Below are 72,089 nucleotides of genomic sequence, written 5' to 3'. Positions count from 1 at the left end.
CGACGCGTTTCGAATCCAGATTAATGAATTGCTGGATTCTCGTCAGGGCAGTATGATTCTAATCCATGGGAACTTGTAATAATCCTGCCCACAGTCGCTCCTATTTACATGAAAATGTCGTCTATGCCGTGGGGTTTACGCTGCACTATTCTTGGACCCTTTGGCAAATTGTGCCGGTGTCTTTCAGCATTTGGGGTTGTGCTCATGTCATTTTTGAACACCGGTCCGCGGTGGCGAAAATGGGGATTCTGTTTCTTAAGACGTGTTTGCCCAACAATGTCTAGCTTCGCAAATCGCAATTGTTCATGAACCTCCGCTCAGTGTACTCGCTCCAGACCGACACACTAAAGTTTGTGGATGTCCGTTCCACGGACATCCACAAACTTTAGTGTGTTTAGTGTGAGTACACTGAGCGGAGGTTCATGAACAATTGCGATTTGCGAAGCTAGACATTGTTGGGCAAACACGTCTTAAGAAACAGAATCCCCATTTTCGCCACCGCGGACCGGTGTTCAAAAATGACATGAGCACAACCCCAAATGCTGAAAGACACCGGCACAATTTGCCAAAGGGTCCAAGAATAGTGCAGCGTAAACCCCACGGCATAGACGACATTTTCATGTAAATAGGAGCGACTGTGGGCAGGATTATTACAAGTTCCCATGGATTAGAATCATACTGCCCTGACGAGAATCCAGCAATTCATTAATCTGGATTCGAAACGCGTCGGCACCCCCCTTCTCTTTTTCACTGGCCAGTTGGCCAATGTCAATGATGCAAAAATGAGCAATGTTCCTGAAATTTAATTGATTATATCAGGTTCAGGACTTGGGAGTTGAACTCGTTTGAAATAACATTCTTTATCTCTCTTTTTTTTTTTTTTCTCCCTTTATTTGTGATTATCTGTAAAAAGTCTTTCTTTTGTGTATGGTCAGATTGTCCATGTTATTTAAATGTATTCGTGGTGAAATGTATTTATGGTAAAAGTTACTTTTGTTCAAAACGTCAATTATTTGTTGTTTCACTGTATATATGTACAAACTGTTTTTCTAAAGTGTGTATGGCTAAGACATGAGGTTGATAGCAGTCTTAGGTCTGCTTTTTGAATATCTTTTTTGTGAATTGAATACTAATTGAAAAACATAAACTGTTGTTTGGGTAAACTAATAAACTGTTGTTTACTCGTACATGAATCTGTGAGTACCGTAATTAGTTCGGAGGCATAGGCAAATATTTCTAGTTCATAGTAGTGTGGCCCTGCCTACCCTCCTTCCCATTGGGCCCAGCCACCCTTGTTTTTTCTGGTTATCTGCAGCAGAGCACCAAGTGGCCCCATGTAGAAGTTGAAGATGATTTGACAGTACTGAGGCCTTGGGGATTCCCCAGTTGATCTGGATATGTTCTGACCTGGAGGTGTACATTTGAACAAACTATTGTCATTTGGGAAAGAAGTAGTGATCCAGTGAAGGACAGTGCCAGTGACTTCCATTCGAGACTTCAATGTGCTTATGGTGTGACCGACTGTGTCAGGGGTCATCTTTATTTGTCATCAGGAGGGCCTTTATAAGACAGTTAAGGTAGCAGTCACTGAGTGGCAGCGTAATCTGAAGCCAGACTGGCAGTCATGTATTTATTTATTTACTTATTTATTAAGTGGAAGGATAAGCATTAATATGACCTTGGAGTTTAAAATATACTGCATTCTCACTGATGTTGCTGATGAAAGGTAAGAAAGTGGTCAGCAGGGTCTAGTCTATATCTATTTAGGAGTGGGAGAATCTGGCATGTCTTGAATGATTCTTAGAAGATTCCTTGAGTATGGGAGGCATTAGCAATGGCGAGAAGGAGTAAGAGGGTGTTTTCAGAGAAAGCTTTGATTAAGAACAAGCATAAGACACCATTTTCATAAGAAGTGGTTTTGTGGGAGCCGAGTTTGATGCAAGTTCTGCAGGAGATTGATTCAACGCTTCATTCTGTTGAAACGTGTTCTGCTTCCATTGATGGCTTCCTTGATGGCGCTGGTATAAAACTTTAATTTGGTAATGTGGTAAACTGTGTGTTGTGCAAAGGGAATTCAGTTGCATGAGGTCATAGAGAGTTATGTTTATCTTCCATTTTCTTTTCTGTCTGCAGATTGATTATTTATTTTCAGCAAGGTATTTAGAGTACCAGGTGATGTAGGTTTTGGCTTGCCCTTGTGTGTATTAATTGGGGTGTAAGGGTCCGACGAAAGTGTTGAAGTTGTTTAATAGAGGGTTGGCCTTAGACATGGGCTGGGTGAGGGATGAGTTAAATCATTAGGATGTCTATGGAGAATTTTTTTAAGTATTGGAAGATTTGATCTTCTTTATTGAGTTGACCTAGGTTTGTTGGTTGGATGATGAGCAGGGAGATAGGGATGATGACGTTTTTGGTCCAGAGGTTTGTATGCTTTGTGTTGGATTGCTGGTGATGAGGAGACAAGATGACAGTGTGGCCTATGGAATATGTTGATTTTGTGACATGCTGTACCATATTGATTGTGCTGATGAGATTGAGGAGTGTGCCTCTTTTTTTGAAGTTTTTTTGTCTGGCAGGTTGAAGTCACCCTACAGGGAGGTGGGGCATGTTGAATGGATTAGGTGGTGACCTGATCTGAGAATTTATCTATGTAGTTCTTGTTCTCGAATGTGTGGAAGGTTGGATCTATGTGTCGTGCAAATGCCACATTAGTGCTTGGATCATCTAAGTCTATGTGTGATTGTGCGGCTTGGCGGTATAGGGTGCTGGATGAGGCACATAATAGTATCCACAATGTTGAGATTTGAGATTGAAATGATAATTGCTGAATAATCCTATTTTAGTGGCAAAGTAGTATACATTCAGTACCAGAATGAAAAGAACAGTAAAGCAGTTTGCTATGCACTTTCAATCTTTAAATAGTTGTTCCAGAGATAGCTCTGAATTCAGCAATTAGTACAGCCTTTTTCAGGCGATACAAGGGAGGTGATGCTGATATCAGCTTCTGTGCCTCCCAAGTAGCAGGGTTAGCTGCACAGCCTGTTTTGCTGCTGGACTCGCTTTACATGAAATCACCCAACAATATACATTAGTGTTTAAAACAATAGAAAAGTATACACATGTTTAAGCTTTAATCAGGATGAAACAGCAAGGTAAAGAGCTCCTCGTCTCAATATGATTTGCTGAATGAGACGCTAAATCCGTCAGGTTGTTTGATTCTTTATCCTCTTGTCCTAAGTACTCAATTTTTCCACCACTTCATTAAACATGCAAAGGAAAGAGAAGGTAAAGTACACGGATGTTTAGATCGCGGTACTTGACAACGCTGCCATTACAACGCAAGTCGTTACAACAACTTGCGCTGGAGGGCGCGGATTGTGGAATATTAATATTTTATATTCCAACACCAGTCCACGTAACAGTAGGGAAGGTGTTGGAATATAAAATTACAATATTCCTTAACCAACAGCGCCATCCAGCGCAAGTCGTAGTAACGACTTGCGTTGTAATGACAGCGTTGTTAAGGTAGCGCGGTGTAAACACCGCGTTGTAAACGATGTTCCCTAAAGTACACATAGACCGAAAACAGTACCCCTCAGTTTGTGTGGTCTCTGAGAACTCAGCTTTCATGATTGGCCGTTCTCATCAAAAAGAACAGAGAATATACTGCTTGTTTGGAACACAAAATATGTTTTAACTACTGGTCTTTCAGAAAATGCAGGAAAGTGAATATTCATTTTTGGAAAATTCAGGGGCCCTGTATTTTCTACAGGTTTGACACACAACTAACGGTTGGAGAGGTCGACCTCGAAGCTGGGGAACCGTGTTCGAGTCTCGGCAGCGACCCTCATCATCAAGTGATTCTGGGCAAATTACTTAATCTCCTCCTGCATAACAAAAATGAATGTGTCGGTATGTAATGCAACTGGTGCTCATGTAAAGTGCTCTGATACCTTCGGTTCGAGTTCGCACTGTTTAAAACTCCCCCCCCAAAAACAAGTCAAAATGGATAATTTCAATTCATTCAAACAAATATTTACATTTTCTTTTTAACAATTTCCGAAACTTGAGAATTAATTAAATCAGCCTTTGGAACTACAGTTTTTATTTTTTTATTTTAGGAGCAAAGGTTAACTTATCAATACAAATATTTCTCCTTGTTTTCCTCTCCAGAAGCACCCAATGTTTTTTTCAACGCAAGTGCATTCCATCCATAACTTTATTGTATACTTCATTGTACCCAAAGGGTGACGGATATGCCCAGTCATGGGTGCCATGCACACTGTACTACTGGAAGAAAGCGGTACCTGGCTGATGAGCCCTAATAAAGACGAAACTGCCCCATGATATGCTTGTGTTCTGGTTCAGGTAGGGCCTGGTGTAGCTTGTCTGGCAGGACTTTTCCCATTGGAGTAGGGTAAAGACTGATTTTCACATGGGTGAATATAAACTGAGATGGAATGGTGTGCAAAATAGCCATTGGCTGAGATGAATTCAATCATTTCATCACCACTTTTTTGAATAGGTAATTTAGTCCAGCATCAGAACATGAATCTAGAGGCTATGCTCACATGCAACATATATAAGCCACGTCAAGTTCCTTATCATTCATTTGCAACTACTGTGGCTATAAGTACTATCTCAGGAGGTTCCACTGACATGCAATGTTTTCATTACTATTATGTCACAACACATGAGAGAAAAAAGTAATAAACAAATAGTCCCTTGCTGTAGTTTCAGGATGGGGTCCCAGGTTTACCTTCTGCGGCATCATTGCAGGGATTCCATCCACGGCAGCCGCCTGTAGAAAAAAGCCTCTGTTCGAGGAGAGGCGTAAATTGAAGGACCCACATGTAAAACATTGCCCTTTTGGTGTAAATTTGCAGGCATGATAGATTACACTATCAGGATAATTCACGGCGCATAATAAACGATGGAGAACAAAGTTCACGCTTTAATAATGTGTGGGCTACAAGTGACTACCTCCGGTATAATCAATTATTAGGGTGATTATAACGCGTCTTGAGAATACGCAGCTAATGACTAACTAAATCTTACGTATACCCTCCTGATTTGCAAACACGTCAGAGGTGACAGCGCTCGTAAAGTCTGCAGCGTAGTGCCAGCCAGCAACCAGCGCATGTTGACTTTCAGTAATGAACGCAGCAGCTTGCGAGCGATGTGCAGCAAAATCCACGTAGGCTGATCACATTTACATTACTTTTGTAGATGAGAAAAGTCGCAGCACCGGCGACAGTAGCGCCAAAGATTTTCAACATGCCAACACTTCTGAAAGAAACAGGATAAGACACGCCTTTCAGCCCATTCCTTGCAATGACTGTTTATCGGGGTGATAACATCACTGCACCCAATCGTTACAAATACATAAATACATCAGATGTGGCTTCATTTATTATTTTGGGGGATTACCCCAGCATGTACTTCCCACAAACTGACTTTGAAGCTTCCATCAGCGTGAAAGAGGCCGTCATGTTTATTTGTGGGTTTCCTCCACGTATTTCAATGACCTGGCCTTTTTCAAAGGACTTCCAAAAATATTACAGATTCGCATTTTTTTACCCCATTTGCCACAAATATTTCCGTGGTTCCCGAGTGTGATGATTTGTTATTGACTTCTGTGTTCTTCTCCAAGTGACCTACATAGAACACTTGAAAGCAGGTCTGTCAACAGGCCAGGACTCATGAGTGTAACTTTAACTAGTCCTGGTTTTTAAGACAAAAGGATTATGGTTGTTGGGGCAAGCATGCTTTGAGATTCTACTGAACTTTCTTACTTCCATTACCATCTTCAGTGCCATTGGGTGATGATCTTTGTGCATTTATTTTGCATTGCATTTTCATGAATCAGGGATTCAACTACACCAGCACAGAGTATATTGACGTAAGGTGGCAGTGTCTTTATAGTTGAAGATATATATTTCGGAGAACAAGGGAACCCCAGTAATAGGACCTGGGGTAGTTAATTATTTGAAAAAACAACGGTCAGTGAGAGGCCAAAAAGGTCCTCGGGTATCCTAAGCTACTGAATCTATTATACAACAGTATTAATTAGAAGAGTTATTTAAGAAAAGTCCAGGTGGGAATGGTCATACAATGTATTGAGGGACATAAGGCTTAGGTCTGACATCACATTTATTAGCAGCATAAATGTACTATCATCGTACGCTTTTAAAGTAATAGTTCCAGTGCTCATACATAAAAAGTGACAGGTGCGTGAAGTGAGGGGTGTTTGTGACATTAAAGCTTACGTCGCATTGACAACAACAGAAATAAAACTCAAATTAATTAAATGTAGTGGAGGAGTTTTTGGTTGTAAGGGTCGACGGCGTTTTGATCTCAATAAAGCGAGATCATCATCAGGACGAAACAAGTGTAAGCAGGCGGAATTTGCGACTGGAAATAAGAAACGCTACTGGAAAGGACCAGTGAGCCAGAAGAAGGAATGCTGGATCCGCAAACTAAATGAATCAGGTCCGGTTGTTAATGTAATAAATCAGTCCGGGAGTACTGGGTGTCCGTAAGCACAAGCAGTGCAATAGTAGGGGTCACGGAGGGCCACAGAAGGAAGGGGAGACCTAAACCTTGTGTCCCTCCATACATTGTATAACCAGTCCCGCCTGGACTTTTCTTCAATAACTCCTCTGTTTAATATTGTTCTATAATAGATTCAGTAGCCTAGGCTACACGAGGACCTTTTTGGCCTCTCACTGACCGTTTGTCATAGTTGAAGAGGCAAAGGCCATTTTCTTGTACTCCTGAATGAGCTACTACCTAAGTAGGTATTTGTAAACACGATCAGACTTGCATTACTGGGTTCCTTCAAATTCTCCTGAATGCCAGTGTAGTGTGACTGATGCAGTATCTAGGCATCACTATGTATGTGAGCCAAGACTGTGGTTCTCTAGCTGAGAGTAAAGTAAGCCTGGGCGGAGTATGCAGAGTGGTTTTGCACCTAGTTCCACGGAGTTAAAATTAACTCTGTGGAACTCCGCTCCGCTCTGCTCCATCCCAGTCCCACCGGAAATTTTAAAAGATGGTGAAAAACCCACTTACCTTCTCTCTCATGTCTGCGGGCCACCCTCCTCCTCACCGTGGTGTCTCCTCGTTGCCGTTGTCCTCCTCATTACTGGTCGCTGCGCCCTACAGTTTATATCTTGCATGAACTGCGCACTGGCGAGAAGGAGGGTGGCCTGCAGATGCGAGAGAGAAAGTAAGTGGTTTTTTTCACCCTTTTTTTTGGGCCCGGTGGCACAGGGGCTGAGGAACATACTTCGCTCTGCCACGGAGTCGGAGTTTTGCCTCCACTTCGCGTTCCCAGAGGAGCGTGGAGTTGGTAAATCTCCGCAAACACCGCTGGCGGAGCAGAGTACACTGCCCGGGGTTAGAGTAAAGTCACTCACAATCTCCATTGGTCAAGGTTCCCTTCGTGAAGCTGCTTGTGCTGTCTTGCTTAGATATAGGAGAGCTGGATAGGAGCCAGATTTAAAGGTATCTCTGTAAGATATAAATAAATACTCTGAGCCTGATTCACAAAGATAAAGTTACATTCATGTGTAAGTTTAGAATTTTTTGCTATTCAGAAATCAATTTTATGAGTAGTATTTTTACAAAGTACAGAGTCTCTGCACTCATTGCAGAAACTTTGCACGTAAAAAGATAGGCCGTTGTAAAGATTCTAATTGTCAAATTGCTTTGTGAATTGCTAAAAATCCTAAAATTACACAAAAGTGTAAGCTTACCTTTGTGAATGACTGGTTTCGGGCCACCGGCCCTAGGGGAACTTGCAGTTAATTAGCATTGCAGCACTTTTGACTTTAAAAATAAAGTCATAGGGGACTCTTGAGACTCAGGCTACTAGATGATACCTACAGTGAATGGTGAATAACCACTACCGCTAGAAGTGAGAAAGAGTGGGACTAAGGTGATGGTCTAACAAAAACACTGTAGCCCTGACATCAGGGAGACTTTTATGTTGGTACCTGTAGAAATAAAAAACTTCTCTTTTTCCATAAAAGTGAGCATTTGGCTGGACAATGATGTATTGCTGCTGCTGTGGACAATTTGCGTTGCGAGCCTGTGTTCACATCCTGTATCCACACTTCCCCCCCAACGGAGCCTTGTACTGCTCAGACCACGTTATTTCTGGCAGCCAAGTGCTGAAGGGGTACATGGCACTGTTGCTCACAATCCATAGTAGGTTGGGCCTTGGGGCATCAGAAGTAAAAGCCTCAACCCCTCAGTTGGGCCCAGTAACCCTTGCTTGCACTGTGGCCCTCTGAAAGGGTTTTTAACAGTGTATTAATAAAATAATATCTTTGCAGTTGTGCAAAAGACATTGGCATGTGAGAGTACAAAACTGACCCCAGTGTCCAACCAGACATTGCTTTGAAAGTAGCACCTATTGAAAAAGACTCACAGGTTTCATAGAACTGCACATTGAAAGCTTTGCACACTGTCCAGGTGTAACCATTGATGTTTTTGTTAACTCCTGAAAAGAGTGAAATTGAGACTATGCAGGAGAGCAAATGACCGCGCTTAAGGAACAATTACTAGATAAGTAGGAAAATTACAGGCAGAGGTATCTGTCTCCCCCTGAGCATACTCTTCCTGCTTTGTCTAATTCATCAGCATTCCCACGACTATGCCTGGACAGCTGCTAGAGGTGCAGGGTTTGCGGTGTACTCGTGGGAAGATCTGGTAATTGTCACAGCCGGATCCTTCTGCTGCTTAGAGTTCTTCATAGTAGGTATTAGGCAGCCGTGGTCCATGCAGGTAAGAGCGGTGGAGCCGTGGGGCAGTGTACGGGGGGATTTCGAGGGATGAGGCAGAGTGAAAATTCATTATTTAATTATTTTTTCCTCTGCATCGTCCCTCGAAATCCCCCCTTACCTGGCCCCACCGTCCATCCCTCTTACCTGCACTGGCCGGCTGGTATTAGGATCTCCTTTGAAAATACAGACTTGTTTTTTTCTCAATGCGGAAATATATTCCTATTCCCTTGCACACCAGCAAAACTGAGGGTGAGCCGTCCCCTTTGCATCTTGAACGAAGAGTTGTGCTAACCCTTGACAGAAGTATTGTTATGACAAAATGGAAAGTGGAAGGAGAGGAGTGTGGGAATGCTCACAAATAAATTATTAGGCGGTCCCAAACTTCCAAGACAAACTATGCCTTGGAATGGCCACTTTCCATCTCTTGTGTAGGATTTATGGCTGTGGATATTTATGGATTCATGGCAGAGATCTCTGCCCCTGAATGGGTTTAGTTTGGCCAGCGATACCTTTGGGAATTTGTGGCAGGCATAACAAAAGGTAAATTCAGTTGTAAACATATGTTTATGACTGAAGTTATGCTTCTGAATAATCAATATATTTCACCCTTTTCTAATTTCTACTTGAGCACAATAACTTTCTCCATATTCTCCCCTTTCATTTGAAATAGGATACTTAGTTGTTTGTATTCCTACTCTAAATAAAATATGATTTAGTAAACAGTTAGAAAGAATCTCATGTGACTAATAAAAACCTCAAAATATATGACAACCGAAAACGAGTTACTTGCGCAAAGAACTGTTTGTTTCTGCCATGACAAGTGCTCGAACTTTATGACCTGAGTGGCAGAAGGTACAGTTTAAATACCGAATGTATAATTGCTAACAACAGCAATGCAAGGCAGCCTCGTGCCTGTTAGGATCTGTGGCAGGGTGGGACTGCCGTAAATGCATTTGTTCTCCACTGTAAAGGTTGTAGACAAAGATACGTTGTTATTTTTTGGTGGTTTGTTGCTGCTCCCCCTAATCTGAGCGAACATGAAAGGCTTGCTCTGGGCTTCAGGGAGGCAGGCTGCACCAGGCGTGAACTGGTCCGACCACCCAGGTTTGCAGGCTCCCTCTCCTCTCCAGTGATAGATGTGTTCTGACAAGTTAGATTAAGTACAAAGCCGGCCACCAGGGCAGAGCGTGGAGCGAATGCAGGCGCAAGACCCGCGACTGTCCGAGCACTTCTAGGCGAGCAGTGTTCTGTCATGCATACTGTACAGGCAGGGATGATGCTTTAAAATGTGGATCTGCATATTTCTCAGCATTTCTTGTGGCAACAGGATACGGCTATGGGGCAACATGTTTGTCTGGCGCTATTAAGATAGTGCTTGCTCCAAATACCTTCTACCACCATGTTAAGTAAACTGGATTCTGAAGGTGGTGATGTGTGACAAGAACTTTAGTGCACATTTGCTGTTTGGCATTGTGTTGTGCTGGTGATATGTTCCATTGTCTTTTGTGCTGATTTTTTTACGCTGCATTATTGCCATGTGACTGTGTTTTGTTGCACTGCAGTTTCTTTCTTGCTGGGTCATTTTTTTTTGTGATGAACTATGTTGTGCTGTATCACATAAAGTGAGTACTTGCGGAAGTCAAATTTTTGGGCTGGTTGGTGTTTTAAGTGGTGGAAGAGATGAATCAGCGCTAGTTTACCGCCCTAAAATGTGGTAAACGGTTGCTTGTAATTCCAAGGCATCTACGTTTTTGACTGGAGATGTAGCAGCATTTGTTGACATATCTATGGTAAACAACTAATCATAAACGTTTGATGAAAACGACACCTTACAACTACCGACCTTCTTAAAGTACTCTAACCTCTTCAATGAACCCCAACCCTCCAAACTCCTCAACAAGTCTATACATAACCTACTCCCTTTATGGATCAGGATTAATGCCTCTTTCACAAAAGGCTCCATTCCTGTTTGTTTAAAAAGTGGCCAAGCTACCCCTATCTTAAAAAAGTGTAGTTCTGAGCCTGCGGATCTCAACAACTACCACCCCATCTCCAGTATCCCTACTTTATCCAAGCTTCTGGAAAATTAAGTTAATCAGTGTTAGACCTGGCATCCTTGGTGTGGTTTCTATTGACTTTTTGCCTCTACCCCCTGTATTTCTGATGCTGTGCTGGATTTCGTTTTTGCTGGCTTAGATGCTTTGGGCACTTTGCCACTGCTGATCAGTGTCAAAGTGCAAGTGCTCCCTGTGTAAATTGTTATTATGATTGGTTATCCATGATTGGCATATTTGATTTACTGATAAGCCCCTAGTAAAGTGCACTGAGTGTGATAGGGCCTGTAAATCAAATGCTACTAGTGGGTCTGCAGCACTATTCGTGCCACTCACATGAGTAGCCCTAAAAAGATGTCTCAGTCCTGCCAGTGCAGTGTCTGGGTACAGTTTGTTAACGGCCATGTCGACCTGGCGAGTGTACCCACTTGCCAGGCTCCAACCTTTCCTTTTCTTACATGTTAGTCACCCCTAAGGTAGGTCCAAGGTACCCCTGTGGGAAGGGTGAAGTGTATGTGAAAGGTAGGATATGCCCTGAAGTGTGTGGCATGTCCTGATAGTGAAATACAGTCAATTTCGTTTTTCACTATTGTAAGGCTATCTGTTCCCATAGGAAAGAATGGGGAGTTTGCTTATAACATCTTATAAGCATAACTGTCCCTGGGAACCAGATAAGAAAATAAAGTTTAGTATGCCTGAACTCAGAATGTTAAAATGAATCTTTTAGTGAGGGTGATTTTTACGTTCTGAGTTTAAATATACCACTTTTAGAAAATAGGTATTTTCTTGCATAGCCATCCAGAGTGCCACTGCTAGGATGTGTATTAAATGTCTGGCTTTGGAGTGACAGGGGCTGGGGATGTGCAATGGCTACAGAGAGTCTGGATGATGTCAGCGCTAGGCTAAATAGGCCTCATCTGCAGTTGGAGTGATGGGAGGAGTAGCACCTGCAACTGAATAGTGCTGTGGTGTGTCTGGAGCCAGGGCACTGACAATGGAAGTTGTTGTGCACTTGCAAGGTGCCCCCCAGAACTGGTTTGGATGGGGCTCAGAGCCCTGGGCCAGAAGAGAACAAAGAGATTTACTGTATTAAAAGAGAGACCCAGACCACAGACTATTGGACCATCATTGGAATTCAAGAGGACCATTTGCCAAGGAGAAGAACTGGAGAGTCTTGGGGGAAGTACTGTCCCTTTGCTTTGTGCTGTGTGGGGTTGGCCTGCAGTTGCTTTATGTGCCAAAGAAAGGAGAATGACTTTGCTATGTGCTGTGTCCCCTGCTTAAAGGAGATCTCTAAGGGCATGTGTGCGCTGTGCCCCTGTTCTGAAGTCTCAGGGACACTAATACTTCACCCTGAACTCTGCTGCTGTGAGTTCTGACCTGCCAGGAGGTGCCTGTGCCTGTATTGGACCTCTGGAGGTTGTTGCTGCTGTTTGGGAGCTGGACGAGAGAAGGAATTTGAAGAACTACAAAAACGACGCATCGTTCTTCTTGCGGCTGTTTTTCTGACGCATCTCCACGGCACAAGAAGAATTTCCATGCATCACTGTGCCACTATGAAAACCAAGGCTGCCGGTTTGAATGAGAGGAGCAATATGATTTCCCAACTGCTTTCCCATTGCTGAAATGAAAGGAAACAGTCAGGATTATTGCAGAAGAAATTCACGGCGACACACCCGCAAGCTCTAACTACTTTTCACGAGTCTCAAGATCCTGGACCGTTTTTAAATCATTGTCAAAAACTTCCACACACCCGTAAAATGTAAGCCTCGATTAATACTATGAATTGAAGAACAGATATTGGACATCTGTCTCCAGCACAATTGAGAACCCAACCAAAACCAAGTACGAGTCCTGTAGAGAGTCACAGAATTGTTGGGGATTCGAAACACGTTTGCTGTTGAGTGTTGGGGAAGGTAGAACAGGGTGTGCCACGAGGGGACTGAATAGAAATTATTTCCCCGCTTTTTCTAGGTTGTTAACATCCTTAAGTAGGATATGCATCCCCACGCTCCCACAGGCAGGACAGTAGACATGTGTCATTGAATGAGAAATAGTCTGCCTTGTGTTTTCAGTGCAAATGCAGGACTGCTTTAATTTCAGGCTGGCACACATAATTTATTGATGTTTGTCTTGTGATCATTCGTTTGCTGTATATATTTTTGTCACAAATAACATTTTCGTATTATGTATGTGTTATATATATTGTCTCACAAAAGAAATGGTTCTAAATTATGCATAGAAATGTGTTGCAATTGTGTGATGATACTAATGTGGTGTTTCAATTGATTTATGAATGAATTTTTGAAGTATCAAAATTAAGCAGAATAAATGCTCAAAAACCCCTGAATTAGTGGTCTCAGGTTTATCGCAAATATTTAAAATAAACCTCCCCTGACACCTTTCTGTGATTTCGCTGCAAGAATCGACACACAAAGGGGTCGTGTCTGAAAAAACTGATGCAGCGCCGCATCGATTATCGGCGCGTTCCGGATTTCCATACATCGCACCTGTACGACAAGTTTTCCCAACGCATCTCCTGCGGACCGGAACCATCACGAAGAATCAACGCATCACTTCCCACTACAGACCGGATTCAACGCATCACTTCCCCTGCATGCAGCAGAACTGTTGCATCGCCACCCCAAGGTCTCAGGAACTGATGCATCTCTGTGTTTTTGACGCTTCTTCACTCTGCAGCTGTTTGGCGCAACTACAGGTACTTTGTGTAACAGTCACGCAGCCATAGTTTTCTATGTTACAAGTTCTTGAAACCTTTTGAAAGTCATATTTTTAACTGTGTAAGTTGGATTTTTGTCATTTTGGTCTTGTTGAGTTTAGACAAAGATATTTTATTTTTCTAAACTGGTATGGTGTCCATTTGTGGTGTTGTCACTATGTTACTGTGAGTGTTGGTACAAATACTTTACACATTGCCTTTGGGATAAGCCTGTCTTGCCAAGCTACCAAGGGGGTGAGAAGGGGTTATCTAAAGTGTGTATCCCACTTACCCTGACTAGAAGCAAGGGTCCCTATCTGGACAAACGTCCCTACCTTTGCCAACTAGAGTCCCCCATTTCTAGCAATCAGCAACTCTGTATTCGCATTACTCATGCCAAATCCACAGCCATTGTCAATCTGGCTTCAGATCAGGTCATAACACTGAAACTACCATGGTGCACATTGTTGATGACAGTTTTCATCTTGCTTATTAATCCTTCTTGACCTATCAGCGGCGTTTGACACAATCACCCAGAGATTCTCATGAACGTCTAAGAACTCAAGATGGGTCTCTCTGGTACTGTAATAAAATGGTTCTCCTCATTCCTACATAATAGATCTCAAAGAGTTCTGCTCAACCACGCCCAATCTGACAAGACGCCAGTCATGATTGGCATACCCCAAGGTTCATCGCTTTCCCCAACCCTGTTCAATCTATATATGGTATAATAACCAGTGCAGCAAGGCTTGTGGGGTACTGACGGGGATATTAAGGCCAATGGTAGACTGCTAATCCAACAAGCTAGACAGTTGAATAAAAATGCCAAACAAGGATCAAAAGGAGAATGGGAGACAGAGAAGTGACAAAAGTCTGCTAGTAGTGGCCGAAAGAGGAGACTCACAAAGCAGTTGGAATATAATTTGCATTGGCTCTGGAGAAGAGTTCCCCCATTGAAAACCCAATTATGCTGACTGAATGGTTTGCCCATTTTACTAGCTTATTCTACCCAGAGGAGCAGAGTCTACGCACTGGGCTGACAATCAGCGAATCAAGTCAGGAACTACACAGGGATGGCCCACCTTGGTTAGCAGCTCTAAAAAAGAAACGAGTTTCAGTTGTGGGGAAATTAAGCAAGCCATCAAAATAATAGTAAAGCATAAAGCGTCAGGGTTGGACAAAGTACCTGGGGATCTCTTCTTGGATGAGGTTGATGGTTGGGCCCCTTATTACACTGTATTATTTAATGCTATATTGAAACAGGCTCATATTCCCACTGCTTGGGACGGGTGCTGAGATTGTTTCAATTGTTAAGAAGGGATCTCCCCTCGACTACAGGCCTATAAGCTTAATAGATAGTGTCCTAGAGCTCTTTGCTAGGGTTATTTTTAGCCGATTGCAAGATTGGATGGCTGCATCAAACATATTGACTTCCCTGCAGGCAGGATTTAGAGAGCTTACCTGTACGTTAGATCAGGTTTTTCGGCTCCAACTATTGTACTTGAAGTTTGTACAGCTAGGATGCAGGTGGCTGTACGTGATGTTCATTTACCTCAGGTCAGCATTCGATCTGTCTCCTGACCCAAGCTGTAGCAAATTTTAGCTGACATGGGGGTACCACTTTACTTATTAAGTTTGATTATAATACTCCATAACTACAATTTTGCCCAAGTTAGATTTGGCCAGTTGGGGGAAATGACATATCAATTTCCAGTCAGTTGGGGGGTTAGGCATGGGTGCGTCCTTGCACCCACAATATTCTTGCTCTTCATAAATGACTTGGTAGCACATGTGGATCATGATGACTTTGATGCACTTCGCCTGGCAAACCTCAGGGTTCCTGCCTTGATGTTTGCTGAAGATACGCTGCTAATTACTAAATCTCCCATGGGATTGCACATTTTTTTGGGATAGGTTTGACAAATTTTGCATTACATGGGGACTAGATATCAATTCAGCAAAAACAAGGTTCATGTTGTTTTAACCCTTGCCGCTCCACCCGATCTAATCCCATATTGAGAGGGACGCCCATGGAGCTAGTACACACCTTTGAATATCTGGGTATTGTTTTGAATGAGCACTTCCACTGACAGACCCATGTTGCCAAGTTCAACCTTAGATTAGAGCAAACTACTGGGGGATTGTTGAAGACAACCAAGGCTTCTCGGTATTGTCCATCTCGCCAGTATTGCAGACCTACAATCACCAGGCACTAGGGTCTGCATTGCATGGAGCTGAACTCTGGCGACATAAAAATGTTTCATCCCTTGCCAAAGTAAAAAATCAATTTATATGCCAACTGTCGCAGCATTGATTAGATCTGGGGCCTAGAAATATAACATATATAGTTATGTTTCACCTACTTTTCTTCTGAGAAGGCTGTGGGCAACCCCTGAACTGAGCCCTTACCAGCAGGGACTGGCCGAGATTCTCTGCGTACCAGGAGCAGGCAACCTTCCATGGATTAGGCACTTGAGATCAACATTAACCAACATAGGGCTTGGGAACCTGTGAACTGACCCTGAAGAGGCAAATTCAAACTCTAGAGAGCATATAAAGAGGGTTTATTGGCAACATCAAATAGACATTGTAATGACAACTCAACATGGGCCCCCTAGCATTGGCCTTTCTAATGTGAAATGTTCTTGGACGAAATAGAGCCTTACATTGCCAGGAAGCTATACCTGCAATGTAGACATGGCATCTACAAAGTGGCTCATTTACAGTCAGTTGGGGGCAAATGGCAAATTCTGGTAATGCTCATTGTCCTTTTTGTGCAACATGGTCCGATACAATTTCACATGTCTTGTTTTTTTTGCCCTAGTTATCGTAGTATAAGAAGTAAGTGAATTACACCACTCTACTGAAACCTTGGCATCAGAGACATCAGAGAAGCTTCGAGAATCATAAAGTCTGACAACAGGCAATTTGTGTTTTTTGCAACTTTCTGATTTGTAATGGCCATGTGGAGGATCAGGCAAAGAGCAGTTTAAAGCATGTTGCATGCATACTATTCGGTAGCTAACCTGTGTGCTACTAGGCTTTTACATTTTTTTCTTTTATGTGTATGTCATTTTAGTGGCATTTCTATTGTCATTTTATTGTCTCAAGGTTTATTTATTTGCTCATATTAAACTAATTTTACATGTTTGCATTATTGTTACATTTAATGGCAATAATTCACTGAATAAATTGACGTTCAGTGACTGCATATGAAACCCCTGACCAACATCTTCAAACTCTCTAACATCACCTATCATATGTATGCTGACAATATGCAACTTTATATGAAAATGGTCTCTCCCGAAGACATCAGCACTCTCAATAACACATTAACGAAAACACAACTTTGGCTGACTCATCACCACCTCAAACTTAACACACTCAAAACTGAATTCCTCTTAATCTCTCCACCCAGTCCCAACTCCAACATCAAAGACTGGCTCCCACTTCTTACTGCCTTCAATGTAACCCACATATCATCGATTCAGTAAAATCCCTTTGAATTATATTGGAAAACAACCTTTCCAGGCATACCCACACCAGCGCCACCACTAGGGTAGCCAATCGCCAGCTCCACACATTAGGAAAACTTAAATTTTAATTCCCATTACAGATCTCAAAACAGTGGTTCAAGTACTTATGATCTCCATACTTGACTATGGGAATGCTACCATAGCGGGCCTACTGAAAACAATCCCCCTGAAGGCTACCCTGAATTCTGCCGCCTAGCTCAACACAAATTTGCTTGCATGACACTTAAAGCCCTCCACCACAACACTCCTTGCTACCTGGCCCAGAAACGGGTTAAATCTGGTGGGAATAGACTTTCTCGCACAACCTCTGTACTCTTGAAAGCACAAAATTTAAATTAAAAAAGACCTACTAGCGAGCCTTCTCTGGATTTCCTCCAACATTTGAAACTCTCTTCCTCTTGAGACTAGGACAAACCCTTCGAAAAAAAAAAAAGAAATAAAATGCATTTACTGAACAGCTTCTTGCCGCCCTCATGCTACACTTCTTACCTTTACCACTGTGAATCCTATCATTCTTAATAGTTGTAGCCCTTTGCTCCCATGTTTTTTTACACTCTGCCTTTTATCTGTTGTATCACTTATCTGTATTACTGTGTGTAAGTCCTTTGTTATTTTCTAATTGTACGGTCCTCCGATACCAGAAATATTCATGTTTGCATTTTTTTTAAAACTTCATAAATAAATAACACAAAAACATATACAATGCAACATAACACAATGGCAAAAAGTCACTTGAGGTACTGACAAGGGGACTGTTTTGAAAAAGAAAATGTCTTCTGCAACAGATTTTGTAATTGAATCAAAGCAAAATACTGTGAGAAATTACAAGTTTACATAGTTTTAGAAATGTCATGTAATTGGTGTAAAGCAAAATTCTGTGAATGAAACAGAGACAGAGCTTTCACTGGGCTGATTCATAACAATAACGAATCCTAATTATGCTCAAGATTCATTCATATACTTTTTTTAACCCAAAAGCTCTAGGTTCTTGTATCTGTTTACTGGACAACCTGAAAATAAAATGCAAAAGTTATAGAAGGCTGCACAATAAATTAGTTTTGGAAGTTATATAAATCTCTGTTTCAGTTTTTTTCAAACATAGTTGTAGAACAGTAGATTCAAATACTCTAATTCTTGAAACAAAAAAGCACCAGCAAGCCTCACATCTGGATTATTACTCTTTCTCTATTGGAAATATCTCTAACACATCATAAGAGATAGTAAATATGATTTGCGATTGAGACCCTTCTTTCTGAGACTTGTATGCCATTTATGTTTTGGGAATGAGCATTAGTTTTGATTGGTTATATAAAAAAAAAGAATTTGGATATATATTCCTGGTGAAGGATTAATTTAAGTCTCCTTCCATTATAAAAGATCATTAGATCAATGGGACTTCTTTGTTTAGGTCAGCTCTTGTGATGGCCGCCCTTATTTGTAGAAAGCTATAGAGTTCTCTGTCCGGTAGGTTGTGCATTTGTTTTAGGCAGGCAAATGTGAGCAGGGTATTGTGACTCTCTAGTTGGATGGACGTGGAGATACCCCGTTCAGACCATGAGTTAATATTAAGTACCTTGTCATTGTATTTTATTTTATTGTTGGACCAGATAGATTCCCATCTTGTGTTTCTAATCTTGTGTTTCTTTTGAGGAGGGTGTTGGCCTCTGGGTGCTTATTACCCATGAGTAGAACTAAAGGGTCAAGGCCTTTTAGGGTTGCTCTTTCTAGCGCCAGCCATACCAACTTGTATTCCTGTTCTGGCGTGAGCCAGTATATCCCTTGTTTGGCTTGATAGGCTGTCTAGAATGTTTTGAAATTGGTAAGGTTGAGTTCCCACTTTCTTTTGTTTTCCTTCTTGCGAAGGTAATACATAAGATCGGCAAAGGCAGCAAACGTCATAGTTTGTGAATGCATACCCAACTAATAAGTGTCTCATCATATCTACTGTATGCCAATTGCAACGCCGACGGCGTTATAACGAGACCTGTATTGCCTTCACTATCTCTGTACTGTACCGTATATGTAAAAAAAAATTCTAATAAAATCTTTTGAAATAAAAAAAAAGATCGTTAGATCGATTCTGCCTCATCACTTTCTCTATTTTCCAGTGTTTTTGTGCCCAGATGCGGGTGGAGTACCAGGGCGAACCCCCTTATTTCGAATAGGATTGTGTGGCTGACAGCAGGTTTGTTTTTCCCTCACCACCATGTATGCAGTGTATGTAAGTAGGCAAATCCGTAATCACCTTTTCCAGCACAATAGAAGGGTCATAACTCAGTGCAAAGATCCAGTCATTTTTCACGTAGATCTGGGCTGCCCAATATTGGGCTCTTATATTTTGCAGAGCAATCCCTCAGTTGTTACTCAATCTAGTTATCATTTTAAGTGCTATTTTCAGGGTAGCCCCATTTCATAATAATGTCTTAAAGTCCTTGCCTAGTCCAAGGAAGATCACCTCCGATATGAGAAATGGTGTATTTTGCATTACAGACAGAAGCTTCGGCATTATGGTCATTTAACAAATTGCTGTCCTCCCAAGTATTGTAAGTGGGAGAGAGCTCCAGCTGCTCATGCCTAGCTAGAAGTCCCCTATTATCTGCTCTAAGTTTTTTGTTTGCCAGAAATAGGGCCACCCCTTACATGTATAGCACAAGGTACTTGAACACTTTTTCAGAGGTTTGTATTCTCAGCTGGAGCTCCCCCTCCAATCTCCAGCTTCTGGTTTTGGTTATGATCAAAATCTCACACCCGGATTGTACCATGAGTTTTTTCCTACTCCCAACAGGAGGAAAATATGTGGTATGGACACCTGGGGATTCAGCAACATATAGTGAGATATCATTGGCATTCAGCAATATATTTTCTTCTTGGGGGCTCTTCCCATGTTGAATCCATTGATCCTTGCCAGCAATCAAACCCAACGTGCTAGTGGCTCCACACATAGGCTGAAAGTTAGCGGAGAGAAAGGGCTGCCTTGCGCATGCCCCAATTCAAAAGGAAATGGTGAAATGTCTCATTATTCACCCTGACAACTGCTGTGGGGTTATTTGTAGAGTACAGCCACTCATTTGCGGAAGTTTGGACCAAAGCAAAACCTCCAAAATATCTGTAACAGAAATGTCCAGTAAACAGAGTCAAATGCCCTTTTGGCATTTAGCGGGATTTTTGCCAGGAGCTCTGTCTGTGGCCATATCTCTGCTAATCAGTTATGTAGTTATCTAAGATTGAGTCTGGTGGATCGGTTTCGGCATGAATCTTGACTGATCTTTGTGTATGAGAGAGCTGGGAGACTCCAGCAACCAGCAACCTAGTTTTTAAGATTGTCACAAATATCTTCATTTCTACAATTTAAAACGAGATTGGGCGGTGGGAGGCACATTTATCTGTGGCTCCCTCCTCCCTGTGGATCACTGAAATAGCTCAGTGTTTCAGGTCAGGAGACAAAATTCCATGCTCTCTTCTTATGCCCATTGTAAGTGGGGGCTCTAAAAAGGTGCAAGTCTTTTTTATAGTTCAGCTGGTATCGAACGGGACCCCAGAATTTTCCCACTCTTCATATTCTTGATTGCCTCCACAACCTTGTCTAAGGTACTACCACTCCCCAGTTCATATATTTCTTTATTGCCAAAAGTTTAAATGTCAAGATTGCTGAGGAAGCTCAGAACTTCTTCATCCCCAGTTAAATTACCTGCCTCATAAAGACACTGTAGTATTGTGTAAATGTGGATGCTACCTCTTTTTCTGTTTTCTTTGCCACTCCCATATTATGTGTTTTCTTGCCTATCTACCTGGCATCCTCCACCCTCCCGCTAACATGCAAGGAGACAGCCTGCTTGATACTCTGTATCATACCATCTACGCTGCCATGCTAGGTTCTAGAGGCATGCTGCATTCTGCACCTCAGCCTGGAAGCTATGCTTGAGGATCTTTAACTGTCTCATAAGTTGGGGAGTTGTCTCTATAGTCAATGTCCCTTCCAGCTACAGGACTTTAAATTCCATCCCCTTCACCATTCCCATTTTGCATTTTTCTTATGCATAATGATATTCTGTGCCTTACCCCTCAGTAATCTATAAATGCCTCCAAAATCATTCCTGGCGAGTCCGCATTCCCATATTTTCCATAAAGTACATTATAGATTCTCCTTTAATTTCCATCATCCTTTCAGGCCTGTTCATTCTCGTGCATTTAACCTCCATGCGGTGCCTCTATCTTTGGCTGTCCTCTCAATCATAATCAAGGGTTAATGATCCAAGATTTCCCTCACCAGGAGTTCTGTTCTTCCTACAGGAGGGGTTTCTCCCATTGGGATAAATATGCAATCTAATCTGGAAAATGGTTTATGGGCTCTGGAAAAGTACAAATTTGCCAATCCCTGGAGTGTTGTAGCTTCCAAATGTCTGTAAGCCCCATATCTCCAATGAACTGTGAAAGGTGTAACTGTTGTGGTGCATGCAAAAGATGTTACGCCATCAATAAACATCATTAAAGTCTCCATATATTATAATTCGCGGGGAGTTAGTTTAAACTAATAATGACACTCACTTTCTCCAGGACGATCTGCTGCAATCGAGGGGGGCATGTATACACTAATTAAAGATTCTGCTTCTCCCATATCCTTTGTATCCCCACATAGCACCTAGACAGGCCCAGCCATCTATTCTCTATTTGGAATGAGGGTTCATTCTTTGACAATATTGCTGCCCCTCTGAAGCCATGGGAGAAGCCCACATAGGCCAAAGTGATGCATTACCCACTTCCCAGGAACTTACATTCTGTCCACAGCAAATGTGTGCCCTGGGGAAACACAATGTCTGCTGTTTGTGGTCATATATGATGGTCCACTATTTCTCTCTAAATTTACTTCCAGGTCCATTTGCATTCCAGGAGTTTATTGTTAGTACAGAGGTATGATTGACACATGCCCTCTTTTTTGGGTTCTTTTTTAGTCCTTATGCTAGAGTCCCACCTTTGCCCCAGTATCCTAGTTGAAGGCACTGATCGCTCTTCTAACTTACATGAAAGCAATGTCATGAACTTCCCCCCATTTCTTCCCCACACAACCTCCCGCCCATATTTTCTGTACTTTCCAAGCTTAAAAACTGCTTCCACCCCAACTTTAAAAAGGTCTGTCACCTTCCCAGTACTTCCCCTTAACACAAAATTAACATGAACTCACAGCTAAAGAACTCTTTTACCATCTGCTTCAATGTTTGCCACACAGGTCTCTAGGTATGGGTGGAGGTGGCGTAGCCAAACATGAATGTCTTCCGATAGCCGCAACCCACATTATTCCTATTAGTTTCCTGCATACTAAGGAATTTATTGGTAGCATACTTAATTTTCCCCTGAGGGGCATTAAGCCTCACTTTGCATTCCTTCCTCAGTCTCCATGAGTTTTTCCAAGGTCACCAACATCCAGTCGCATTTGGTAATTATCTTACACATGATACAGTACAATTAACAAGTGTTTGTGGTCCATTTTTCCTTCTGCATCTCTGTCAGCTGTGTACCTCCCTGTCTTGTTTGTCACTGTGCCTCCTTCTTTGTGTGTATATCTCCATCTGTGTATGTTAAATCTTCTCCTGTATGCACACTATTAGCATTGTTGTTTGGGGAGTTGGATCACCCAGTTGGCCACTCAGGTGCATCTGGTGCCGTCTATACACAACGTTCTTTAGGCTTCACCAGTAGGGCCACTAAGGGCTCCTGTGACATTTTGAGATTCACTGCTCCTTACACTTGGGGCCTTTCCTCAATCCAGGTCCATGCCCCCTCTGGGGTCTCCAAAAAGTGGATCCTAGCCTGAAATATTACCTTTAGTTTGACTGGGTACAACAGTATATATTTAAGTCCAAGCGCTCTCAGTTTTGCTTTACCTGGTCTGTCTTACTACTTTTGACACATGGATGTCTTTTTATTGGCTATATCTCATCTCATCTATTTTTTTACCCTTCTACTTATCAACATTCTGCTCAAAACTCCCTTGAATATCTTTATGTTTTTTTCTGCTAGAAATGTAAAGGCAACCTTGAATATCTTCCTTACTTTCCCTTATGACAATGTATTAGCTTCTCATGAATGCAAATACTGGCTTTGCAACATTCAACAAATATGTCCACTCATTACACTTACCACCACTAATATGTAAATATGGCATTACTTTTTTCCTAACTTGATCTATGCTCTTATTTGGTGTTCCTGACATTTCTCTAGGCCTGTACATGATTGTGCACAGACCTCATTTATTTTCATACCCATACTAGTAATTTCCTGTTTTCCTCATTCTTATGCAGATTGCATAATCTTCTAACTCAGGATAGAGCAGGTGCTTGTGAGCAGAAATGCTTGGTGGGAAAAGTGAAGAAGGATGTGTGCTGTGTGTTCCGCACTAGCAACATTCACCCCATGACTAACAGATGTACATCATAAGGGAAATTAATACAAGCTAATTACTGTTCATTAATATATGGTGAAAATGGGGATCTCTGATTTCAAAGCATCATGAAAATGAGAAATTTCATGCAGACACCCACAGTTGCATAGTACACCTCCTGCCCATGATTTTCTGTAAAAATTATGCAAGCTAACTGGAAAAAACTATGCCGCTTCACCCACCCCTAATATCAATTTACCTCCATGATGAATCTCCTCTTCCATCTACTCTCTATCAAAATTAATCCACCCCTACAGGGGTGGATTAATCCATAACCCCTGGTAGGTTTAGCTGACAAGAATATCAGTATCATTCGATATGTAGACAGCACCAAGCTGCTGAATATTCACATCAGAAAATGAAATCACCTGGTGCAAAGACTGCCCTGCCACTACCAGGCCTGGGTGTTGAATTCATACTTGAAGTTCAAATCTCTGAAATGTGCTTATACTATAACAACCAACAGGAATGGGTCTAGGCATGTCTCTCGGCAACGAATATTGATGGCTTCCCTCCACATAGAGTCATCTGAACTAAAGCCAATGCTTCCTCGCCAGGATCACCCTCAGCCAGGCACCAACTCATTATGCAACACAAAGTGAACGTTTTTTACCTGAGGCATGCTACAGAACCGCCATACACGCCATGATCCTATTTAACCTCAACAGAAGCAAAATCCGGCTTCCTGGTGTCTCAAAATCATATCTGACCCCTCCTAGGAGCTTCCTTCATACTGGTGTCAGACTGACCAATGGTTCCAGGATGTTTGACAGAATCTCACTGACTCTCGAAGGACTCCTCTGGCCAGTGGCATAACGAAACCTAAGGGCCCCCCCCTGAAAATTTTACAGAGGGGCCCACCCACGCCATGGACCCAGTCAGTAGCCTTAAGGACAGGGACCTCACCGCCCGTGCACAGTCCAGGAGGGGGCACCCTAGAGCCCAGGGGCCCTCCGCACCATGGGTGCTGCAGGGGCTATTGTTACACCAATAGCTACACACCAAGGATTTAAGTGGCTTGTGGGGGATTGATGGTGTCACCATGCATTACATGGAATAAAGTACCTGTTGCCGTAGAAGATAATGATATTGTAAGTCACCTTCGGTCTCGATTCGCTATATCATGGGTACTCACAAACTTTCTGTCGGGGGCCAAAATTACAGTGTGCCGCAACGGTAGGGGTGGGGTCAGTGGGAGGGGGGGCGGGGTCAGTGGGGGTGGGGGGCGGGGTTGAGTTTTAAAAATCTAACCTGTTTCAAGACATTAGACAGTGCTGCATTTCAAAAGCAAATGTAACTACAGAGCAGTTTTTGATAATACATTTTTATTAGCAGACAATAGCAATCTTAAGAGGCATTGCATAGTGTAATATACACTTTGACCCCGATTCCATCACAGTCTCTCTCCGTCAGTCAGTCTCTCTCAGACAGTTAGTCTCTCTCTCAGCCAGCCAGTCTCTCTGTCAGTCTCTTTCTATCAGCTAGTCTCTCTCTCTCTGCCAGTCAGTCTCTGTCTCTCTCTGTCAGTCTCTCTCTCTGTCAGTCAGTCAGTCTCTCTCTCAGTCAGTTTCAGTCAGTCAGTCTCTCCCTCCACTCTCTCTCCGCTTTCTGTCTCCACTCTCTCTCTCTCTCTCTCTCTCTCTCTCCACGCTCTCTCTCTCCACTGTCTCTCTCTCCACACTCTCTCTATCCACTCTCACTCTCTCTCTCGTTATTCACTTCTATCTCTTTCTCTCTTTCTCTCTGGGGGGCCATGACTACATTACCTGCACGGTCCGTGGGTCGCTAAGGAAGCCTTGCCGGGCAGCTGGCGGCCCGCGGGCCGATTTATGAGTACCACAGCGCTATATGGTCATGGAACTCCTCAGTGAGTTACAATATCCTTATAATGTATGGCAGGGGCTACTTTAGCTCATAAAGTACAGCCACCAGTTTAACTATGGCCCCCTACAATTTGCTTCTAAGGACACTACTTCCACTAGTGATATTCTAGACAATGCATACAATAAAAAACGCATAGAGAAAATAGTGCAGATGTCTGTGATAGTCCACTCAGGCGTGGGTAATTGCTGATTTGGGTAGTACATTTAAAATACTTGTAATTGAATTACCTTTTCAATTTACCTGCATGGATTGAAATATATTACGTCCCCACACAACCAGTGCTTAAATTGAGCCGCTGGTGTCCGGTGCTCAACACTGGATCTTAATTTAGAGATGAGCAGAACAACAGTTGTTTTTAAATACAATATACATTAAAAATTACTAATATCTGCCGCCATAGTCATTCCTTTAGCTTTGGTTACCTCCAATAATCTGAACTGTATCACTTGCTGGCGAGAGAGATGGCTATTAGTTGTTTTGGCAGCGATGACAGGAGCGATGGTTGATGCAAGTTGCAGTGGCCTCCTGGTCAGGGCCCTGGCACTTAATATTTTATAAATTAAGCACTGCACACAACAACTCTCCTTGGGTGCAGAGGACACCATGCATGCATTTAACTATTTAAAAAAAATGCTATCCCTGTCCCCTTACAGCAGACCATTAACAAAACAAGATCCCTGTGCAAGGCTCAACTGTGCTTGTCATTGAGAAAAACATGGCTGGTGTTGTAGGAGAGCCTTTTGGGGGAGGGGGTCCACTTCCTTAGCGCTCACCTACCACAATCACTCATATGCAATCACCGCTCCACATCCTTCACCACTCATTCAACATTCCAGCTATATTTTGTCCCCCCATTGCCCCTAAATAGAGTCCAGGTTATGTTTCTGGGGTTGCGCACATCCTCTTCCTATGGTTGCCACCTAACTGGCTTTATATGGGCGTGAGCTGTATTTTAATGTTCCGACCGATACAACAATTAGAAAAATCAGATTGGTATTTTCTTCCCTTATTAGTTCATAGTTTAACAGGCAATGTAAGAAGAAAAACCTTTAAGTGTGCTCTACAGCTGCCCTGTTGTCCCCTGACTGACAAAGACAGAAAGGTCATATTCAAATGAATAACAATAATTTCTTATGAAGTTCTATTTCAGAACCATATTGGGGCCTTTTTGCAGAATGTTAAATTGTGAACAGATGGCTATATTTGACTGTTGCAATTAAAGGTAGCAACCTTATCTCTGCCCCAATAAGTTCTGTGCAGCTTCTTCCCCTTTTAGACAAGCAGTGCTGAAGGAAGATGCTTTCTGTGAGGAGGAGTGGGAGTGGGGTATCTGCTCTTGTAAGGAGCCTGGCTGGCTCAGAGTGAAAGAGAAACAAAAGTTGATATTTTGTTTCCCTTCACTTCTGAGTCAGTGTGTGTCAGCACAGAGCAGCTCAAAGCAGGCTGCAAACTACATCTGCTTTACAGGAGACACACACCCTGGACAAACAAGCTGAGGGGGCCCCCCTTCATATATATATAAGAGTGGGGGGCCCCCCACCCTGCAGGGGCTGCGGGGTGTCCATTACGCCACTGCCTCTGGCTCCCCCTTCTAACTTGCATAATTTTCAAAGTCTGATGCATAACTTACAAAGCAGTAAACTCAAGCATTCTACAGCAGCTAAAAAGCAACATCAAGATATCTGTTGTGCTATGCAACAATAGCAGCAGTGCCTTATCAGTCTTAAGACAACAAAATACAAGAAGGATACGAACAAGGCACTACAGCCCAGATTTACAAAGGTGTCATGCAAAACAGTGCAGCACCCAATGTTGCTGCACTGCATTGCATGACAGGGAGAGAGCAGAAGAGCACCAAATCTAGAGAGATATGGCATTCTTATTCACTCTTCCTAGCGCCAGTGCAGAATTTTACTGACAAGCATGATGCACACAACATTGTGCCATAGTGCAAGGGTGCATGCATAAGTCTAGCATAGGTTTTGTCCTGGAAGGACACTCTTCCAGTACAAATGACTATGACTAGACACATTTAAAAACGTTTCCTACTTTGTAGGTGTGTTGCACAGTGCAGCACACATGCAAAGTCAGAAGATAAAGGACAAATTAAAAAAAATCTCTCCAGCAGCGCCTGCTTTCCATCAGCTTTATTTTTTGGCGCTAAACTCTGTCTACTAATGTTAGTAGATAGGGTTTTATTTCAAAATGTAGCACCCGTGTAATGTCCCTTTGATGTTAAGAAATACAAACCGCTCTTCCCGATGATTTCTGTTACTCTTCCTTACAAACCGATGCATATACCAATTTTTGTTGGTTGTAAATCCCCAAAAAGGTTTTGCATCAGGTTTGCGTTAGAAAAGTAATGCAAACCCAACACAAAACATTCAAAAGTCTTGGCCACAGTATTCTCCTTTTGTGCTCCTGGGATCTAGAGCTTCCTACACACCCAAATCAGACAGACTCCCTAAGTTTTGCTTTATATGAAGACCCTCCTCTAAAAAAAAAATCCCTGTGTAACCCGGACTATGATGGACATATTTGATATTCCTCCTCTTCTACCTGTAACTCTTCCCTTGCCCACCTCCTGTGTACTCTTCTTCCTTATCCCTTCCTGTGAACAGTATTCTGCTGCTTTGTTCCATATAACTCTGCACACATACGGACAGAGTTGCTCTACATTTGACTCAATATGACAACTTCCGTCTACCCATTTTACTTTTTTCTTCTTCACAAAGACTGACATTTCTGACGCAATCTGTGTCAGTTTTCCATCTGCTTAAAACATGGCAGTGCCTGGTTGATGTTTTCATTCTTGTAGATGTATTCACCTCTTTTCTTTTAAATTAGTATTACTAACATACGTGTGGCTTTACCATCAGATTACCATAAATAAGTAAAAAATAAACTAAGGACCCATTACATGATGGCCCTATAAAGGTGTGGCATTTCCCTCTTGAGATTTAACAATCATAACAGCATTGATCATTCTGGTGATGGAGGGGAGATAAAAACTGAAACACAATTTGTACCTGAAAAATTAGGAATAGGTTTGGAAAATGACAAATACTGCAGCTGATTCTCCTTGTAATTCTTAATTTCTCCCAAGATCTCACCCAAACATTTTGTCTGCTTTCAGCAACCACATTGTCTGGTCTTAACACAATAGATCAACTTTGTCCATGTGGATCTTGTGACCCCAATTCGGCCAGTAGCTACCAGTACCAGCTACCATCACAATTAAAAGGGCACTGCGGATGAGGCTTTTCAACCAAACATCTGAAAAATGTGAACTTCCCAAAGACTATGTCTCACTCTAAACATTCATATGCTGGGTTTAAAACATAGCAGGTCACCATCTTTTTTCCTTTTTGCTGTGATCCTGCAGAAGTTCTGTGGGATCACAGCAAAAACAAACAATTCTTTTGACTTTTTTGGGTCCAGGGAGGTCACTCTAGGGGGGTAAACATCGTTTACAACGATGTTTTCACAACGCGGTACCTTTACACCGCGGCTGTGACAACGCAAGTCGTTACCACGACTTGCGCTGGAGGGCGCTCAAGGTCTAAAAATAGTTAATTTACTATCCTAACACCTTCCCTAGGGTCCACGGGGGCTGGTGTTAGAATAGTAAATTAAACTATTCGAAATCCGCGCCCCCCCAACGCAAGTCGTGGTAACGACTTGCGTTGTCACGGCCGCGTTGTAAAGGTATGCGTTGTGACGGTACGCGTTGTACCGTCATATATCCCTCTAGGGGCAGGGAATCCCTACGATTATCCCATATATGCGTTAAAAAAATAATTCTGAACAGTCCTGTAATGGCTGCCAGCAACATGTATCTTCATTTTGCTGGCTGCCACTCAGAGCTTTGCTTCTGCATGAGCCTTGCTCCCATGGCACCGTGTTGGCCTAAGAGAAAAAAATCCCCCTGGGCCAACAAGAGGTCTATTTCTTAACATTGGATTTGAGGGACTCTCATGAGGGTCCCTCAAACACAATTATCCAGATATACAATTATTTTTGCAGCTTTACATCTCTAAAACTACTGAGCAGAGTTACACTAAATCACAAAAAGCACACTTTGTGGACTAAGGTCTAGTTTTCTGCCAAATTTGGTGTAATTCTGTTCAGCAGTTTTTGCGGTAGTGCTTTTTAAAAAAAGTCTATGGAAAATGAATATGGGTTTTGTGTTTTGGGACACCCCTTTTCTCTCAGCCCCTGTTTAACGGACCACCCCAAAACTTTCCATGCATAAACTAGGCATAAATTAGAAACTTTTCTGAATGTTTCATGGAAATTGGTCAAATAGCACCACAGTTATTAACAAAAAAGAAAATGCATTTCCTAAAGAAACTCTGGCCTAACTATAACTACCCTGTGGCAACCGCCATAACACGTGATTGACAATTACTGGTAATAGTTGTGCTTACTATGTCAGATTGTAGTTGTTCAAGAATGTCTGTACAATTCTTTTTGCAATTGTTCCACATGGAGTGCCGTGCGGCAGTCAACTCACGTTGATCTCTGCTCCCAAATCCAAGTATGTTGCAGCTGAAGTTATGTCACACACATTGACTCTGCTAGTTAAATTAGAGCAAGTGTATTATATTAAAACAATATGTAACAATGCAGCTGCCATTTTCTTTTTTTATATTGTGTGAATTTTACAGTCAGCTATAGTTTGCTTGCTTGTTCATATCATATTTTGAATGTTGACTTTGTGAGGTTCAAGACATTTTTTATCAAAGCAAAAGGACGGAATGATAGAAGAAAAAAAATAAGCTGCGGTATTATAATAATTTGCCATTGCACTGATCTATTTCTTTGTAAGGGCATCTAAAACAAAGTGATAGATGGAATGCATAAATTAATCTCTGGCATTTGTGGCAGTTCACTAAAGTATGCAAAACATTGATGGATAGAATGCCTGCTTTAATCTCAGCCACTGGCAATAACTTGGGGCCACATCCCAATCCATCATTATTTTGCACACCATGTTAGCTCAGTTTGGCCCCATACATATTTTACAATCAACCTTGACCCTGCTCCAATCAGAGCTGTCTAGCCCACACTGCCAAACCAGGTTCTCCCCAAACTAGAACACAAATAACCCAGGGCCGGTTTCACCCTAGTTATGCACTCAGCAGCCGAGTATAGCCTGGTTCCAGTGACACAGTGTGCCTGGGACCCACATTTGGGAAACACGTCCCACTTAAGTTGACATACTAAAGTATACAAAAAAGTGATGGAGGAATGCTTGACTTATTCTCAGCCACTAGTAATTACTCAGGCCACATCCCAATCCATTGTTGCTTTTAGGGGGGAGGGGAGCTTCACGGCCAAATTCCCCAGAGTTCCATGAGCAAGCAGAGTATTGCTTGGCCACCTGTCTATGTATGAAGCTCTCAAGTCTGCACATAAATCTGTTACCATCCTTGTCTAAACAAAACCCTGTGGCAGAGAGCAGAAGGCTGGCAAGAGCCCACTTGACCCACAGACAGCAAAGTGATGGTAAGAAGTGTCTTGGTATGAGAGCTGGATCTGCACCTAGTTCTTCTTCATGGCAAAGTTGGCACTACCAGTATAAACTAACTTATGCTGGACGTTCATAAAAGTAAACATGCATTTAACATAGAGATACTAACATTGGAGTGGCCCGTCCTCCTATTCCCTCCCCAGCTGCCAAAGTTTCCCAAAGTTGCCCAAAGAACCCCAAAGTGCCTCTTATCATCTGCACTATCCCCATGCTGGTAGGCCTGGCTCCCTTCTCCATTCCATCCAGGCTGCATCCAGGCTCTGGGGTGAGGCAGCGCTGGGCTTCTCTCCTGCACAATTCCAAACTGCTGTCCGGGTGAGGGTGGACAGAGGATCAGGTATCTCTGGCATAGCAGCAGGTGGTGTGTGTCCATCCAACTCCTCCTGATATGTCCGGGTGAGGCTGCCTGCTTCTCCTCCTTATCAGGATTCACCCTGTCCAGGGAAAACTGTTTCCTTGTCCTGGCTACGAGGCTCAGCCTTCCTGATGCTCCCTGTCTGTATCTCTCCGTCCTCGACTCCTGGTTTAGTCCTGCAGGCATTGCACACTGATCCCGAATTGCATTTTGCTGTGAGCATTCTGTGCTTCCTCTCACAGGGTACTAGTGCTGCCCCTGGGAGAGCTGTGTCTCACGTATTTCATCAGGGTGAGCTGTGCGTGCCATGAAACTCTGCTCCACTGATGGTACGCAGAGTTTTTGCTGAACTCCGCAATCCAAGTGGAGCACGTAGTAGCAAAACTCTGCACACTCTGCTGATGGAGTAGAGTTCCCCACCCACCCCTAGATTATTTGCGCACCATGGTGCCTCAGTTTGGGCCCATCCATATGCAAATCAACCTTGACCCTGCTCCTATTAGAGCAATCCAGCCTGAGCTGCCTAGCCAGGTCCAAACTGTCATGACATGTTGGCAAAAAGCACAGAAGAGGGGTGTGGCTCAAGCAGTTGTCAGTGGTGGGCTTAATTCAAGCATTCCATCCATCACTTTGTTTTGTGATGCCCTGAGTGGGATGGGTATGCCCTGCCCAGGAATGGGTCCCATGCTTAATGTGCCACTGGAACCAAGCTATACCAGACTGTTGAGCCCAATTAAAAATTAAGGATGATATCTTCCTGTGTTGCTTGTGTTCCAGTTCAGGGAGGACGTGGCCTGGCAGTTCTGGCTGGTCGGTTCTCATTGGAGGTGGGTCATGACTGATTTGCATATTAGCTGAGGTGGCATGGTGAGAGAAAAATGATGGATTGGGATGCAGCCCAGGCGGTTGTCAGTAAGTGAGATATTTTAAGCACTCCATCCATCACTTTGTTTTTTATGCCTTTTTTCTTCAGTAGGTATGGTTATAGCCAGGAACATAATATTTTGGGGACATGGCACCTTAAAATGAAGAAAACATAAAAGAAAGAAACAAAGATTCATAGACAATGTTGAAAGGGGGTCATTGGGCCTGGAACTCTACTTGCAGCAATGTTTTGTGAAACTATATTGCTGCCTGTACTTAGATGTTCATGTTCGCACAATGCCTTCTCTACAACAGTTATTGATTATTATATTATTCTCCTCACTAGTTTGTTGAGAAACTATGCATCCTTTTAAAGTGCATGCTCAAAAGTGATTAGTGACACAATTTAAACCTAAGGTAGGGTGGTTCAGGGTGTTCTCAATTTGGCACTTGACCAAAAGTGTGATTCTGCGAAAAGCCCTTTTTTCTGTGAGTTAAGATGTATATAAACGGGTAATATAAAGCAAGTAATATAAAATGATGGACATAGGAGCTTCACAGGGCTTAGCCCATATAACAATGTCCTCTATATAAAACAAAGCGTGGCTTCTGTAATCTGGTATTGTCTTGACACCAAACATAATATTGTTGGATGTAGAGCACCTTTTTTTGAGAGGTCCTGCTTCATAACAAATGTTCACTGCAAAACCTTCTGCTGCTTTGTGGAGCTGTCTGCGTTGTATCAAATATATTACAGGAATATTTACTTCTGCTATCTACCTCTTAAACTACCCCTCTGCCAGATCAAAGATAATAAACATTCTTATCACTCAACACTTCACTCTTTAGGTTTCCAAAATGTTGCCATGTAAATTATCTCCTAAATCTGTGGTCAGTGACTGCTATCCCACTCCAAAGGCTTTTTCTTTCATAGAGGCACATCTTTGCAATCATTTGGTCGCCCCCACAGTAATTCTATCATTCTGCTCAATGTACAGTTTACACAGCCACGTACACAGAATAGAATAAAGCCTCTAATGCATGCGCTATAAGCATTCCCCGTATGTGTACAAGTATGAAAACCTTCTGGAATATGCACAGTACACACAAAACCGGTGCATATCCTGTGTATTCCACAGGGTCTTTGATATATGCAGTGTATGCAAGCCCTCTGGATTATACACAGTATGCAGGCCTTGTGTATAAGCACAGTATGTAAGTCCTCTGATATTTTAACTACATAGAGATCCCAAATAAATGTTTGTTATTCAGGCCTCGCTTTATATCTGCATATTGGGCATATAGCGGGGACAATGCTGCAACATTGTATTATTATAAATTAGAAGCTTAAGTATGAACCAAATATCACATGACTGGACAATGTGAATGTATCATATAATTCCATGCTATGACTATACCTGACAGCATGCTACGCCTCTATGTTATACTAGTTTATAAAGTGCCTACATAGGTGCCACATATAACATACATATAAAGGCGTTAACTTGCACCACAGATGGAAACCTAGATTAAATATAGTTTGTAAACCTGAGTTTGGGCCCACGAGAGGGGGGCAGCACAGAACACTGACCAGCTTGTTGGTGTGAAAAATGGAGCTTTATTGAAGCAGGTGCACCTTACAAATAACTTCCCTTGACCTGTGCCGTACAAAACTAAACCTTGCTAAATATATTTTACCTAACATACCCCCCACCCCCTACCCTAAACATGGTTCCCCCCTGCAACAATTATAAACACAAACTTGCAATTGCCCACTTTCCTATCTACCTAAATAAATAACTTCTTGTATCTACCCCAACTGTAATACCAGAACTCCTAAAATTCCCCAGTACTTAGGAAAACTGCCAACCCAAAGAACTGAATGAACACACCAGCACCTGTTCCAGCGACAAATCCCCAATACAATAAACCTTCCCGATGCACCCGTTTCCAACAAGGCATCCACAATATGCTGAATCTCACTCAATCCAATAAATAGCACCAAAAAAACAAAAAGACAGAAATGTCTGTAAAAAAGGGGCCGGAGGGAGGGAAAGAAAAAGCACCCAGAGACCACCCACAAAACCAGCTGCTGGGTCACTACCACTACATGGTGGCTAGTATCCTAAAATGGCCGGTTAAATACTAACTTAGCCCAAAGACAGCCCAAAAGTAGCCCGCCCAGCCCAAAACCAGCACACAGAGCCCAACCAGCCCAACTGAGGTGCCGGCTGCTCCCCCGGCCCAAAATCTCCTCCGGGAGGAGCAAGCCTCCCGCTGGTTGGCCACCCCTCTCAAAGCCCTATTGGGCCCAAAAGAGGGGGCAGCACAGACCACAGACCAGCTTGTTAGTGTGAAAAAGGCTGCTTTATTGGAAGCAGGTGCACCTTACAAATAACTTCCCTTGGCCTGTGCCGTACAAAACTAAACCTCACTAAATACATTTTACCTAACATACCCCCTGCCCTAAACATGGTTCCCCCTGCAACAATTATAAACACAAACTTGCAATTGCCAACTTTCCTTTCCTATCTACCTAACTAAATAACTTCTTGTATCTACCCCAACCGTAAAACCAGATCTCCTAAAACCCCCCAGTACTTAGGAAAACTGCCACTCGAAAGACGTCCTAACGGCTTTCGACCACCCCTTAGGCATCCTGTCTCCTTGGATATCTGCTTACCCCTATAACCTTATCCAGAGCCTCCTTCAACTGCACAATGTAAAGAACCATCCCATACCGCGATAGGTGGACCCCGTCTTCATAAAAAAATACACTGCACCATAGCGCAGTTCTGGATGTTCCATCCTGCCCAGGCTTTCCTTCTCACAGAAAATCCTCATCTCTCTGTTGATTTTCCTATGCGCCCTATCTATGGCCGCCGGCCGCTTTGCTCCCCTCCAAATCTGCCTGGGTATAAACTCTGACCAAATTGCATGGCAGCCGGACCACTGGCGCCGTATTTCCAACAAATCCCTCTTCATCTGCTTCACTAAAGCTAGCCCCTTGCAGTGAACTAAATCATTCTCCAACAGGTGAATGACAACTACATCCGGGCATACCCCCTCCTGACTACCTTGTTCAAAGCTGGCAACAGTTCATGCCACCTCATGCCCCCTTTTCCTTGCCAGTGACAAAAACAACCTCGGGTCCAATTCCAGGTTCAAACTCCGCTTCTTATCCCACTCTGCCTGTTCCGCTCACTTTACAAATGAGTGTCCTATAATGAAGATAGACAAGGCAGCTGCGTCCGGCCCGCCACCGCACCTGCAAAGACACACATGTAAGACAGCAGCAATCATAAGCCAACTTAGTTGTCCATCCCTAACCCCTCAAGCCTGACATACATCTTGTAACAATCCGACTTCCAAAGCCCCAGATGCATGAGCTCTTCCCTCCTCCAACCCTGTCTTGCTGCCTCCGTCGCCGCCCCTATTTGGAATGAATGCGTCCCAAAACCTTTGGGTCCTCGTAGGGCGTGCCCCAGATCTCGTACCAGCTGAGGCGCCGTCACCTTGCCCCCATCAACCCGGCCAAAGACTTCCCGTGATACCGCCCTCTGTCTGGACACCAGCATCCCCCCCAAGCTGCTGGGCATACCTCACCTGACCCCGCCGGCCCCATCACCACCCACTTCCCCACTCCCCGTTGGTCGGTCTTGGAACGCCGTAACAGCACCTCCACCTCCCGAGCTCTCGGTTCCACCTCCCCCCAATGGACCCCTGGCCTACCCTTGAGCCCCACATATTCCTAAACTCAAAACGCCCCAAAGTACATCCATGACATGAGCGTGGAAAACAGAATAGTCTCCTCTCGGTTGTGGCAAATCGTCGGCAAAAGCCGAATGAAACCCCTTAGCATTCCTGCCGTGATGGACCGGCGTGACTAACCCTGGCACCCCTCTCTCGCACCCAAACTTCCAATAGCCACGTTTCCAGCTCCCCCGCTGACGGCGCATAACCCCACCACAACTTTCCCATGAAAGTGACGGCCGACAACTTGCCGGAAATTGTCACTTTCGACAACCCCTTGTCCATCAGCCACAGCATAAACTGCACCACCTGTTCACCCCATAGCCAGCGATCGTCCTGCTGCACTGCCCCACTGTCCAAGAATTCCCTCCAGGCCTGCTCGTACGCTCTCCAGGTAGAAACGGCCACCGACGCTCTTACCAGTTGTACAACCCGGTCTCTCCCACTGACTACAGTTGCAACGGCACCGGCGTCTTGCGTTCGTCCGCCTCCGTGGCTAGTGCATGGAACCTCTGCCACTGTGAACGAGACAAAGCATCCGCAATGTCATTGTCCACCCCTGGCACATGTCGGGCTTGAAACAAAATTTCATACTCCAAACATCATAGCACGAACACCCTCATCAACTTGAGCACCTGTGGGTCCCTGGACGACTGTCTTGACGACTTGCACCACTGACATGTTGTCCACTTTGAAGAGCACCCGTTTGTGCACTAGCACTCGCGCCCATACTGTCCCCACCACCACCAGCTGGAATAGCTCCAAAAAGGCGATGCGCTGCCCTCCACCCAGCCAATGCGGCAGCCATTCCTCCGTGCACCACTTCCCCTGCCAGTACAGACCGAAACCGCCTAACCCCGCCACATCCGACGAGATGGTGATTTCCCATTCCCAGTCCTCAGGGGGCGCCATGGGCACACTATTGAAGCACTCCAAAAAGGCCCGCCACAGGTGGAAGTCCTCCTTCGTCCCCGCCGACAAGCGCAGGTGATGATGTGGTAAAGTCAGTCCGGACAACGCCAGTCCCAGTCATCTGCAAAAAGTGTGGCCCGCCCACACGACGCGGCATGCAAAGTTCAAATGCCCCAGCAGAACCTGCACCTCCCTCACAGTTACCTTCTGTTTCTTCAACATGTTGTCCACTAATGCCAACATTTGCACCTTCTTGTCCCCCAGCAGGCGTGCTTCCATGGCCACGGAGTCCAGCTCTATTCCTTGAAATGACAGCACCGTACTGGGACCCTGCGTCTTCTCTTGCGTTAGGGGCACACCCAGGTAGCCCATGAGTTCCGTAAAACCGTCCAGCTGCTGCTGGCAGTCCGCAGAACCAGGCCGTCCCACCAAGAAGAAGTCGTCCAGGTAGAGCGTCACCGTCACATTGCCCTTGTGCCAGGAAAAAGCCCACTGCAAAAAGGCACTGAAGCGCTCAAACAACGCACACGATATCGATACCCCATGGGCAATGCCACGAATATGTCCCCGTCAAACTAGATCCCCAACAGCTGGTGGTCCTCCGGATGTACCGGTAGCAGTCTGAATGCCGACTTAATGTCGCATTTCGCCATGAGGTCGCCCACCCCTACCACCGCTACTTGCCTCCGCGCCACATCCACGGACGAGTAAGACACTGATGACAACTCCGACGATATATAATCATTCACCGACGTCCCCTCCGGCCACGACAGGTGTTGAATCAGGTGAAATTGCCCGGGCTCCTTCTTCGGCACCACGCCAATAGGAGAGATAATCAAATCCAGAATGGGCGCTTCCCGGAAGGGGCCCGCCATTTGCCCCTCCCGCACCTCCTTGAACAACGTGTCTCGCACCACCACCTTGTGCGCATTGACCGATTTCAGATTCTCTACCCACTTAGCAATCCTCGGACCTTCGTAACCCAGTCGGAAATCATCCCTGAAACCCCGCCGCAACACACCCGCATCTTCAGTCAGTGGATAAGACGCTATAAGGGTCTCCACACTCTCCAGCCGGTCCTGCTTAACCGGCGTATGAGCCTTTCCCCAGAGCCCCTGACCCCCCTTTCACTCCCCTACCCCCAGTCTGTGACCCAGACGTCGTGGGCTGCTGGCCCTGGGTACCACACCCGACTCCCCAGCATTGGAACCACCGGGTGTCGCTTCCTGTATTTGGAGCACTCATGCCAGAATCGGCAGTACTGTCTGCCACACACCCCCTTGTTGTAGTCCCAACATGCTCCAACAGAGGTGTTCGTGGCACCTTCTCCCTGCCCCACCCCAGCCCGGGTGGGGCGGGCCGGAAAGGGGCGAGGCGCTAGCGGCAGGCCACTGGCCGTATAGATCGTCTTACCGAACTTCGCCCCCCCATGGTCTGCTGATACAGAACTGAATCGAACTCACCCCACTTCGCCTACAGGTCCACCACCAAGCGTAGTCGAAACTCCTCATCATAATGCAACCGCACATAACCCACATACGTGACCTGCGCCTGCCGGATCACGTCCAAATATTTGAAAAGCGCAACTGCCCGCTCAGAGTACTTCTCACAGTACACGCTGGCGAATATCAAAAACCACGCCAACCTATTTTCTATGTTCAAATGGACCTTTGGCCGCTTAGCCAACTCCTGTTCCTCCTCCTTCAACCCCTCCTTCGCCATCAGCTCACGATGTAGGAGCTTCAGAATATCCACATAGTCCCCTTTCCAAATCTTCCCTTTGGTAGCCAGCGATAAGTGCGCCCCCAGGTGTTTCGTAATATCCATATAAGGAAGCTTGCACACCGGTACCTCGCAGCTCTCTTTCCCTGCCTTGCCCCCTTTGCTTTCCTCATCCGTCTTCACTTCCCTAACCCCCGCCGCCTGTCCCGTCTGTATTCGCATCCCCGGCCCCACCGACACCTGCCTCGTCCGGGCCCACACCTGTGTCCTTCAAATACGTACCCTTACTAAGGCGCATCCCCTTGTCCCCTTCTTTTGCATCCGTCCCCACCAACACCTTCCCCCGTGGGATCCCGCCCACCCCTCTCTCCACTCCTCTACCTTCCTTACCTGGCATCAAGGCTGGCATCCGCATTGGATCTCGCCGCCTTACAGGTGGAAAAGGGGGGGCCACCACTCTCTCTGTCTCGCACCTTGCTGTCACCTGCAAAACACTAGTAACAGCGTTACTCCGCTCCCCTGTCCTGTCCTGCCCCTCCTGAATTTCTCCCTCCTCCGTGCTGTCATCCTCATAGTCCAGCTGGTACACCTCGTCATCCTGCCCTCGGCCGCCCTCCCTGGGCTCCACCCGGCTCAGTCCCGCCCTTTCCTTACATGCACGTAGCAGCTCCCCCAAATCCACACTCCCCCTCCTCCCCTCCTCTTGATACTCCACATTGTCCCAATCAGCACTGACGGACCTTCGCCTCCGTCCCCCTGCGGCTGTCTCGACCCTTCGGGGTGGGGCTGGCGGGGACCTACTGCCCCACCTCCCGTAGGACACCATCATCCGGTCCCTCGTCCCACGGTGGAGTGGAGCCGCATGCTGCTCACCACACGTTCCTGCTGGGAAAAAGAAGTGGAGTCCAGCATGCTGGGGTTAAAATGTCCTCCGCCCTGCTCCCTCCCCCATGGCCCCCCACCCTCCATGCACCCCTTCCTACCCCTGCCGAATGACCCCCCGCCATGAATGGGTATCCTGCCATGACTCCCTATCCCCTCCCGGACCCCTCAAACCACCTGCCACACCCTTCCTCCTCCCCGTCGCTCCACACCAGGGACTCCAACTCCCGGCGCACTGAAACACCCTCCCCCAACCCCCAAACCCCCACACCCCATTCCCGCCCCATATGCACCCCGCTGCCCCATCCCCCCCTACAGGCCCCCGTCCGCCCCAGCCCTCCAGTACCCTCGCCGCATTCTCCCTCCCGGATCCCAAGGTCAGCCAACCTGAGCCACCCCCCCGTCCCGCGTCCAAATCCAGCCCCTTCACCCCCGCCCTGTCCGCTCCCTCCAGGCCCCACCCTCAGGGTCTGCAGCCTGCTTGCCCCCTCAATACTCCCAGCCCCCCAGTACATCACCCACCCCTTCTCCGGCCCCTCCAACCTCCCCTTCCCCTCCTTGTCCCCAGAGTCATCAATTAAGAGGGGAGACGCCCCCCCTTCACTCCCTGGTGTGGGGGCAGCCCCCCACCTGCCCTCGCTCTGCAGCTCGCACATGACCCCTCCGGTCCCGCCCCCTTTGCTGAGACCCGCCTCCCCTCCCACAATGATTCTCCTGCCACCCGCTCCTCTCCCGCCCCCCAGCCCCCACCACGAACTCCAACATGGGTCTCGGGCCACGCTCCGCTTCCCGCCCCGATGCCGCTTACGCGGCGCCACCGCTGTGCAGCTGCGCCGCACACAATCACCCACCCTTCAGCCGCGCCCCCCTCCCTCCGCCCCCAACCACTGCCGCACACGTGGCGGCTCAGATGCTAGCACCGCCGCCGCTGCGGTGCTTGCCGCGTGCCGAGGCGGCCTCACCTTTACTTTGGGCTGCAGGATATCCATGCGGCCCGCATCTTCCAGGAGACAGAGGGCCTGCACCACCCGAAGATCCTCGAGCCGCGCCATCACTCCGCCGCAGGGCCCACACGAACAGGTACTCACGCATCCCAAAGCCAGAACCGGCAGCACAGGCACTACTCGCGCAAGGACACGGCAATGCCTATATTCTGCAAGGCAAAGACAAGCGCCCACAGGCAAAATATTATTCAGCAAGGCAAAGACAAGTGTCCACAGGCCAAAAGAAAAGCACCCACAGACCATCCAGAAAACCGGCTGCTGGGTCACTACCATTAAATGATGGCTAGTACCCTAAAATGGCCGGTTAAATACTAACCTAGCCCAAAGACAGCCCAAAAGTAGCCCACCCAGCCCAAAACTAGCCCACAGAGCCCAACCAGCCCAACTGAGGTGCTGGCTGCTCCCCTCTGGCCCAAAACCCCCCCGGGAGGAGCAGGCCTCCCGCTGGTCGGCCACCCCTCCCAAAGCCCTATTGCACCAAAATATTGAGTTTACTGGAGTCTGAAGTACCAAGGAGAAATATTTGTATTTCTCCTCATTGCTTCCTCTTTTCATGTGTGGTGCATTTCTCAGCATACATACAAAGAGGAATAAGCGCTAGGAGAGAAGAAGTGTGCTAGATCTTTATAAATATGGCACATTTCTACTCTCTCCCTTTCACGCAATGCAGCGGAGCAAGTTCCTTTGCTGATTCCGTTGCATGAAATATTTAGTAAATACGGGCCATAGTTTCCATATCATGAATATTCCTGAGGCATCTATATTGTACATGTATCTGATGCATTCATAAAGTGCTGTCAGCTTCCATTAATAAAGTCTTTTATCTTAGACTTCTTTCAGATAAACGCTGGGACTGTAGACAGTTATAGGACACTATGGGAAGCATTCAAAGTGACCATAAGAGGGCACTGCATTGGCAAACACGCGGGCAAACTCCGAGACATCAGACAACAACTGTCCATGGTGGAACAAGAGATCAGGGCGCTTGAGACTGAATACGCTTCCACGTTGTGCACTGCTCTCCTGGCAGACATACGCAGTAAAGTCGACAAATACAATGGATACGCAGACACGGAAATGAAATACATATCTAAACACTACACGGCAAGAACATATGGCGAGGGTGGGAGACTGGGTAGAACGCTGTCGGAGATAATTCGTCCAGCGCGAGATACAACACTGATAACACATATCAAGGACGAGCTTGGCGAACAAACGTACGATACTCCATCTATACTAGCTAGCTTTAAGGAATACTATGCCAAGCTGTATACCACAAAGATGACACGGGCACAACCAGATATTCATGAGTACCTAGATGACGTAGCTCTGGCCTGGCTCTCTAATGCCCACAGAGAATATCTGGGACATCACATCACAGAAGAGGAATTTAGGGAAGCTATCAACTCCTTGCCCAGTAACAAAGCTCCTGGTATTGATGGCATTCCAGGAGAATTTTATAAAGAATTTAAAGACTTGTTGATACCCCACCTGGCCCATATGTTTGAGGAGGCGTACGAAGAGGGAGCATTTCCAGAGACTTTGCGGGAGGCATTGCTGATAGACCTGCCGAAACCCGGAAAGGACCCCGCCTACTGTGAATCATACCGCCCTTTATCACTAAAGAATATAGACGTAAAAATACTGGCCAAAATATTAGCTAACAGAATCCAACCTTTGCTACAACTCCTGGTGTTGCCAGATCAGGCGGGGTTCATCCCAACAAGATCCACCACCCACAATATCCGCACAATCTTTACGATGTATCACAGTTTACATCCGGAGTTACCAGCCGCCGCTGCACTGCTAGATGCGGCGAAAGCGTTTGATTCGGTGGAGTGGGAATTCATGATCACAGTTCTATCACGAATGGGGTTCCAGCCGGCATTTTTAAAATGGATAGCCTTGCTGTACAGTGAACCCAGAGCAAGGGTGCGCATCAATGGGCATACCGCTCGGCAATTTGAGATAAGCAGTGGAACACGGCAAGGATGCCCCCTCTCCCCTATTCTGTTTGCTCTTACGCTGGAACCCCTGGCGTGCAAAATACGGCAGAAACACCCGGATACGGCTCTTCAGTTCCACCTAAGGCCGGTGAGCATAGCGCTATACGCAGATGACATGGTCCTGTACACTAACCACCCGGACAAAAATCTTAACCCATTAATCAGAGAGTACGTTAGGTTCGAACAATTTTCAGGTCTTAGTATAAACTGGGACAAATCGGTGGTGATCCCCTTAACGGACATGACCCCTGAACCGTCATTGGATTATCCACTAAAATGGGTCAGGGACCCGGTTAAATATCTAGGGATTTGGATACACAGAGCCCCCGAAACAGTTGTAAGGGCTAATTATGGGGTGGCATTAACTAAACTAGAAACTCAAATTGAGAAATGGATCAAATTGCCTTTATCAATGGCTGACCGCATTGCTCTGCAGAAGATGGTGGTACTGACCAGGTTCCTCTATATGTTTTGGAACATCCCTATCTGGCTTACGGCGGAGTTTTTTACCAGACTTCGCGCCACACTACAGAGACTTACATGGGCGGGGAAACAACCCAGAGTTAGCTAGAGAGTTCTTACACAGCCGTATCACCAGGGAGGGTTCACAGCCCCGGATATGCAACTGTACTATTACTGCGCACAGGCGCATCATGCCCATTACTGGACGCAGCCTCACTCGTACATCCCACATATAGCGGTGGAGGCAGATAGCGTCGCACCACGTAGACTGACGGAGTATGTAGCAGAGCCCGTGAGACAATACCCTAAGGAGGTAATACACCCGGTTAAATGCACGTCGCTAGCATGGCATATGCTAGCGACAAGAGCAGGGAAACTCCCACCATATGCGCCGGCGCTCCCGTTGCACCACCATCCCAAACTGTCGGTCACACATGAAAATGGCATGTTGAAGGCTTTGGGGGACATGGGACTAGTGACGATGGGCCCGGCCTTCCCGCATAACAAATTCATTTCATTGACCAGCCCGTCGCTGAGCACGCATCAAACACCTTTAAAAACATTTGCATATTTTAGATTAAAGGGGGCGATGAGAGCCCTATATGACACGTTCCCAGCTGAACCCCCCACACTACAGGTGCTTCAGATTTTGCTAACAGCGCCTACAAGGAAAAAATTAGTTACTAAACTATATACAGCCTCGCAGAATGAACAGGGCACAGATCCAAACAGAGCGAAGGAGCGATGGGAGGAGACCACCGGGTTGGCTCTATCTGGGGATGAATTGAACTATAGTTGTACACAGCTAGGTTTACTCACAACTACTGTAACTTACGGATCATACACTTTAGGTATCTACACCAGACATACTACACGCCAGATAAACTGTTTCGATATGGCCTCAGGGATGACGATAAGTGCCGCAGGTGCAATGCCCCACGGGCAGACTTTGTTCACACGGCCTGGGCATGCCCTCAACTGGAGGCCTATTGGTGCGAGGTACTGGAGGCGCTGTCCCACATGGTAGACGCACAGATCCCAAATACACCCACTGCTTGCCTCCTAGGTACCAATAAACTAAAGCATCCTAGAAGACGCAAATTGTTTGCATCCCAAGCATCAAGGAACTACTAAATTACTCTTCACCCCTAATATTCACTTGCTCTGCCATCTTGCAATTCTGCTTACCTGAGCTGACATCCAAACCGTGTCAAGTTATTCAGTGTAACCTGTTACAAGTACTTTGCAGATGATAGCAAGATCCTCAAGTTCAAAAATGTAATGCCTCTGCCTCTGACCTAGGCTGGTGCCTACAAGTCATTGAACAACTAAATGTTGGTCATCCACCTGAAAGTCAGCTAGCAGAATCCACAGTGCCACCTGTGGAAACTGATAGAATTATCACTCTGTGACTGTTTGGCCACAGGAACTTAGAAAACTTCTGATGACAATAAATCTAAGATTATCATGAACTCCAAACTATCTCTAGTGCCAAGTACATCAAGTTCCTAGAAGTGTATTTCACATCAGCTGAACCATGAGTTATAATTTCACTTCTTATAGGTCTGCCTCTGAATGTTTATGCTACTGTACCCTGATATTGTTGTACCTCAATTATATGCATAGGCTCTACTTTGAAGCCAAAGTCTACTTCTTAAGAAGACTGCAGAGAATGCATAATGCAGGAACCTGATTGCTACTACACCTATTCAAATGTAACCACATCAATATAGCTATGCAAACTCTCCAACAATTATACGTGGCAAGATGCTCCTCCTTTAAGTTACTGGGCTAAGCTCATAGGGGCATTCAGGATACAGTACCATCCTTCAACAAGTTAAACTTTGGTGATACATGCAATTTAGGAGCTTCTGCTCACGAATGGCACCATCACTCTTTGTCCTGCCCTTCAAGAAAAGTGCATTGCTGGTATACCCTCTAGTCCTCATGAGGTATGACAAAACTCCTCCCACGTAGGCCATATTATAAACCCACACTCTACTAATCAAGCACGGGTTAGCAGTAATGAGTTCAAATCTTGACAAGGTTGAGTCAGTCGTCCAACCTTCCCATGTCAGTATAAAGAGTACCACTAATTGGATAATAGAAACATTTACAGTCCTTTAACAACAGAAGAGTCGTATGAGCCTCTGAAAAACAAGGTACTATTATTATTTATTATTGAGAGGTAATGTATATCTGGCACAAGTTTTAAAAATAATGATACACCTTGCACATTGTGCATTGCTTGACTCCCAAAGTCAAACGACGTTGTCAGAACATTTCACCCTATCTTTAACCATGAGCTTTGGAATAGTATGCTTCTGCTCCCAGTGGGGTATATAATTGTCATCTTACAGTGCGTTTTTTAGAATCTTTCAGCATACTAATTACAACACTCAAAGGCTTTATACATGAAACCCTATTTGCTCTGAGGTTTATGTGGAGGAAGAAAAAAAATGATGTAGTGGAATGTACAGTAGACACGTATCAAATGTTGATTCCTCCAGAAGCATGTGTGTTAAATCTTGCTCCTCGCATGCCATAACCCAATAACTGGATCAATTTGGGCCAGTACTGGACACTAGGAACATATTTTAATGTAGCCTCGCCTAACTCTAATATTTGGCCTGTTTCAAGATATTCCTTGACATCTATCGAAACAGGCAAGACTTTGGAGGCAAGGTACTATCTCCTCTCAGACCATGAAGGTCAATTAGGGGGGTGAGTTCCATTCAATCACATCACTAAGGCACCTATTTGTAGGGTCTAGCTTACAGACAGGATAGAGATAGACCAGTCACTGCAAGGGAAAGATTAAGAATTCATCTTGTCAGGCATGCTCTGCCAGATCCTAAGCCCATGTGTGGGGTAGAGGGGAGTAAAGGTATTACAAGAATGATGCAGAAGAGGTGCTGTATTGATATAAAAGGGAACTGTAGGGTATTTTTTATGTAAATAAATACAACTGCTGGGTAGTTCACATCATTATGGAATAGACCTGTGGGGTACTATGTGGGTTGATGGGTGATAGAATACAGTTTTTAAGTACTTCATTTGGACATAAGATAGGCCAGAAGGTGCTACCTGCCATTGTTCAACAACATCTTGCAGTACTTTGTGTAGTGCCTCAGCAGAGCAGTATTGTAGCGAGGATACCATGGGATTGGCGCAAGTATGGGAAATGGCCCTTTTGACTGCAGTAGGGGAGCAAAATACAGCTATTATCAAGGTTCAATGGGCCTCTCAGGGCTGTGGTCCCCGATGCTACTGAATCTTCTGCACCAATGGTAGCTATGCAGAGCCTTAGGGAATTCTGTATTGAGTTAGGGAAGAAAAGTGATGTACTCTGTACTTTTTATATTCAGTATATAGCAAGATAATTGTAACTGCATGGACGTATGGATAGAAATTTGGTTTTCTCTGTGATCAATTAATTAATCAATCAAGTAGCACTTTTAAACCAGAACTAATCGCCCCAGTGGGTATCCATGCACTGTGCTGCTGCTCTCAGTCAAAGAGTCAAAAAGCCAGGTCTTGAGTCCCTTTCTGAAGTGGGTGAGTGAGGTTGCGGAGCGGAGTTAGAGGGGGAGGGTGTTCCATGTTTTGGCAATGAGGTGGGACAAGTAGCGTCCTCTGCATCGGCAGTGGTAGAAGCATGGTATCCGTGCGAGGAATAGATGTGTGGAGCGCAGGTCTCTGGTTGGTTGGTGGAAGGTCAGGCGGTGATTCATGCAGGCTGGTTCTTGGTTGTGGAGGGCTTTGTAGGCATGGGTCGGCAGCTTGAAGTGGCATCTCTTCTAGTTGGGGGGCCAGTGGAGGTTCTTCAGCTGCTGGGTGATATGGGTCCTCTTAGGCAGGTTGAGGATTAGTCTGGCTACTGAGTTCTGGATCGTCTGGAGTCTTTGCCAGAGGTCTGTAGTGGTGCCTTTATAAAGTGTGTTGCCGTAGTCAAGTCGGTACAGAAAACAATGGTCCTAAACCTTTCTTTGAACAGTATAAATCAAACCTGCAGTAATCTGCCAAATGATGATACATCTCTGTATTTCAAAGTATATGTAAATAGACTTTTGTGAATCATTTATCAATTGTGGCTAGGCTTACCAAGATTGATATTCTCCTATTAGTCCAACCCATGAATTGTTTTAAAATTTCTTTCTCTGAACACTACTTGGAAACTTTTCCTACCCTTTTCACTAGAGCACCCCTTTCTGCAAGTTCCCCTGGAGCAAACCCTTTCTGTCTCTTTCATTGTTTCTAGAATGCAGTAAGATATCTACTGCTAGTCCAAATATGCTTGAGTAAAACTTATGTTAATTTGGAATCTATCGGTTGTTGCACAATATTAAATTGCATGTTTTGACTACTGTGAGCTGACATTGTGTATGCTCCAAAATTGTTTAAAAAGATTACTGCAGGTTTGATTTATAGTGTTCAAAGGAAGGTTTAGGACCATTGTTTTCTGTACCAATTTGAGCGCAGGTCCAAGACTATAATTGGGTCACCCCATTTTCATAATGGCTGTCGTAGTCAAGTCAGCTGATGATGTGGGCCTGTGTCACTGTTTTGCTTGTACTGATGGGGAGCCATCTGAAGACCCTGCAGAGCATGCGGATTGTATAGAATCATGCTGAAGGCACATCGCTGACCTAGCGTTTCATGGATAGTTCGCTATCCAGGATGTTGCTGAGGTAGCGGGTGTGGTTTTTCAGGGTGGGGTTAGTCAGAGCTCCTTTGGCCAATAGGATTCATTCCAGAGGGCAGAGTTTTTGCCAAAGATCAAGACTCCTGTTTTGTCCGTGTTGAGTTTCAGATGGTTGTCTTCTTCATACAGATGCGGAAGTTAATCTTTGTCGAGGTGGGGTCTGTCGAGACCGAGAGGATGAGCTGAGTGTTGTCTGCATGAGAGATGATGCTGATGACATGTGAGCTGGCGATGGCTACGAGAGGTGTCATGTAGATGTTGAAGATGGTTGGACTGAGGGATGATCCGTAGGTACACCCCAGATGGTGTGCTTGTGTTGTGATGTGAAGGACGGGAGGTGGATTCTCTGGGTGCGTCCAGTAAGAAAGCATGCCATCCATTTGAGTGCATCATTTGTAATTCCAATCGGACATAGTCAGTTGATGAGTGAGTGATGTTAGACAGGGTCAATGGCTGCAGAGAGGTCTAAGGGGATGAAGGCGGCTGATTTTCCTCTGTGTAGTAGGGGACATATGTCATCTGTTGTGGTGATCAGGTAGGCTTGTTTCTGTGCTGTGGTTGGAACTGAAGCCTGATTAGAAGGGTTCTTGTAGGTTGTTATTTCCAGATGCTCTGTGAGTTGGCCTTTTCTAGGACTTTGGTGGTGAATCAGAGAAGAGAGATGGGACAGTAGTACTGGAGATCGCTGGAGTCTGCTTAGTGTTTCTAAAAAGGAGGAGTCTGCCCTCCTCGTTTTTTCATGTATCAGGAAAGGTAGCTTTCAAAATGGAGGTGTTCAGTATGGTGGTGAGTTGGTGGCTGATCTCGTCTTTACCAACGTTGAAGAGTTGATGGAGGCATGGGTTGGTGGATGGAGTTCCTCAGTGTGGTTGTTATCGGCGTGCTGAGTTGTTCCCATACGGTGAGCAGATTGTTGGTGCTTGTGGTCGATGAGTCGCTGAGCAAGTCAGAGAATTGGGGCTTGATGTTTCTGTAGATGGTTGCTATCTTGTTGGGGAAGTGGTCTGCAAGGGCATTGCAGAGTTCCAGTGAAGGAGGGACTGCAATTTATATGGCTAAAGGGCAGGTGAACTCTCTGATGATGGTGGAGTGTTCCATGGATTGGTTGGTGCTGGTCTCGATTCGGTAGGTCATGGCCTTCTTCTCCATGGCTTTGAGGTGGTGTTGTTAAGTGTTGAGGGCTGATTTGTAGGAGGCTTGGTCTGAGTGGCTTCTGCTGGTGCGCCATTTTTTCTCCAGTTGTTTGCATCTGCGCTTTGATGTGCTGAGTTCTAGCATGTAACAGGTCGCTCTTTCGGTGGCCTGTGTGTTCTGGCTGGTTGGGTGGGAGCGGCTTGGTTGGCAGCGCTCGTGATCCAGGTGTCGAAGTTCTCTATTGTCTGGTCCAGGTTAACTGTGCTTTGAGGCTGCTTGGTACAGAGAGCATTGGCCCATTGGATCTGTGTTAACTCGGTCCAGTTGCAATAGGGGGCATTGTGTTGGCTGGTTGTTGTCCGGGCCAGTCCGGTGAGGGTGAAGTATATGATGAAGTTGTCTGACCAGATGAGTCTCTAGGTGTGACTGTATTTGATTCTGCTGCTGGATGTGATGATAGGGTCGAGCTTATGTCTTGCTTTGTGGGTGGGGTCTGCAACCTCTTGTCTGAGGCCACTGTTGTCCAGTTTTTCCTGGAGGTTGGTGGAGTTGGTGTCAGCTGGGTCATCCAGGTGGAAGTTGGGGTCTTCCAGGAAGATGTAGTGCTAGGTTTTTACGGAGAGTGGGGTGATGAATTTTGCCGTCGTTGTGGCCGGTTCGCGATCTGTATGCGAGGGTGCCTTTAATAGTAGATTGGGCATCGGGGTGGAGCTGGAAGTTCTTGTGCTCCATGACTGGTGTTGTCTCATCATCAGTGATGGTGCAGGTGATTGGCTCCTTGTGCATGATGGCGATGCCCCCGCCATGCCCGTTAGTGTGGCTGTGATGTTTCATCTTTTAGCCGCTGGAGTGGCCATGGCGATTTCAGGGGCTGATCTGGTCTCCGTGATGAAGGTCACGTCTGGGTGAGTGTGGAGATGGTGTCCCAGATTTTGGTGGCATATTTGCAGAGTGACATGCAACAAAAGGCAGCTGAGTGGCCCGCTCGTGTGTCGGCATCCTGAACTGACTTGATTCTGGTTGGTGTGGACGAGTTGGGTGCAGGGGTTCAGCTTACAGTGTTCTGCAGCAGTGTATCTCTGCATAGGGCCAGGGTTCCTGGTGATGTGCACCGGCAAGGCGTGGGTGGGTGCAGCCAGGCCTGCTTTTGCAGGCCAGCAGTGCGGCTGCGTAGCAGCATCCATAAGTATCCCTGGAAGATGGGTGGGGCTCTCTGGGAGGTGGGAGGGCTAGGGCAGAGTCGGCTGGAAAATCAGTGCAATAGAAAAACGTCTGTGATGAAATAGATCAATTCATGGGGTGACCTACATTAGTATAGCCCTCTGTTTCGAACTGCATCATTCTGTGCTAAAGTAAAGTTAGACTCTAGCTGTTGTTAATCTTTACGCTTCATACTTTGCAGTGTAGGGTGGCAAATCAAGGTTGAAAACTGGAATTAAAATCTTTTACTCTGAAATAAATTTAAATGCAATTTACAAAGTTGCCATTTCGCTTGGGAACAGACAGTTCGTCATTTTTTAAGTTATTTAAATGGTGAGTTTCATTGTTATCAGTACTACCTATTCTGTAAACCTTTAAACTTGTTCTGATTTGTTTTTGCAATCAGAAAAGGACTGTCCCTCGTAAACCCTGCTAAACTTCACCCCCAGTATTAATTGATAGTACCTAATCCAGCTATAAATGGGGGCACTCGTCAGGCACAGTTTGTTGCCAATTACCTTGAATGAGAACTGAAATAGTGCCAATGATTTAAAAAAAAACATCACGAGACAGTTAGGTAAAGGCTTTGCAAACAGGCACTAGCAAAGCCATTGAGATCTATTGTTTTTGGCATTGGTTTTCAGCCATACTCTGCAGTATCACTGATGCTGTTGCACATGGCTAAATAAGAAACAAGGTCTATGACGTGGTCCGCTGCGACATTTTGCAGGTGGGCACAAAATTAAACTGCCGCTTTTTAAAGTTTTAATTTACTGTTCCGAGTTGGATTGGAAAAAATGTAAGAAAGCATATTTTTGAAGTGCAGGGTAGGGACGCAACATGGAGGGTGCAGGTGGGGCAACACAAAGGGTGTAATTGGGGGAAGCAATGCAGGAGGAGGGATAACCAACAGGCGAGGAGGGCAAGGAAGGGAGAAATCAACACAGATGTTGGTAGACATAAGTAACATGGAAAGTGGGGTTGGGAAGGTGACACAATGGGCGAGACAATGTGGAGCAGGCAGAGAGAAGCACATAGGTGAGAAAGCATTGGGGGTAGTACATGAGGGTGAGACAACAACGTGGACGTGCGGGTAGAAGCACATGGGTGACAGAGAGCCACATGATGTAAAGGAGGAGCAAAGTACTTGATGGAGGCTACTGGAAAACTCATGTAACTCAGTGTTGAACCAAAAAGAAAAAAGTTGTGCTTGAAAAGCAAGCATTGGAAGCATAGAAGCCAACCGGTCAAAGGAGATGGTAAAAAGACTATGCTCTATGTGAGCTACAAAAACCAGATTGAGAGTCTGGGACATGAAAAAGCAACAGAAAAATGAGAGTGGCATGAAAGTCAACTGATGGTAAGCAATGGGCAGGCTCCATCTCTCTTTGTGTTCTTTCTAAGCCCACAATATGCATTCTGCACCCAGACAATTGCACTGTCTGGTAGGAGCAATCTAAAATCATACTACATATGAAAACAAGCAACTTCAGTCCATAAACACAACATGTCCAGGGCCTGTGTGAAAATTTCTGCTAGGTCCTACCTTTAATCCAACAGTGTTTTACATTCTGGAGCCTGAAAGACCATACTTAAATTGAGAAACATTATGCTTACTTTTCCAGCACAGTGTTAAATGCAAAAAGCCTGGAATGGCTAATGGTGGCCCGAGTAGCGGGGGCTTCATGCCTGTTCGAAATGGGGATCTCTACTTAGCAATGCATTGCACCGTTGTCCAAAAGTAGGGACCCTTCTTCCTAGTCAGGGTAAGTGGACACACATCTAAAATAACCCCTACTCACCCCCTTGGTAGCTTGGGACGAGCAGGCTGGCTTATCTCAGAGGCAGTGTGTAAAGCATTTTTGCACACATACAGAAATGTAGTGAAAACACTACAAATCAACACCACACCAGATTAGAAAAATAAGTAATCTTTATCTAAACCAAACAAGACCAAAACCAAAAAATCCACAATACAGTAATCAAAACATGATTTTTAAAAGGTAGAAATAGTTGTGTCCATATCAAGCTATAGAGGCGACACATTCAACACAAAGTACCTTGAATGCGTCAAAATCATAATCAAAAACAGTTGCAGGGTAGGTGATGCGTCGGTTCCTTACATGCAGGGATGGTGATGCGTCGGTTCCTTTTTCCCCAGGGAGGTGATGTATCGGTTCCTTACTGCTAAGCAGGGGAGGTGTTATTTCGGTTCCTTACTGTGCAGGGAGGTGATGTGTCGGTTTCTTACTGTGCGGGGAGGTGATGTGTCGCTTTCTTACTGTGGCTCCTGCATCGATGTGGACTTGGCGCCCTGGTGTGATGCATGAGGTTCTTAATGCGGCAACGGTGCTGCATTGGTTTCTCCAGCCTTAGTCCCAAGATGCGTTGGTTCTTACTGCCGCACAGCAGGAACTGCATCGGAATCGGTGCGGTGAAATGAGACTTCGTAGATCGGTGCACTCAATACGGAGTGGCACAGGTTCCTCTTGAATCCCAGAAGTAATCTAAAGTCCAGGGCTCTGACCCGAATTTTTATAGCACAAAATGCTTTGTTCTCTGGCAACAGAAAATCTCTTTGCCCAGCCAAAACCAGTTCTGTTCTCTCTGTTGCAGCTTTCTGGCAGGAGGTGGAGACAGCATTGTTCAAGGCTGACCAGGCCCATTCAGGTGTGAAAGAAATAACCCCCCTATTTTGAATGCAGCCCAGCTCTATTCAGCCCAGCTCTGACTCACCCTGGAAAAACAGGACACACCTCAACCCCCAAGTGGCTGTCTAAACATAATGTGCATCCCCAGCCCCTGTCACTCCAAAGCCAGACAGTCAATACACAAACCTAGCAGAGGCACACAAGATGGCTAAGCAAGAAAATACCTAGTATTTTCAAACACAGAATGTAAACATAATCCCCACTAAAAGATGCACCTTCATATTCTGTGTTCGGGCATATTAAACTTTACCTTCCTATCTTGTTCCAATGGGAAGTTATACTTAGAATATGTTATAAATTAACTCCCTTTCTATCCTATAGGCCAAATAGGTTTTCAATAGTGAAAGACGAAATTGGCAGTATTTCACTATCAGGACACTACAGGCACATCAAGACATGTCCTACCTTTCACATACACCACATCCTGCCCACAGGGGTACCTTTGGCATACCTACGGGTTGACTCACATGTGAGAAAAGGGAAGGTTAGGGCCTGGCAAGTGGGTACACTTGCCAGGTCGACATGGCAGTACCAGACTGCACACAGACACTGCAGTGGCAGGCCTGAGTTACTTTTACTGGCTGCTCATGTGGGTGGTACGATCAGTGCTGCAGGACCACTAGCAGTATTTGATTTACAGACCCTGGGCACACACAGTGCATTGTACTAGGGACTTACCAATAAATCAAATATGCCAATCATGTAATCACCAATCCATAAACACAATTTACAGAGGGAGCACTTGCACGTTGGCGCTGAACAGCAGTGGCAAAGTGCCCAAAGCATCTAGACGTGTCAGACTCATGGAGGAATGCCCTTGTCATCCAGCAGGTTTTGGTAGTAGTCTTTTGCTCACACTACTAGCAATGCTTCCCAACATCAGACTGCTTAAAGACTATTACATTCAGAAGCAATGTATGCTAGTTTAGCAAAGCAATTCTGTTTCTTTAGAAAGACTGACATTGTTTTTCCGTGTCTACAATGGCAAAGGAATCACTCTCACTTAGGTTCTCTTTTCTCGTGCGTGCAGGCACAGCTGTGCATCAGGATTATATCTCTTCATAGAGCACCAAACTAATTCAACCCATAGCTCAAGGATAAAATGCACAATGTAATTCAATTAAACAACTATAATATCACAGAATGATGAATAACACAAAATAAATCTTAAGTATGTGTGTAATGTTGTTTTCCTATGGGGTCCAAGGGACAACAATACGATTGGACTCCAGTTGGATAGCCTGTTCCTCCATTTAGGCTCTTAACTTGATAGTGGTAGTGATGCTGACCAGTAAGGCGCTATTTTAGAATGCAGAAATCAGATACAACATGACACAGTCAATAATGCTCATTAAACTTAATGTCTAACTGGTTTACTTCAAAGAACAGTACTTTAATTTAAAATAGGTGGTAAGCGAAGGTAGAAACACCATACAAATTGAAAGCCAAAAACTGCTAGTCAAGGTACGAACCCAAATGTTTTCATGGCATTTTCATGCTAGATACTTGATGTCATATTTCATAGGTTATGTGGCTAATGATATATTAGGAGGGTGCACGTTGTTCTACTCAAAGGGCTCCAGAACTCTGTGGGATGTACTCCAATGCTACTGTGAACCACTCAGTCAAAGGGGCAGAGGTGCTCTGCGGATGAGCAACCTTAAGGGAGTAATGACCGTCCTGTACAGTATGTTGACTCAAGAAATTCACTCTAAGCATGTATACGGCCACTGAAGGGGTCGATGACAAATAAAGCATGACAAAAAGTATGCAAATGAAGTTGGGGATACTTTGTTGGAGACACATGATCATAGGGGCTTCGAGAGGCGAAGTTGAAATTCAAATTGCTACTTGACTGGCATTGGTCCCTGCAAAGAATGCAACACCCAACCCCACCCAGTTTGCAGGTTATTGGACATGTGGAGACAAAGATGGGTAAATGCTGCACTTATTATGGTCTTGAGGATCCCTACAAACCTATCTATGTGAATTAACTAATATAATAAATTCTGCAGAAAACTTCATGTTGAACTTGTCCCAATCTTGCTTTTATATGTGACACATTTCCCATATCTAACCAGACACAGGAAAAAGTGAATAGACACACCACTGGCAGTGTCCAAAATGTGTATTTTGAATTGGTGGAAACACTGCCATTCTCCACCTCACTCAGACCTGCTTTTTTTTGTTGCAGATTTATATAGCTTGATCTTGACCCGAAGGTATTGGAGCACTTTAAATGAGCGCCAGTTACATTACACAAGGACACATTCATTTTTTGGTAGGCACAGGGAGATTAAGTGATTTGCCCAGAATGACAGGACGCTGAGCCAACGCTGAGGCTCGAAACCGGATCCGCTCCAAGGTCATCAGCTCTAGCCATAAGGCTACATCCTGTCCACTGGTTGCTAGATAGGACAGCAGCAGCATACACAAAAATGTAATTTATCATCTGACTCAGATATATGAATCCATATGGTTCCCCCTTTTTGTCTCTCTTGTATTGATCATTGTGTGTTGTTATGATCTATATACACCTTTTTACTATGGCTTATATAGCAAACTGGTTCTAATACTAGTCAAATAGTAGATGTTGCTTTACTCCTCTTTAAGGACAGCGATGATTTATTTGATTTCAGTTCATTTTACCAACAATCCATTCATATTTTGTAATACTGTGCTGTTCTTGGTATTTTAGTGTTGTGGTTATATGATTTTGTCAATAATTTGGTTGGTGTTGTTGCGAGTCCTCATGCACTAATTTCCTTCTCTTACTTTTCTCTTTTTCTCTTTATTTATTGTGTTGAATTGCATATGTGCTGGTACAGAAAACATAATAAATCTATATTGATAAATAAAATGCACGTATGGTCCAATCAAAATCAGTCATCGTCCTGGAGCTCTCACAAAGTGGCCAACTACATCAGAAAACAAATGCACTCATTCATAAGTGAGCTTTGATCAGTACAGTAAGATTGAGCCATCACCACCAGCCAGTACTGTGTGGCACTCTGTGAACAGGTTTTGAACATCTCCCATCATATCTTTATGTATGGTGAAGTTCCAGTAGGAAAGCAAATATTTTGTGTGATTTGCACTGAAGAAATTTGCTGGTATTTTGACTTTATTGGGGGGTTATTACAACACTTACATTGCATGTGGTTCAACCCTTAAAAACTAACCACCTCAAATGATGGCTCTGCACGTTACGTTCATGCGACAACAAAGGGAGTATCACAGCATGTCCCCGAGCAAATAAAATGTTGCATCTGATGCATAATCCCGTAATCCTAATGTACAGTACATCAGACGCATTGAGTACAGCCATAGTCCTGAGACATTGGATAGCATGCACATTATTAACTCAGGGAGATCATCAGGTGCTTGTGTACCACTATATGAGCTCCACCACCAAAAGCTATACCAGTTGGGCAGTCTTAAAAGGTTATCAGGACTACAAAATAATCAGAAAAAGTTCTGAGAAGATTCAGGGCCACAAACTATCATGGACAAGGAAAGCCATGTTCAAAACAGTCAAAAACACATTTCTACACCACAATATAAAGCTACTAAAAATAAAAGTTACTTAGTGGTCTGTAAAGATTGCTTGACATATGACCAATGTAATTGCCCACACTTAGAGTGGTTGAGCTGTTGAACCATAATTCCGGTAACCTTGGTGTGTATCTGTCCCCCATATCAAGTTACAAGCACAATCCTTATGCCTTCAACATTGCCACTTTCCTAACAAGAGCATAGGGGAATTTAATCAATGGAACATTAACCACTACTTTTTAAATAATTATGAGGAGCGAGAAGGGAAGAGGACACCAAATGGCTATACAAATGCACTTACCATATTTGTGTGAGGACAGGCACATAGTGAAAGCCTGAATTACAAGTGATTCTATTGTCAATAGGTCTGCTACCCTTCTTAATAAGTGTGGTACAGTAACAGTACTTAGTGGGGAGTGGAGGGGGGTGGGAGCGAGGTATCGCAGTTTAATAGCAATACTTAGGTCATAGTTCTAGCAGTGTCATCCTCACATTTTTTTGTACCAGAAGTCATCGTAGTAGTTCTAACAGTCTCATCCCAATATTGTTTGAACCAGAAGTCAAGAGAACTGCTGCAAAGTTGGGAAGTGGCTATGGTGGCAACTTAGTAGAAGTAGGTAGAGGGCCATCCTACTAATCAATGTTGAGCTACAAATACGTTTTGATGCCACCTGTAACACAGAACACTATTCCACAGAGAAGACAAATAAGGAAGAAGAGAAAATGCCTTTCTGCAGTCTGCTGCAAGGGAGACAATGTCCCTTGTACTCATGACTATAAAAGTAATTTTTAACGGGTTGCCTGCTGGCCTCCTGTGGGTGGCAGAAAAACCCTGGATAAAAGAGAGTACTTTGGAAAAATGAAACAGCTGGGAATTAGGACTGGACTTAGACTGTGCCCTTTAGGTCAATTAATAGAGAAGTGTGTCTCCGTCTTGGATCGGTCACTTTGCCCCTCCAAAAGATCTCCAGTAAGAAACTTGTGAAATATCCGACAAAGACTGTACTTAAAGATGTTTGTCCAGTAGAGAATCAGGATGAGGTGCTGAGCCTACTCGAGAAAAGCATGCGCTAGACCGGTACAATTTGCTGGTTCACCTCTTTGGAGCTAGAAAAAATCCTTCAGAGAAAGCTCATGCAGAAGATATTCAACTTAATTGAGCCATCCACAGCTGCAACTTCCAGCCATACCCTATTAAAGGATTCTAAGCTCCTACAAAGTAACTATGTATGAATAGAGCAGAGGCTGCAGGTCATTTTAGGAGGGGAGGTTGACAGTCCACGGATACACACACATACACACTCACACCCATTCATTCACACATGCATACAGTCGCACACATCCATTCACAACACTCATTACAAAATATTCAAACAAACACACCTGCACCAAACAATAATTTTTATTAAAAAAATCACACTTACCTGCAGCTCTTCCTCGGAAGTCCCAGTAGGATGGGGACTGCTGCCTTCTTCATTGGTTAACCTTAAGACAGCAAAAGAAGGAAGGCAGAAGTCCTAAGTCTCAAATGTCCCAGGAGGGTTGGGGATGCTGCCTTCAGCCTATGAGGGAAGGTAACAGTCCCAACCTCATCACATAGTGGGATGGGGTCAGTGAGACTGCTGACCCCACCCTACTCTATAATGAGGTGTCCCTGACTGACACTCGAGCCTGAGCACTTTGGGGCTTAAAACTGAAGAACCCAGGTTCAAGGCAATGAGTGACATTCCTTCTCGTCATGAGGAGAAAGACGTCTAGTAAATTTCCTGAGCTGAGGAAGTCATGTCCACAGGAGCTGCGACCTCAGCCCAGCAAACTTCACCTCTGGCAGCCAGGAGCCTGCGCATTTACCACATGTCTAGCTTCTGGTAGCCTGATCTGAAAATAAAGTGTGTCTGCATACACTGTTCTTGAGAGGCAAAAGGTGGGGGTGGCCCCTCAGCCCCTAAGGATGGGCCGTGGCTAAAACCAAGAGAGGGCAACGGATGCAAGGTGACCACAGCAATGAGAGGACTTCAGCTGTCACTATTTACAAGTTCATCCAGATCTGAGTTTTAATACAAAGGGGAAGCATCAAAGTGATGCGAATCCTATATTTATAATTCTCATTGAGACATATGTGACATCCCTGTACTACCTTACCCTTCTAATGGGTTTTGAGCTCCAAATAAGTAATTAAGTCAGAACATGGAGTCACTGAGCAGGAAAAGGAGCAAGGTGATCTTGTAATTGAAGCAACTTCAGCAACTACAGATTTCAAGTTGGCTCTACTCTGATCTTCTGGCACCAAACTGAAGTGACAAAGTAGGATGCTGAATTCATCTTACTTTAGGCTTAGAAAGTATTTGGCACCCACAGCACATTGCCACCTCCACCGGAGATTTTGGCTTCCTTCTGAGAGACTAAGGGCATTATTTGGAGTCTGGTGGGAAAGCTATTTGTCAAAAATGTGATGAACTCCCTATCTTTTATACAGTTCCTACAAATCTAGTAGGACTGCATATTAGGTCAACAAAAATTCATAATTAGGAGACTGAGTCTACTCATATCATCAGTAAAGGTTGGTTCAGAGCGGCAGAGGAAAGATGGTGTCCATTAGCTGGACGTGTGTGTGAGCGGCTCCAGAATAGCTCACCTATCCCACATAATTACGGACTAATAGTGAAGAAGACGGAAGTACTGCTGGGACGAGAAGGGAGACATTAAAGAGAAACTACTGATAGTTTCAACTCCTGAGAAACTAGTAGCGTAAAAAGTGTAATTTATCGAGTTGGGAGTGCAAGAAGTACTACGAACGCTCGATTCAGCAGGAGAAAGTCAGCTCACCTGAGCCGGACGTGTGTGAGCAGAGAGTGGAGCGGCGGCTCCAGGTGGAGATGGTTTGGTCGTTGCTGCGGGTGCCGGAGCGGAGCGGTTGCTGGAGTGGAGGTGCTTCTCGCTGCTGATGGAGCAGCAGGTGACATTGGAGAGGCTTCGGAGTGGCAGAGAGGCAACAGTGTGGGCGTATGACCACCGGTGCCGAGAGCTGAGGTGCCGGTGAGTGGCCGATTGCGGTAAGATAGCCTGTGAAAGTACGCCCACTGCAGTATTGAGCGTGTGAGCAAGTGGTATATTGCAAGCAGCGGGAATAGTGAACGTGGAGGACCGCTTAAACAGGAGCCAGGGCCGGTATTGAGAGGCGAAGGGCTGAAGCCTCGGTGAGGTGGTGAGTGGACGTTTCCTAATGGACTTGGCGGGCAGCAGATTATCAGCGCTCATATATGTATGAGTGGCAATACAGGCTGAGTGCAATTGTGGATGTAGGCGACACTGATAGACTGTAGGAAGCAGCTGCGGTGCAAGTACTTATTTCTTTGGCTGAATATTGCATATCGTTACTTTTGGAAGTAATAATTAACAATGCCGCCTAAAACTGCCCGCGGTGGGAAAACAAGAGTGAGTGGTGAAACATTGTTTGGAACTAGAGCGGCACTAGTCGGGAAAGGCTCTAAAGAACTTGCAGGAGTAGAGGAATGAGATAGTATTGCACAGAGTAAGGAACATCAGGCAGCTGGCAAGATCCCACAGATTTTTCAAGCGGTGGGCGGAAAGAAATCGATAGTGTCACAAAAGATTACCTCAGCAATGGAGAGACAAAGCACAAGAACTGAGGGACAAGTAATGAGTCTTGGGAAAATTCTTCATGAATCGGACATGATAGGTAAGGATGTATCCCTGTCTGTCTTGGAGCCTGACCAGATCACTATGGACAATGCAGTAGAAAAAGAAAGTTTAGAATTAACAGAGGAAAGTGATGTGATGAGTGATGAAAAGACTGAAAGTATCAGCAGCACGGAAAGTGAGTTCTATTCCATCTCTGAACATTCAGATGTGTCCGATGAGGAGGATCATCAGTTGCACAAGAACGCGTCTTCACAAAGCTCCTTAATGAGTATTGGCAATGGGTCAGAGAGTGTGGCTCCGGGAGTAACATGTATAGAGACACTTACAGTACGTAAGTTGATCAAAGGAGGAAGGCCACGTATGGAAGGGATGGAGCTTCCTCAATGGGATCTTTCCTACTCAGGAGAGATGACGCCTGATGGAATGAACCTCGCTGATCAGGCAGCAGGGGGTATGGTTGAAAAACATACAGTGTGAAATAATGCTTGAGTCAATCTATAGATGTTTATCAGAGCATAGACTGGAAACACGATCAGAGAATTTAAAAACTCATACGGCATGCAGGAAGCTCCAAAATACGGTTAGCAGGGTAGCTAAATCATGCAATGACTTCACAGAGAGAATGACGGAGGCAGAGACGCGTATCTCGGCGCTCAAAGATCAAATTGAGGCACAAAAATTAATTACAGACGTTATGAAGGCCAACAAAGATGACGTACAAATAAACTTGTGGATATGGAAAACCGACTGCGTCGAAACAATCCTAGGATTTTGGGGGTGCCGGAGGGGGCTGAGGGGCAAGATGTCTGTAAATTTGTAAATGTTTGAGAAAGCTTTTCCAGAAATTAAAGAGAGGAATTGGACAATGGAAGAGCAAAGGGCGCATAGATTCCCTTTTAGACAACGGACAGTGAAAACTGGACAACCTCCACAGCAGACACGGGCAATCCTGATATCTCTAAATAATTTCTTTGTGCGACAGGCAGCATATGATCTGACACAGCCTGACAGGAAGAGAACTGGGAAGGGCATACAATTTTTTGTCAGACTAGAGTGAGGTACTGGGTTTTTAAGAACCGGCACAGAACCGGTAACCCAGCGGTGTCAGGGTACACCCAGAGACCTCGGGTTCTTCCTGATCCAGACCACAGAACCTCAGAGTCTTCTAGGTGAAGTCAAAGATCGATTTATTGGCTGCAACCAAGGTAACAAGTGTCCTAGAAGTACAACACGGGGAAGTATATTCTCAGGAGACTGCTCGAATTTACTAAGTCAGGCTTCTCTCTTTATACAGAATATTCAGCTTCAGGCAAACATTCTTCGAATTTGTAGTATGTCATTTAAGTTATTGGTTTACAAAAGAAAAGCAGAGTCATGATGACATGTACATATTTCACGTCGTGCTGCCCATAACAAATCCCCCGGCAAGGCCCAACATTTCATCAGATATCGGTGGACCCCCAATAAAAACAGGCACCTCCCCATCATAAAGTAAGTGAAGCAAAAGAGTAGAGACAGATGTGAGCAAGATACGGCAGGTGTGCGCGCTGAAATGGTTTTATGGCTTGTTGAGCCTTGATGCTATCTTGCTCGGCCACTGGGAGGGGAACTGACCTAACGAGTTCGGCCTGGGGCAATGGTTCCAACTTGCGCAGGTCATGGAAAAGTCGATTAAGGAGTATGTGTCCTTGTGGAATTGAATTCAACTGGATTAAGGCCTATGTAAAGGGCAACACATAAATGGAAGCCACGGGTTCAGGACGCAAATGACGATTTCGAGGTGAAATCTTCACTCGAATATGCTGAAAATATATGTACATGATGTACTCGTCAGTCTCGGTCTTTCGATACCAAATTCGTCATGTTTCGACGAAGTTTTAATTCTCGAGTCCAGAACGATTACATGAATCCAGATTTTCAGAACCACAGATTTTCAGAACCACAATCCCTCCTTTTGCCCTTACATAGGCAATTAATCTATCCTCATGTTAGTCTGAGTCCAGATCTATATTCCTAAAGTCATTGAGATGTTGCTGTAACATCATTCTAGTACTTAGTTCATCTCTTGACACAGGTTTCCTTACACATGATGTAACACAGAGGCCACATATTGCAGGAGCACACTGTATGCATAGACAGAACAGGAAAAGAATGGCTAAGACCATCCCAATGACCATTAGAATTTTCCATCCCCAGGTGGATATCAGTTCCCAGATCCATCCCATTAGCGACCAATCTCCTTTATCCACATGAATAGATTCGGAAATCTTATGTAGTTTGGAGATGGCCTGGTACACTGTTGGAGCATTATCAGGGATGAAGATACAGAAACTAGATTGGATCAATCTGCATTCTCCACCTCGGTCTGCAAGGATGACATCTAAAGCGACCCTGTTCTGAAGGGTCATAAGCCGATCCAACTGGAGCTCAGCAGTCAGGTTACTAAGGGCACCAGCAGTTTCAATCACGGTGGACTCAACTACCCTTGTCAATTGCCTTATGTTCCTGCTGTTAGCCATGGATCCCCAGAACGGCAGAAAACCCTTTGCAAAGTCACCAAATTCTTGACCTGCAGTGTCCTCTTCACTCAAGACACCTCTAACTATCCTTGTCCTGTGGTAGTCTGCCGCTGCTGTGTAGGTGGGAGGCAACAGGAAGGAAACAAAACAGGAGCCCGAAAAGTCAGGGGGCAACCATGTATAGGCTCTATCATGGCAGATGAAATAGGTACCCTTAGCTGCTAAAAACGCAGGGGAAGTCTGAGATCCAAACATATACGTTTCAGTACAGACAATCTTCCCTAATTGAGCCCTGGGATTCGTGCCATTACCTTGCAGACACAGATGACCCTGATGGGGTACAATCCAAATCGGGGACGATCTCTTAGCTTGCTGTTTCTCACTCAGGGTAGCTCCATATCCAGTCATGTTCCATCCTATGTATAATAGTGTCTCATCTCTGGGGATAGTCTCATATGAAATACCTTCCTTAATCATGTCGACTATCCCCTTGACTAGAGCACTTTTCCTAGGATTGTCTGTTACAGAACGTAGGGGGTAGATTTCGTGTGCATATATGAACATTGTCCTATATGCCCATACAGAACCATTGTGACTAAATGGCAGGACCAGATAAGGGATACCCTTATCCGTTGTGTGAGGCATAAGACCGCACACCCAACAGTTAGTCGTGTTCATTACGAGTTGGTGCTGGTGTAATAACTGAACAAAGGAGTTATTAACGAACTCCAACCTCCTATTTGATTCGTGGTCCGGCAGAGGGTGGAAAGAATGAGCGGAAACAGTAGGAGGAGGTATGGGTGATGCAGTGGGCGCAAATGTTACACGAAAAGAGAATAAAACATAACTTATCAAAAAGATCATTACGCTGAATAGCATAAAAATACACAATATTATAAAACTTTTCTTTGTCATCGTGGTACACAGTCTGTGCTTAAAGTTCATTTGTTTGGCAGGTCTCTCCACATTGGGATACTCCATCCTCTCTAAAGTGCTGCCCGCGGTGGGAGGTTGCCTCTGCTAAGGGATGCTTCCGTCAGTCTAGGGCAACTCCCTTGGACCAACCAGAACTACCGACCTAATGTCGTTAGCTGCACCCCAAAGACTTTAATCAACCGCGGCCCTAGCAGCGGAACCCGGATGGCGGTTCGAAAAACAAAAATGAGCACGTTTCTTAGATGGGAGAGCTGCACTTTCAAAAATAGTACTTGGGGGAGAAAGAAATATCTTTTTATTTGTCCATGGATCTTAGTCTCAAATGGCAAGAGAAATGATTTTATTAGTTCGTTTTTCTCGGTCTCAAATTATACCGTCGTTTTCCAGGTATTGTCTGATCAGAGAACAAAAGGTCAGGCTCTGTAATGTTCACTCGCTTGGATGGTGGCACAGTCTTGTGCAAAATGTTTTCGTTTTCTCGTTCAGAGTCAGTTCCTTTTACATGTGAATCATTAAAAGGGACGGTATTTGGCACGGCATCAGGTTCTGGGTCAGCGACACTCTCCCGGACCCACTGGTCATAGGGCAGAGGTAAAGGTATCCTTTTACAGTGGACCCCGTGGATCCAGGCCTTCTTCCCTTCTACTCGAACTGCCGATCTGGTAGAGAGAAGGACGAGGTATGCTCCCGTCCACCTGGGCTGGTCGTTTTTAGTCCTTTGGAAATTCTTTATCAACACCCAGGATCCAGGGTTTATGGGGTGTCCTGGAGTATCAGAGGCCGGAGGCAGGGAGTCATGTACCTGTTGATGCAAAACACGCAATTTAGCTGTCGATTCATACAGGTAATCAAGCAAAATAGGGTGTTCTAGCTCGCTGAACTACGTGGGCCTAGGCACTCCCCATATGTTGGCAGGCCGGCCAAAGACAATTTCATAAGGGCTGAGTTTCACTCGCGAATGCACAGTCATTCTGGTGGATAGGAGTGCTAAGGGTAGAGCGTCAGGCCATTTAAGACCTGTGCTCGCTTGGATCTTGGCCAATTTAAGTTTAAGCGTGCCATTGTAACATTCTACTAATCCAGCTGATTGGGGGTGATTTGCAGCGTGGTACTTTTGCCTAATGCCTAGCCCTTCACACACTCTCTTCATCACACGACCCACAAATTCACTTCCGTTATCAGACCAGACCATTCTAGGCATTCCAAACCTGGGGAAGTACTCTTTCACAAGGGCTTTTGCTGTGGACAAGGCAGTATTGTCTTTCAGGGGATATGCTTCTACCCATTTTGAGAAAGCACAAACAACAATGAGCACGTATTTTAAGTTGTTGCACCTCTCCATGTGTATGAAATCTAGCTGCAAAACCTCGAACGGATACGTAGGAGGTGCAAAAATGACCAGCTGGAGTTGGGGTTCCCCTACCAGGATTGTGCTTCAGACATACCATGCATTTCTTGACAACATTCTCTGCACACTTGGGAATCCCTGAATTCTTCCACACTGGGGCCAACAACTCGCAAATCCCTTTCACGCTGATATGAGCCATTCCATGAGCCATTGTAACCACTGCAAGCACATATGCATCGGGTAACAACCATGTCTGATGCTCTGTCGATTCAATCCAACAACCATTTGCATCCATTCAACCTGTACTCTCTCTCCACGTGCTCAACTCTTTCTCTGTGGCCTCAGCTTGGATGGACTTCACACTCTCTATCGTGTCCTCACATATTCCAACATCACCAGTCCATCTTTCAGGGCCTGCAACATACATTCAGCTCATCACATTCTTTGCCGTGTCTTTAGCAATCTCATAAGCAAATGCATTCCCACGACCAACATCATCAGTCACCTTCTTGTGAGCACTACATTTCACAATCGCCATTTGCAGTGGCAAGGTCAGTGATTCAAGAAGCTCATTCACCAACTGACCATGCTGAATCTTAGCTCCATGCGAAGTCAGGAACCCACGTTCTCTCCACAATCGTCCAAAACTGTGAGCCACTCCAAACGCATACTGACTATCAGTGTAGATAGTCACTTTCATTCCTTTAGACAATACACATGCTCTCGTGAGTGCAACTAATTCTGCAGCTTGAGCTGAACCATGTGGCACTCGTGCAGTTTCAACAACTGTTTGCAAAGTCGTGACAGCATATGCTGCAGTCACGTTACCATTTGGGAGCTTGAAGCATGAACCATCCACCCATAATGTACCATCACATTCAGCAAGAGGAGTGTCAAATAAATCTACTCTCCCTTTTGTTTCTTCCTCTGTTGCGAGGAAACAATCGTGCTGTTCTAAAGCATCTGATTCCTCTGCAATTGGTAATAACGTGGCTAGATTTAAGGTACTGCACCTTTTTATGTGCACATGGCTCGCTAGCAGTGTCAATTCGTAACTGGACAGTCGAGCACTAGTTAAGTGCTGTGTCTTGGTTCTATTTAACAACGTGTCTACTGCATGTGGGACCATCACGATTAGTGTATTATTCATTACTAGTCCAGCAGACTGTCGAATAGAAACAGCTGCTGCTGCTGTGGCTCTTAAACAACTTGGCAATGCTTTTGCTACCAGATCCAAAGTTGACGAAAAATAGGCGCATGGGCGCTGCCTACCTCCAAATAACTGAGTCAACACAGACAATGCACAGCCCTCCTTCTCGTGAACATACAATGTGAAAGGCTTACTGTAGTTGGGGGTACCCAACACAGGAGCCGAACATAATGCTGTGCGTAATTCAAGAAAACATTTCTGACACTCTTCAGACCAAGGAATGGGATTGGGTGTATTTTTACACGTTAGTGCCACCAAGGGTTTGGCCAATAATGAAAAATTTGGAATCCACTGTCTACAGTATGATGTAATGCCCAAGAAAGCACGCACTTCTCTCTGTGTTCTTGGCACATTCAATTTAGCTATTGCCTGAATTTTTTCTGGGGTCAGTTTCCTTCCCTCCTTCGATAAGAGGTGACCTAAGTAGGTCACTTCTTGTCGGCAATATTGCAGTTTGGAAAGTGTCACCTTGTGATGCATGTCACACAGATGACGCAATAATGTCAACGTGGACTTTTTACAAATTTTCTTAGTATCTGCAGCAATGAGCAAATCGTCCACATACTGTACAAGAGTAGCACCTTTAGGTAAAACAATCGTGTCAAGCTGTGTTTTTAGAGCTTGACTGTATATTGATGGACTTTCACAGTAGCCCTGAGGAGCGCGTTTAAAGCGGAAGCTTCGACCTCCTAAACTGAAGGAAAAAATATCCCTGCTCTCCTCAGCAATCGGGATACTGAAGAAAGCATTCTTCAGGTCAATCACCGAAAACCAGGAGGCAGAGGCTGGAATCATAGTTAACAATGTGGTAATGTCGGGGACAACTGGAAATTGTGGCACAACTATTTTATTCACCTCTCTAAGGTCAATCACAAATCTGTACACAGGTGGCTTAGAAGGGTCAGTCCGTTTTAAGGCAGGCAGAACAGGACTATTGCAAACATTTCCTCGTGTTTCTTCAATCACATCCTTTTTAATCAATTCGTAAACGATAGCTAGTAAAGCTTTTTCACCCTCACTAGATATCTTATATTGTGGAATTCGTGGCATTTTAACGTTGGCTTTCAATGTTACAACATATAGTGGAATTTCTAAAAGACCTATATCATTAGGACCAGTGGCCCAAAGAATATCTGGAAGAGGCGACAATTCTGCAGGAATTTTATCCCTCGACAAATACATGGGAGAAACCACTTTCTTACCTAAAGTAAGTTGTACTCCAGAAGGAGAACAGTACAAAGTCGCATACAATCTTTTTAACAAATCCAATCCTAGCAAGTTTTCACCACAACCTGTTGTCAGAATGAGGGGTGCTTTGAATTCACAAGGACCAACAGAAAGAGACAAAGGGTCAGAAATCGGATTTCTAACTGGGGCGCCAGAAAAACCTACAGAAACGTTCATTTCGCCAGACAAAGGTGCGCCAGGGAGTTTGGAGTGCATAATAGAACTCTTTGTAGCACCAGTATCCAACAGGAAAGGTTCTGACACACCTGATGTAATCACCTCAACGTATGGTCCACTCTGATCTACTGGAACTGAAACAACTCCCTCTCTTTGTCTATGGCTGTCCTAGCAATTATTATTCTCCAAATACTCATCATCTGTATAGTAATCATCAACGTAGTATTGAGCTGTCCTGTCAGATACGTTATTTTGCTGATCAAACCTGTTCATAGAGTTTTGTGGTGGAAGGGGACGTGCGTTCTGAGGGGCGTTTCCACGCCCTCTACCTCTAGGTGCTTGCTGACTGCCACGACCCTTCACACCAGAAACTCCATTTGCACGTTGTAACAAAATAGGACAATTATACTTGAAATGACCTTCTTGTCTGCAATATGAACACTGGTTGGGGCCTACAGGGACACGTGGCTGAGTGTACTCGACTCTTTGCGAGTTCCTCTGATATTGTTGAGGCTGCTGGAAATTATTCTGGTAGTGATTCTGGCTACCATTATTCTGATTACCACCACCACCACGTGGCGGATAGGCTTGCTGTAGCAAAACCTTCGTTTTTAGTTCCTTAGTTTTCTTCTCTACTCTATCTTTCTCGTCCTTGTCTCTATTTTCGTAATATTGGGCAGTAGCCAATATCTGAGCTGAAGATGAGACTGCCCAAGAACTTTCTGAATCCTTTAATTTTTTACACAATTCTGGAAGCAGATTGTGCACAAATTTATCGACAAACAATCTCTGACCACCTTCTGTGGTCATATCTTGACCGCTGTGGTCAACAAACGTTTCTTCAAACCTGGTGAAGAAATCTGAGACAGTTTCTTCTTTCTTCTGCTTGCATGCAGACAATTTATCCCAATTTACACGTATTGCAGGCATTATCGTTTTCATGTAATCTACTATTTTACCAGAGAGTTCTGCTATCAAAGGCTCAGGCTTAGCACCACCAACTTGTCGGGCATCTGCAGCAGTAATATTAGCCCATGAGTCACCTAATTCCTGATCATGATCTATATGACGAATTTTACCCCATAAAGGCTGTGGAACAACATTCCCAAATAGCATATCGATATCGGCTAAATTCATTATACATGACCCAGCAGTTTGCGACAACTCTTTGTAATATCCTGCAGGATTTTTACGCGGATCAGGTAATGTCTGTTTAAGTGCTAAAACTTCAGCTCGCTTCCATGGGACATGTACCCATACACGCTGGAAGTGTGGCAGAATAGGTGGGTTAGCAGTTGTGTCGCCCTCTCTCCATTGTGGGGGAACTTCTCTCATAGGGTATTGTCGCGCCTTTTTCCTAATAGATGTACTAGATTGTGACCCAGAACTGCTTCCCTTACTCCGATATAATAACAACATTTCAACTGCTTTCTCCACATCTGGACCTACAATCATACCCTCTCCAAACTTAAACCGTACACGACACATCTCTTGCGGGATGCATTCCAGATCATTGTCTTCTAAATCCTCGCAAAGAAAAACACACATCTGTTCGAAAACATATCTCTGTGTCGCTGCTTCCCATTGATGGAAGACTTCCATGACAGACTCTACATCATATTTTACAGTGTCCATGACCCATTTCCGTGCTAAACTATTCAGTGAGTCTCTCTCTTGATATTCAGGCAGTCGACTTCGCAACTGTTTTCTTCCCATGTTAGGGGTCGTAGTAGGCGACCCGAAAAGAGGTAAAAGAAGGTTAGTAACAGTGCTGGCCATTTTCTGCCGAATGGAAGGTGAAACTGAAGGTAGAACGGATGGAAAAACGGGGTGAGATAAGGCAGGGGCAGAGATAGCAGAAGAGGCATCAGGGAAAATAGAAGGAGCACTAGGCAAAATCGTAGAAGGAGCATTAGGAGAAGCAAAAGGTACACTAGGTGAAATCGTAGAAAACACAGGTGAAGCAAGTGTGGTTGGTGGGCCTGGAGCAGGCTGCACCATAGAGGCAGGAGTCAGCTGGAGAACAGCTGGAGGGTGCTGTGGAAGAACAGGAGGCGTAGTTTGCGCAACTAAAGGTTGCGGGGGTGCCGTGGCATTTTGCGCATAGGGGGTGGCGAATTTAGTAAATGCGACATTAATGGGTCTTTTTCACGCTCTTTTGCTGCCTCTTGCTGAAGAGACGGCAAAACTGGATAGCATTTGTCTACTGCCATTTTACGTTGCCTGTGCAATTGCTCACTCATCTGCTCGTCTTCATTGTCTTTAAACTGTGTAGCAGCTTGCATTACTGAGAGTCCCTCTTCTCTCTTATTTTTCTTAGCTAATTTGATTTCTTTTTGTTTGGCTTCTTTACGCCATAAGCGGAAAGAGTCAAACATCGCCGGCCGGGCTTTCTTTTTAAAGAGTTTAACTTCAAGGTTGTCTAAGATTTCGGAATCAAAACTACCATATTGGGGCCATTTAAAAACACCATCTTTCCTGGTGTATTTAACCCATACTTCATTGTAGGTGATGGGGCCTACCCCATGTTTCACATATAGCTCGTAAGTTGGAGTTCCAACTGGAGGAACCGGACATGAGTCCTCCAATCGGGAGTCCCTATTATTAAAACCAAGACAAAACAAATTTCCAAGTCTAAGAATAGGCATCTTCACTCTCTAGTCTAGTTCCAAACTTCAAAGGATTATCGATTACGATATTTCTCGTGAATACACGAGTCCTTCGGTTTTGGTGCTTGCAAGTACCAACAAATTATCCCAAAGGATACCCAAGACTAAGACCAACTAAGGACTGGGAGACGCTCCACTTATACTTAACTGAGATATCGATGACGTCACCAGAAGACTCGTCTTAGTGTTTCGCTCTACCAAACTTCAAGGGTCCAAATCAGGGCGATAGCCAGGGCAGCAGTCCTTGTAGCCGTCGGGAAGCGGGGAACCTCGCAGCAAAGACCTTCGGACCACGTCGACATGCAGGGGTCGATGAGGTGGTTGGCCGTCCTCCGGAATTTTCACACGAAGCTCCTCACGATCCTCTGGCTGAGGTACCACTGGAATCGCCCCAAACGTTGGGCGCCAGCTGAGGTACTGGGTTTTTAAGAACCGGCACAGAATCGGTAACCCAGCGGTGTCAGGGTACACCCAGAGACCTCGGGTTCTTCCTGATCCAGACCACAGAAACTCAGAGTCTTCTAGGTGAAGTCAAAGATCGATTTATTGGCTGCAACCAAGGTAACAAGTGTCCTAGAAGTACAACACGGGGAAGTATATTCTCAGGAGACTGCTCGAATTTACAAAGTCAGGCTTCTCTCTTTATACAGAATATTCAGCTTCAGGCAAACATTCTTCGAATTTGTAGTATGTCATTTACAGTTATTGGTTTACAAAAGAAAAGCAGAGTCATGATGACATGTACATATTTCACGTCGTGCTGCCCATAACAAATCCCTCGGCAAGGCCCAACATTTCATCAGATATCGGTGGACCCCCAATAAAAACAGGCACCTCCCCATCATAAAGTAAGTGAAGCAAAAGAGTAGAGACAGATGTGAGCAAGATACGGCAGGTGTGCGCGCTGAAATGGTTTTATGGCTTGTTGAGCCTTGATGCTATCTTGCTCGGCCACTGGGAGGGGACCTGACCTAACGAGTTTGGCCTGGGGCAATGGTTCCAACTTGCGCAGGTCATGGAAAAGTCGATTAAGGAGTATGTGTCCTTGTGGAATTGAATTCAACTGGATTAAGGCCTATGTAAAGGGCAACACATAAATGGAAGCCAAGGGTTCAGAACGCAAATGACGATTTCGAGGTGAAATCGTCACTCGAATATGCTTAAAATATATGTACATGATGTACTCTTCATTCTCAGTCTTTCGATACCAAATTCGTCATGTTTCGACGAAGTTTTAATTCTCGAGTCCAAAACGATTACATGAATCCAGATTTTCAGAACCACAGATTTTCAGAACCACAAGAGTACTGTCATTCTACAGTGGAGAAAAGGTGGCAGATGTGCCAACAGATCAATCCGTTTCAAGCGAAAGGATTACAAGTATTTTTGTTTAATCCATTTACTCTCAAGGTTGTAAATAAGGGGCAAACACGTTTTTTTACCTCGGACGTTGCAGCCAAGGAATATCTTCAGTCTGTATGATTAAGATTGCTGTCTTCTTAGTCGTTGATGTGATTATATAACATGTTTTTTACCCTATAGGTTATTAAGGGGTGAGAGAGGGAGTTGAGACTGTAAACTCGGCAGTAGGACAATATTGAGGGATGGGTGAGCACTAGGTGGGCTATTCACCGAGCATCACAGGGGCAATTGGCCCTAAGGCCTCTATGTTTTTGGGGAGGGTCACGGGGGGTTGGGATTCAAGGGGTAGGTGGTGAGTTAGAGCAGAGGGAACACTTAGGGTAAGGGGAAGGTTGGGCGAAAGGTAAAGGGAAAAATTAATTCATAGCATGTATAATAGAGACAATATGATTTACGCAGAGATATTCATGGCAATGAGATACATTTGGAAAAGTCATTTGATACATGGCTGCTAATGGGACTGATAGGGGTCTATGCATATGCACATTTAACGTATGTGGATTGAATAATGTAAACAAAAGGAAACGAGTAGCCGCCGAACTAAGGTTGATAAACCCTGACATCTTGTGTATACAAGAGACACATGTGCCCTGGGTTAATCCTAAGATATTGAATGAGATGGGATATACATTGATTACAGCAACCAGACAGTCCATTATGAATAGGGGTGTAGCGATTTTAGATAGACAAGGAATA

The sequence above is a fragment of the Lissotriton helveticus genome, chromosome 9 (genome assembly GCF_964261635.1).
Source record: "Lissotriton helveticus chromosome 9, aLisHel1.1, whole genome shotgun sequence".
Lineage (NCBI taxonomy): Eukaryota > Metazoa > Chordata > Amphibia > Caudata > Salamandridae > Lissotriton > Lissotriton helveticus.
Note: the sequence above shows the minus strand (reverse complement) of the source record.